Genomic DNA, 72,089 nt, shown 5'->3' with positions numbered 1-72,089 from the left:
TCATCAACCTCCCTAAAATCTGTTCTAGTCTTATCATTGGTTCATTCACAAATCCGAACTGTCTGAGGTCATCTGCAGGTGACATTTTTCACAACTCACTTTCTGATTCAGTGTCCGGGTTTCCATGGTCAGTTGGAAATGAGAACAATCAGATCTCACAATTTGCTCGTGACTATGATAAGGGGTGACATCACCCTGTCAACAAAAGTGCGTATAGTCAAGGCCATGGTCTTCCCAGTTGCAATGTATGGCTGTGAAAGCTGGACCATAAGAAAGGCTGAGCGCCAAAGAATGGAGGCCTTTGAACTCTGGTGCTGGAGAAGACTCCTGCGAGTCCCTTGGACTGCAAGGCAATCAAACCGGTCAGCCCTAGAGGAGATCAACCCTGACTGCTCTTTAAAAGGCCAGATCCTAAAGTTGAAACTCAAATCCTTTGGCCACCTAATGAGAAGGAAGGACTCACTGGAGAAGAGCCTAATGCTGGGGAAGATTGAGGGCAAGAGAAGAAGGGGACGACAGAGAACGAGGTGGCTGGATGGAGTCCCTGAAACAGTAGGAGTGAGCCTAAATGGACTCCAGAAGATGGTAGAGGACAGGAAGGCCTGGAGGAACATTGTCCATGGGGTCGTGATGGGTCGGACACGACTTCGCAGCTAACAACAACATTCAGCCCATTGCACGGCTTTAAACAAGAGGAGAATTGGAACATGGATTTCACTATAATAGGACTTGTGGTAGATACAGTCTCTGTCTCTCATAATTGCTACTTAGCTTCTCTTCAATGACCTGTATGATCAGACATTCTTGGATTCAAGTTGTCTATTGAGCTGGTTCCAGGACGGTCTGGCAGGAGAGCTAAAAAATGAAAATAATTACTTTTTTTTTTAAGGAAGCTAAGGAAGGAAGGGAAGCTTAGAAAAACAGTGTTCTTCCAAGGAAGTGTTGGCCTCCAGAAAAACAGCATTCTTCTAGAGGAGACAGGACCACCCTTGGAATTCTCCTCTGGAATTTCAAAAATGGCCAGGCAGAAGTAGCTTTGGCTGCTTCTCCTGGCTCCTGCTAAACAAAATCAAATCAGGCTGTTTGGTTTTAGGCCCAACTTCTTCCTTTAGTTTTTCTCATCATCTTCACTTCCTGCAATTCCATCGCTGGAATTCGAAGTCACTCTGGAATTTCTTGATTTTTTATATATATATGGGCTGTTGCCAAGCAATATTTAATTTTTCTACCCAGAGAGGGTTGGCTGCTTTTGCTGGGCTGAAACCAAGTCTTAGATACCTCTGTTTGGTCCTTCCTTATTTGCCTTTTTTCCCTCATTCTCTCTCTCTCTTTTATCTCGCATGTAAGTTTCCAGGATTCTAAAACTGTTCAATGGCACATTCCATCTTAGCCTAAAAAGCAGAGTAGACACATTTCATAAAGGTTTATCTTTTCTTTGAATCGATCTTCTCGGAAGCAACTCCTAGAAACCCGTGCACTGAAAACGCTGATGCTTACGTAATATTTTCCAGTATTCAAGCATTTGGTTCTGTTCAGTTACAAACTTAATAATAAAGCTGTACACTGGATTTGGGATGTGGGAGGTTGAGACTTCAAGTCAGTCTGGACTCCTGACCACTGCCTGGACAGGTCCCTGCAATTTTCTTGGCAAGATTCCAGAAGTGGCTTGCCATTGCCTTCTTCCTGGAGCTGAGATAGAATGTCTGGCCTAAGATCACTCACCAGGTCTTGTTTCTAAGACGAGACTAGAACTCACAATCTTCTGGTTTCTAGCCTGGGGTCTTAATGCCTACGCCAAACTGATTCTCAAGATGGATATTATTAACATTCATAACAGAAGTCGAAGTGAAGAACTGTTTGCTACAGAGCACCTTCTCCTGATTTACCAGAGGCCATTTTGGAAGAGTATATTTGTAGATCAGGACTGAACTATGGGGTCCTTGGTGCTCTCTGAGCTTAGTGGTTTTCTTGGGGACGTTGCATTACCAAACTAGGTAGCATCATCAGTGCCATTATTTGGTAATGAAACTATTGCAAGGGAATCACCAAGCTCAGAGAACACCAAGGACCCCACAGTTCAATCCTGAGCTACAGATACTCTCTACTATTGGCACAAGCTAACTCAAAGAGAAAATGTTTTGTCATAGTTCTTCACAATCTGGCAGCTTCTTAGCTGGATTACTCACCCTCTCCATTTGAGGGCAGCCTGAAAGTTCTCATTAGTTCAAAGTAGGACAACTAGAGGGCTAAGATGTTAGTGTCACCAATGCTTTGACATCTCTTTGGTTACCCTTGTCAAGAGGCAACTGGACTGCCTTTGATTTTCCTTGAGATTTCAGTTCTCATCCAAGAAGCTTCTTCAGTTCTTCAGCTGACTTCAGTCAACCCAGAACTGAAGAAGCTTCTTGGATGGGAAGCAAAACATCTTCAAGGAAAAACAAAGAAAGCCCAGTTGCCTCTTTTAAAAAAGCACCTTTGGGACATCTGCAGCCAAAGAGATGTCAAAGCATTGGTGACCCTAATATCTTTTGGAAAAGCACCTTTGGGGCAACCATGACCTGGATGACTGAGAATCTCCATAGACATCTGGCTGCAAATTATTTCAGTCGTTCACCTGTAGCACCCAAAAGGGGCTAAGATCAGCTGACCTGAAGGTGCATCTCCTCCCATTATTTTCCTAACGTCTTTCTCCAGGTTGAAAACAAAGGCATTTATCAATAGTGGCATCAACTGTGACACACCCTCTCTCCTAGTAGTTTCACTATGGTCAATTTAATGACAGGCAAAGGTTGCTCACCTCAGTCATTTTCAGAACACCTCCTTACAGAGAGATCCTATCAACGTTTCAGTCACGGTGGACATTTGTGAAGTCATCCCCATCTCCCGCAGCCCTGCTGGGTTCTCGTTTTTGCTGTTGTCCTACATATTACGCTTTGGTGCAGGAGCAAACATCTGGAGCAGGGCCAAAGGGAAATGAGTGGATTGGGGTATGGATGTTGTGGGAATGAGGATGGTTTATGCAAGGAAAAGGAAGTATAGAGGGTTGGATTAAAAAAGGCCCTCTCGATTTGTTTTCTTTTCCTTTTAACCCCTTCCTCAAATTTCTTTGCTTCTATTTCTTACTCTTCCTGCATCTTCCGTAATGTTTTTTAATTAAATTTATATGCCACTTGTCTCACTGTCCATTTTTCCCTATTTGTTTAATTTAATATCTTTATTTTTGTAACGAAACAATCTTTAATCTTTTTTTTTTTAAAAAAAAGAAATGAACAGTTGTTGGAAATGTATGAGCTGTCCTTTTAAGAAGAGATTGGATAGCCATGTCTGAAATGGTATAGGGTTTCCTGCCTGAGCAGGGGGTTGGACTAGAAGACCTCCAAGGTCCCTTCCAAATCTGTTATTCTATTCTATTCTATTCTATTCTGTTCCGTTCCGTTCCGTTCCGTTCCATTCCATTCCATTCCATTCCATTCCATTCCATTCCATTCCATTCCATTCCATTCCATTCTATTCTATTCTATTCTATTCTATTCTATTCTATTCTACTCTACTCTACTCTACTCTACTCTACTCTACTCTACTCTACTCTACTCTACTCTACTCTACCCTACCCTACCCTAGCCTATTTCCCATCATCCTTCTTTTCACTAGACTAGCCATTAGAAATAAATGCCCTGCACCAGAAGAAAGTTCATGTCAGGATGACGAAGGATTTGGGTTATGTAGTACAACGGTCATTGCATTGCTACATCGTGAGGGTATCATCAACACATTGCCTACTCAGGAACCACCCACATATTTAGGATTCCTGCTTGGCCAATTAGCTGCCTTCCTTGGGAGGGGGGGAGGGTTGTATTCATGGAAGTCATTAGCTCCGCTTTCATGGCTGTGCTATTTTTGTGTGTATTGGAAATGCAGAAGTGAGAAGGAAATGGCCCTTCTGTTTAGGAGAACAAAGACTTTCTCACCCACGGAAGTGTAGTAAGGTTCAGGCCTTCTGGGAAAATAAACATCTTAAAAATATGTGTTTTTTTTAAAAAAAAATAGTACTCCGATGTCGTGAGTGTCTTAGAAAATGGCGTTCTGGTTGCTAAAAAGGCAGATAACAAGAGTTTTAGGTATGGTCTAAGATTTGCTCTTGAGTTTCGTCCCAGGCAAGTAGGATCAAGATCAAGACTACTGCACATAGTCTTAAACTCATGGCCGCAACTGAGCCAAAAACCTGTCGCTAAGCGAGACAGTTGTTCAATGAGGTTTGCTCCATTTTGCCCTGATTGTTAAGTGAAAATTCCCTACAATCACAACAATTAATCAGTGGATCACCTTACTTCAGAGGTTTAGGGTGCTCCATCACAGAAAGTTTTTAAGAAGAGATTGGACAACCATTTTTGTCTGAAAGAATAGAATAGAATAGAATAGAATAGAATAGAATAGAATAGAATAGAATAGAATAGAATAGAATAGAATAGAATAGAATAGAATAGAATAGAGCAGAGCAGAGTAGAGATAATAGAATAGAATAGAATAGAATAGAATAGAATAGAATAGAATAGAATAGAATAGAATAGAATAGAGCAGAGCAGAGTAGAAATAGACTAGACTAGACTAGACTAGACTAGACTAGACTAGACTAGACTAGACTAGAATAGAATAGAATAGAATAGAATAGAATAGAATAGAATAGAATAGAATAGAATAACAGAGTTGGAAGGAACCTTGGAGGTCTTCTAGTCCAACCCCCTGCACAGGCAGGACACCCTATACCTTTTCAGTGTTGGAGCATTCACCGCTTCTGGAGGCAGGTTGTTCCACTGGTTAATTGTTCTCACTGTCAGAAAGTTTCTCCTTAGTTCTAGTTCGCTTCTCTCTTTGGTTAGTTTCCATCCATTGCTTCTTGTTCTGCCTTCAAGCGCTTTGGAGAATAGCTTGACTCCTTCTTCTTTGCGGCAGCCCCTGAGATACTGGAAGACTGCTATCCTGTCACCCCTCGTCCTTCTCTTCATTAAACTAGACATACCCAATTCCAGCAGCCGTTCCTTATATGTTTTAGTCTCCAGTCCCCTGATCATCTTTGTCGCTCTCCTCTCCTCTCCTCTCCTCTCCTCTCCTCTCCTCTCCTCTCCTCTCCTCTCCTCTCCTCTCCTCTCCTCTCCTCTCCTCTCCTCTGCACTCTTTCTAGAGCAGGGGTGTCAAACTCAATTTCACTGAGGGCCGCATCAGCATTGTGGTTGCCCTCAAGGGGCCGGGTGGGTATGGCCAGGGTGGGCGTGGCCTACTGGGTGGGTGTGGCTAGAGTGTGTATGGCCTACTGGGTGGGCGTGGCCAGCTCTACATCGTTCGCATCAAGGATGCCTATGGGAGCCTGGGCAGGAGTGGGACAGATCTGAGGGTCTCTGGCAGAAGGAGGGTCTCTGGGCCAGGGCCAAGGCAATGGGGGCCGTTCCCTCACTGTTCCCAGGATGGCTTCGGGGGCCACATGAAACCACTTCGTGGGCCGGATCCAGCCCCCGGGCCTTGTGTTTGACATGTCTGTTCTAGAGTCTCGACATCTTTTTTTACATCATGGTGACCAAAACTGGTCACCATCCAAGTGTGGCCTTAGCAATGCATTATAAAGTATTATTAACACTTCAATTGCGGTTGTAAGTCAAGGACTATCTGTATTACTTATTTGTGATTTTCTATTTCATAATTTTCTAATTCCATCAATACACAGTCAGGATTAAAATTAATTTGATTTTTTTTAAAAAAAATGATATTCTTTGGGTGTTGTTTTGCAGTTCATTAGGAATGGAGAGTGGCTGACACCCATTTCTTGTGTTTTCCTGTTATACTTGTAGCTTGTTTTCTGTTTCATAATGGAGACACTTATATCCTGTGCCACTTAGCCTTGCAACCTTAGTTTTTAATAACATCCTTTTTCTTTCTTCGCTAATTAGAAGCTAGCCAGTAGCTAAAGGTAAAAGGTAAAGGTTCCCCCGCACATGCGTGCTAGTCATTTCCGACTCTAGGGGCCAGTTCTCATCTCCGTTTCAAAGCCGAAGAGCCAGCGCTTGTCCGAGGACGTCTCCGTGGTCATGTGGCCGGCATGACTAGACGCCAAAGGCCCACGGAACGCTGTTACCTTCCCACCGTAGTGGTCCCTATTTTTCTACTTGCATTTTTACGTGCTTTCAAACTGCTAGGTTGGCAGAAGCTGGGACGAGTAACGGGCGCTCAATCTGTTACGCGGCACTCGGGATTTGATCCGCCAAACTGCCGACCTTCTGATCGACAAGCTCAGTGTCCTAACCCACTGAGCCACCGCGTCCCTTAGCCAGTAGATAGGAAGGCTTAATATGCTGGACAATGTAAACATCAAAAATTCAGAACACCGCCCTCCTCTTCCACCTACGATAATAATGTTGAAGATGAGGGTTCTTTGTGGGTACCCCTAAATCTACCAATATATTTTAAATTATAAGGTGTATTGTAAAGGTTTTAGGTGTAGCTCATTTTTCAACATGGATTATTTCAAATTAAAAACCTTGTTGGGTGTGGTTAGGGTCTAATCCAGATCTCCAAAAATCTTCAGATTATAGATCGCTTTTTGAAGTTTCAGATTGCTCATTGACCTTGAAACATTTATTATATGAAAAGAATTCAATAAATATTATTAAGAGTAATACAAATACAAATAACGTTGGTGGAGTCCTTGGTGCTCTCTCAGGAAAGGAAGGGTAGGGAAGGGAAGGGAAGGGAAGGGAAGGGAAGGGAAGGGAAGGGAAGGGAAGGGAAGGGAAGGGAAGGGAAGGGAAGGGAAAGAAGACCTATATCTATATCATCTATACCTTTATCCATCCACCATCTATCCATCCATCCATAGATGTTGAGACTCTAGAAAGGGTACAGAGAAGAGCAACAAAGATGATTGGGGGACTGGAGGCTAAAACATATAGGGAACGGTTGCTGGAATTGGGCAGGTGTAGTTTAATGAAGAGAAGGGTGAGGGGTGACATGATAGCAGTGTTCCAATATCCCAGGGGCTGCCCCAAAGAAAAGGGAGTCAAGCTATTCTCCAAAGCACCTGAAAGCAGGACAAGAAGCAACGGATGGAAACTAGTCAAGGAGAGAAGCAACCTAGAACTAAGGAAAAATTTCCTGACAGTTAGAACAACTAACCAGTGGAACAGCCTGCCTCCAGAAGTGGTGAATGCTCCAACACTGGAAGTTTTTAAGAAGAGACTGGCCAGCCATTTGTCTGAAATGATATAGGGTTTCCTGCCTGAGCAGGGGGTTGGACTAGATGACCTCCAAGGTACCTTCCAACTTATTATTATTATTATCCATCCATCCAACCAACCATCTGTCTGTCTTCTCTCTCTCTTTCTCTCTCTCTCTCTTTACAGTATATTTATCTATTGCTATAGCTATCTACTATATATCATCTCTATATAGCTATAGGTATATCATCTATAGCTATAGCTATATTTGAGTGGCATGAGTGGGTGTGGGTGTACATGCACATACATGTACATGCATATATACATACACACATCCACGCATACCCATATAGTATTATATGTAGCAATCATTTTTAAGTAACTCATTTATAAGTCAAAACTGCATTAGCTCTTTCACCCACTAAGTCATTAGGACTATCAGTCTGGCTTTCCAAATGAAAGGGGAAGTCTTTTAACCATACAATGGGGTGGAGGAAAATCCATTTCCATTATCCAGTAATCAGTTTCCATGTTCTGGGCGTCTACTTCAAATATTTACAGACATCTGCAAATTTTAAACTCCGTCTCAAAGTGCAATTAAGGTAATTACTTCTTCCTTGGACATCTCAACTTCAGAACATTGCAGAAACATATGTTCTGGCACCAATGACAAACCCCACTCTTGAAGAGGACTCAATCAAGGACATAAAAGCTTTTCTACTACAGGTTACATCTAACTTGTTTCAACAGCTAGTTGTGTGGCTTCTTGGAGATAAGGATCCTTCTTTATGAAGGGAATTTTGCCGTGCGTGGAGAGCAGATCTTGTTTATTATAGAAATGCAGATTAGTCCTTGATTTACAACAGTTCATTTAGCGATCTTTCAAAGTTAGAACTTTCACACTTAACAACTGTTGCAGCATCTAATGGTCATATGATCAAAATTCAGACATTTGGCAACTGACTCCTATTTGTGATGGCTACAGTGTCCTGGGGTCACATGATCCCCTTTTGTGACCTCCTGACAAGCAAAGTCAATGGGGAAGCCAGATTCACTTAACAACCATGCTATGAATAGAATAGAATAGAATAGAATAGAATAGAATAGAATAGAATAGAATAGAATAGAATAGAATAGAATAGAATAGAATAGAATAGAATAGAATAGAATAGAATAGAATAGAATAGAATAGATATTGGAATATAGAGTGGAATAGAATAGAATAGAATAGATATTGGAGAATAGAATAGATATTGGAGAATAGAATAGAATAGAATAGAATAGAATAGAATAGAATAGAATAGAATAGAATAGAATAGAATAGAATAGAATAGAATAGAATAGAATAGAATAGAATAGAATAGAATAGAATAGAATAGAATAGATATTGGAATATAGAGTGGAATAGAATAGAATAGAATAGATATTGGAGAATAGAATAGATATTGGAGAATAGAATAGAATAGAACAGAACAGAACAGAACAGAACAGAACAGAACAGAACAGAACAGAATAGAATAGAATAGAATAGAATAGAATAGAACAGAACAGAATAGAAAAAAACAGAAAAGAAACAGAATAGAATAGTAGAAAGGGACCTTGGAGGTCTTCTAGCCCAACCCCCTGCTCAGGCAGGAAACCCTATACCATTTCAGACAAATGGCTGTCCAGTCTTTTCTTAAAAACTTCCAGTGTTGGAGCATCCACAGCTTCTGGAGGCAGGTTGTTCCACTGATTAATTGTTCTAACTGTTAGGAAATTTCTCCTTAGTTCCAGGTTGCTTTTCTCCTTGATGAGTTTCCATCCGTTGCTTCTTGTCCTGCCTTCGGGTGCTTTGGAGAATAGCTTGACTCCCTCTTCTTTGTGGCAGCCCCTGAGATACTGGAACACTGCTATCATGTGACTCCCGGTCCTCTTCATTAAACTAGACATGCTAAGTTAACAACTGCAGGTATTCCCTTAACAGGAATATCATAGTTTATATTCTCTTCCAGCTATCACCTGTCTGCATCTGCCACTTGAGGTGACTACCTCATTCTTCCTAACAGTACTCCTGACCCAGGCCCTAACACTTGTTCAGTCATTGCTTCCCTACTATTTCCACAATCTGGAGGCAATGTGTGTGTGCGTGTGTGTCATCTTTGTAGAACAATGAATATTTTCTGCCTGCGGCACCTGCCCTGTGAAGCATCATTCCCCCGCGCCAAGGTGAGATGGCCTCCATCTTTGCCAGCCTTCCAGAAGTCCCTTGAAACTGGGTAGGTCACAAGGGAATGGTGATCTGATGAGCTGGTGCCTCAAAGGTGCTTTTTCAAGAGACAACTGCACCTTCTGTGTTTTTTCTTGAAGATATTTTGCTTCTGATCAAAGAAGCTTCCTCACTTCTGGTGGTGCCATGGTTTATAATCTGATGCTCTCTCTTAGCCTTTTATCATAACAACATCAATTCTTGTACTTCCTGGATGGTGTTTTTTTTTTTAAAAAAAATCTTTTTTATGTTTTCTTTGCACGCCACCCAGAATCACATCAAGTGCAGTGGGCAGTCATAATAATAGGTTAGATAAATAAATATGTATAAATATCCAGACACCAGGGAATGCTGGGAATCCACTCTCAAATTCTCCCAATTGACTTCCTTGGGTGGCCTTTACAGTGTAATATTTTCCTATGAGAGGCTGCTGGAAATTTGAATTAGGAAAAAGAACTAATGGAAGCCAACTCTATAGAAACATCACGAGGATGGAAATAACTATGGGAAATCAGGAAATGGGATGCAGCTTCCTAGTCTCAACATCTGGTTCCTCAGATGCTCTCTCTCTCTGTCTCTCTGTCTCTCTGTCTCTCTGTCTCTCTGTCTCTCTCTCTCTCTCTCTCTCTGCATGTGTCTATTGGAAGCTGTTTGTTCCTATTAAAAAAAATTTCCTGTAAAATTCAGTGGGACATATTTCTTAGAAACGTGACTAGAAGTGTACAGCAACTTGGAGGAAAAGATAAGGTCTATCATAAACATTTCAGCTTGGTTGCATGAGGTCTACTCATAGCAACTAAGCAGTGACTGAAAAATCGACTTGTTATCTCACAATCGGATTGACACAATTGTGTCAAGATGTATATATGCTTACTACATTACTTTGGCGTTCGGGACCTCTTTTGGAATACCCAGCTTCTTATTTCCTGGACACATTTCATAGCTGAGTGTCAGGAGAAACCTTAAATGCATCTTGAAGGCCTAAGTGGGATGATAACTTGGTAACACAGTGTCAGGTCCCAGTCCCTTACTTAAACTTGAGACACCACATCAATTTAAGCAGATAACCCATGCGGAGACTTCTTGATCGAGCAGCACTTTATCTGATCAAATTAAGCAGCTGGGTGGCCCACAATCTGCAACGCTGGCAGAGTTACGTCCAGAAGTGCCACACCTTAGAAAGTTGGTAGCATTGCTTTATAAACTTGGTTAGCCAAAGAAAATCAGAGCCCTTACATCTCAAGGAAGACATCAATCATTCCTGAACACTCCCATATTCCCTCCTTCAGTATCTCCCATCCATGTCCATGTTTCCCACACTTGCGTGAAATTTCTCTGGTGCAAAAGCCGATTACAAAAAGCAAGAAAACAACAGTTAGGCTAAACCGTTTCCCTTTGCTCCAGAACCCTTCAACAGAGTAGATTTGCAGTGCTAATAATAGATGGTTTGCACAAACAAGGAGCCAAATTCTATCATTGGTATCTCCTCTTAAAGTGGGAGATGAAATGAAAGACTCTGCTGGAAACTCTGCATATTCCTTACGGTCAGTGCTAGCGTGGGTGAACAAATGACCAAATATGACCTCAAATCCTGCTTGTTAAAACAACTCATTTTTCACACTTACAGCTGACCCGAGGTTCTCTTTGTTTGCTTCCCAACTCACAGACCCTGCACGAAGATGGATAAACCAAAGTCTCCATCTCAACGAGTAAATGAAAAGATGGCTTTGAGTTCTTAAGTGAAGATTGATGTGTGGCTGAGATCTTTGTAACTGTATTCAATAAATCTGATGGAAATAAACTGTGAGGCGCTTTCACACAAGGGCGTGGCCGAGAAGCTAGAAATAAGAAAAAGGCTTTAGTTGTTTCACCCTTGGTTGATCCCAAATTCAGTGATCTAGGCATCTCTCCTAAGAATGTCTATGGATTGTTTTCTGCTCTAAAAGCCGTAATAAAGATTTGTTATTATTTTATTATTCAGACAACAAGCCAGGCGTGAGTGCTGATATCCTGGATACAATATCCTTGATGTGACTAGCATTTTAAAAAAAATCAACTTGGGCAAAGTTGAAGGGAGGCGACATTAGTTTTTTTTCCCCCTTCTGTTGTCTCAATGTATTGCTAACCCTATTATCTTGGCTGCCAAAAAATCTAAAAAAAACAACCAAAAAAACCCCCCACAAAACCTGTCTGTACTTCTTTTCTGCCATGAAAGGGGTCAGCCAGATTTTGGATATAATATGCCTGTTCTGGTAAGCCCACTTAACAGTCCACTCCAAAGCCTGAAGGACAATTGCTCTTCCCAGTATACAAACCGAGTTCTGATTAATTTGAGGACAACAATAAATTCTTCCAGGTTCTCGATTAAGTTGAACTATTAGAGATTTCCTATCCCTGGTTTCCATAGATTTCCATTTGAAGTTCGTTGACCTGCAAAGTGAATCGTTTTAACATTTCTTTAGCATTCGGTGTACATGTGCTAAATCTTCGTGCTATTTTATTCTTGCCCTGTGAACCACCCTGAGTCCTCAGGGAGAAGGGCGGTATAGAAATATTATTAAATTAAATTAAATTAAATTAAATCCAATGGTAATGGTTTCTATTCTTTTGTCTTGTCTCTCTGGGTGTTGGTGAGTTGGTGTTGAGTGTGGGAAACTAATTGGATTACTCCCTGCAGTTTTGCGGCAAGTTTTTCAGATGTGGTTTGCCCTTCCTTGTTTCCTAGGGCTGAGGGAAAGTGACTGGCTCAAGGTTCCCAAACTGACTTTGGGCCTATAGTGAAACAAGAATTCACCAGTTTTAAACCTGGTGCCTTCACCACTTCAAGTTGGCTTTCCTATTAGGTAGATTTTTTTTCCTCAATTGCTTTATTGAAATTGAGATTTCATTCTCTGTAGCAATGCGTTCAAACTAGCCTTCAACGTTCTCTTTTCATTGTCTGTATAACAATGTTCGAAGTAAAATAAATAAAATGTCCAGAGGGCAATTTAAGACACTTTACTTTTCAGAACTTTTCAATCCAATTGTACGATGGAACTCATCTATCTTCCCTGATCAAAAGGTAAATAAAAGTGTAAAAATATTTAGCATTTTATACAATACCATGCATGGATTGAAAGCATTGGTTAGGCTGATGTTTTGCCATTTATTGTTTTATCTTTTTTTCATTTATTGTTTTATCGATGTATAAAATACAAAGAAAAATCAAAATAGGAGATAAAGGGAGGAAAAAAGAAAGGGGAAAAGAAAATATGAGGTACAAGGGAAGAAAGAAAAAAGCATTGACTTCCAAATCTTTTTAGCACAATATAACAGCATAGGAATGGAATGGAATGGAATGGAATGGAAAGGAATGGAATGGAATGGAATAGAATAGAATAGAATAGAATAGAATAGAATAGAATAGAATAGAATAGAATAGAATAGAATAGAATAGAATAGAATAGAATAGAATAGAAAATGGAAAATGGAAAATGGAAAATGGAAAATGGAAAATGGAATGGAATAGAATAGAATAGAATAGAATAGAATAGAATAGAATAGAATAGAATAGAATAGAATAGAATAGAATAGAATAGAAAATGGAATGGAATGGAATGGAATGGAATGGAATGGAATGGAATAGAATAGAATAGAATAGAATAGAATAGAATAGAATAGAATAGAATAGAATAGAATAGAATAGAATAGAATAGAATAGAATAGAATATAGAAAATGGAAAGGAATGGAATAGACTAGACTTGACTAGACTAGACTAGACTAGAATAGAATAGAATAGAATAGAATGGAATGGAATGGAATGGAATGGAATGGAATGGAATGGAATGGAATGGAATGGAATGGAATGGAATGGAACGGAATGGAACGGAACAGAATAGAATAGAATAGAATAACAGATTTGGAAGGGACCTTAGTCCAACCCCCTGCTCAGGCAGGAAACCCTATACCATTTCAGACAAATGGCCATCCAATATCTTCTTAAAAGAAGAGAGAGATCATACATTTCCAAAAACTGTTCATTTCTTTGTGTTTTTTTAAAAAGATTAAAGATTGTTTTGTTAAAAAAATAAAGATATTAAGTTAAACAAATAAGAAAAAAATGGACAGTGAGACAAGTGGTATATAAATTTAATAAAAAAAACATTATGGAAGGTTCAGGAAGAGGAAGAAATAGAAGCAAAGAAATTTGAGGAAGGGGTTAAAAGGAAAAGAAAACAAATCGAGTGGGCCTTATTTAATCCAACTTTCTGTACTTCCTTTTCCTTCCACAAACCATCCTCATTCCCACAACATCCATACCCCAATCCACTCATTTCCCTTTGGCCCTGCTCCAGATGTTTGCTCCTGCACCAAAGCGTAATATGTAGGACAACAGCAAAAACGAGAACCCAGCAGGGCTGCGGGAGATGGGGATGACTTCACGAATGTCCACCGTGACTGAAACGTTGATAGGATCTCTCTGTAAGGAGGTGTTCTGAAAATGACTGAGGTGAGCAACCTTTGCCTGTCATTAAATTGACCATAGTGAAACTACTAGGAGAGAGGGTGTGTCACAGTTGATGCCACTATTGATAAATGCCTTTGTTTTCAACCTGGAGAAAGACGTTAGGAAAATAATGGGAGGAGATGCACCTTCAGGTCAGCTGATCTTAGCCCCTTTTGGGTGCTACAGGTGAACGACTGAAATAATTTGCAGCCAGATGTCTATGGAGATTTTCAGTCATCCAGGTCATGGTTGCCCCAAAGGTGCTTTTCCAAAAGATATTAGGGTCACCAATGCTTTGACATCTCTTTGGCTGCAGATGTCCCAAAGGTGCTTTTTTAAAAGAGGCAACTGGGCTTTCTTTGTTTTTCCTTCAAGACGTTTTGCTTCCCATCCAAGAAGCTTCTTCAGTTCTGGGTTGACTGAAGTCAGCTGAAGAACTGAAGAAGCTTCTTGGATGAGAACTGAAATCTCAAGGAAAATCAAAGGCAGTCCAGTTGCCTCTTGACAAGGGTAACCAAAGAGATGTCAAAGCATTGGTGACACTAACATCTTAGCCCTCTAGTTGTCCTACTTTGAACTAATGAGAACTTTCAGGCTGCCCTCAAATGGAGAGGGTGAGTAATCCAGCTAAGAAGCTGCCAGATTGTGAAGAACTATGAAAAAACATTTTCTGTTTGAGTTAGCTTGTGCCAATAGTAGAGAGTATCTGTAGCTCAGGATTGAACTGTGGGGTCCTTGGTGTTCTCTGAGCTTGGTGATTCCCTTGCAAATGTTTCTTTACCAAATAATGGAGCTGATAATGCTACCTAGTTTGGTAATGAAACGTCCCCAAGAAAACCACTAAGCTCAGAGAGCACCAAGGACCCCATAGTTCAGTCCTGATCTACAAATATACTCTTCCAAAATGGCCTCTGGTAAATCAGGAGAAGGTGCTCTGTAGCAAACAGTTCTTCACTTCGACTTCTGTTATGAATGTTAATAATATCCATCTTGAGAATCAGTTTGGCGTAGGGATTAAGACCCCAGGCTAGAAACCAGAAGATTGTGAGTTCTAGTCTCGTCTTAGAAACAAGACCTGGTGAGTGATCTTAGGCCAGACATCCTATCTCAGCTCCAGGAAGAAGGCAATGGCAAGCCACTTCTGGAATCTTGCCAAGAAAATTGCAGGGACCTGTCCAGGCAGTGGTCAGGAGTCCAGACTGACTTGAAGTCTCAACCTCCCACACCCCAAATCCAGTGTACAGCTTTATTATTAAGTTTGTAACTGAACAGAACCAAATGCTTGAATACTGGAAAATATTACGTAAGCATCAATGTTTTCAGTGCACGGGTTTCTAGGAGTTGCTTCCCAGAAGATCGATTCAAAGAAAAGATAAACCTTTATTAAATGTGTCTACCTTGTTTTGTAGGCTAAGATGGAATGTGCAATTAAACAGTTTTAAAATCCTGATTGGATTTTAAAAGATAAAGAGACAACTGCTAGAAACTTACATGTGAGATAAAAGGGGGGGGGAAGCAAATAAGGAAGGAGAAAACAGAGGTATCTAGGACTTGGTTTCAGCCCAGCAAAAGCAGCAAACACTCTCTGTGTTTGAAGCATTCACAACTTCTGAAGGCAAGTTCTTCCACTGGTTAATTCTTCTAAGTGTCAACGTTTTGCTTTTACACATTAGCACATAGCTAGCCATAATGACAAATCTATATCTAATCTGCAAAACCAAAGTCAAAGTTTCATATTTTTTTTCCACCACAACCACAAAATCCAGAGGGGTTGACATTTCACAATCTCAGCAACTCTTAAATTGTGTGGACTCCAATTCCCATGCCAGCTGAGCAATTCTGGGAGTTGATATCCAGATATCTGAGAGATCCTGAGGCTAAGAAACTTTGTATTAGGCAATATTTCCTGAATTCTGGCCACTGTGCCTGGAGAATCACCAGATGCACTTGCCCTAATCCAGGAGTAGGCAACCTTGGCTCTTTTATGACTCGTGGACTTCAACTCCCAGAATTCCTGAGCCAGCATGGCTCAGCTTGGAAACCTCTCCCTTTCCCCTCAGCGTGGCTGGCTCAGGAATTCTGGGATTTGAAGTCCACAAATCATAAAGTGGCCTAGGCCTAGGCCAGGGGTAGGCAACCTTGGCTCTTTTATGACTCGTGGACCTCAACTCCCAGAATTCCTGAGCCAGCATGGCTCAGCTTGGAAACCTCTCTCTTTCCCCTCAGCCTGGCTGGCTGAGAAACTCTGGGAGTTGAAGTCCACAAGTCATAAAAGAGCCAGGGTTGCCTACCCCCTGCCCTAATCAAAGGCTTAAATGTGGATTACATTGGGATCTTAGGTCTGTGGGGAGAAATGGACTGAGGATTTTCACCCAGTTTTGGTGTGCATGTGAGTTTGCTTACTGTATTTCTAAGTTAACTAATGGCTTATTTCAAGTCAAAAGAACAATGAAGCGGTGTCACATCCATTTGGCTATGTCCTAGGGTTTGGTTGTTTTTTTTTCTTTTTACTTTTAAATTTCTTGGTTGGGATGTTTTTAATTTGGACAGGAGCAATAGTCTTCCTGTTGTTGCAGTGCCAACAAGTCACAAGCCAATCTTACTTCTTGTTTTCATCCCGAGTTAGAACACAATGCAATAATCACCTACCCCAGGAAGAGGAAATAGTTGCATCATAATGACTTTTTCCAACTTCTTTTCAAAATAAATAAATAGGATGTTCCTGGCTTGTACCTCAAGCTTTGGCCTGAGAAAGTTGAACAAGTAAGAGGAACATCTTTGGCAAGCTCTCTGGAGAATATCACCACTGGCTTTGGGGATACAGTGTTATACTGAAGGGTTGACATAATTTCCCCTGGAATAAATAGACCTTATCATGAAAGGTACAAACAACAGTACATTGTCTGACACGCATTACCCAGAAAGTACCTGGCTTAGTAGTAGCAACTGTGAGAGGGATCTCAGAGTCCTAGTAGACAATCCCTTAAACATGAGCCAGTCATGTGCTGCAGCTGCCAAAAAAGCCAACACAGTGCTAGGGTGCATTGACAGAGGGATAGAATCCAGATCACGTGAAGTGTTAATACCACTTTACAAGGCCTTGGTAAGGCCACACTTGGAATACGGCATCCAGTTTTGGTCACGACGATGTAAAAAAGATGTTGAGACTCTAGAAGGAGTGCAGAGAAGAGCAACAAAGATGATCAGGAGACTGAAGGCTAAAACATAGAAGGAACGTTTGCTGGATTTGGGGATGTCTAGTTTAATGAAGAGAAGGGTGAGGGGTGATATGGTAGCAAGTGTTGCAATATCTCAGGGGCTGCCCCAAAGAAGAGGGAGTCAAGCTGTTCTCCCAAGCCCCTGAAGGCAGGACAAGAAGCAACGGATGGAAACTAATCAAGGAGAGAAGCAACCTAGAACTAAGGAGAAACTTCCTAACAGTCAGAACAACTAACCAGTGGAACAACCTGCCTCCAGAAGCAGTGAATGCTCCAGCACTGGAAGTTTTTAAGAAAAGACTGGACATCCATTTGTCTGTAATGGTATAGGGTTTCCTACCTGAGCAGGGGGTTGGACCTAGATGACCTCCAAGGTCCCTTCCAACTTTTTATTATTATTATTATTATTATTATTATTATTATTATTATTATTATTATTGTTGTTGTTGTTGTTGTTGTTGTTGTTGTTGTTGTTGTTGTTGTTGTTGTTGTTGCATTTTGCCATCCCAGTGACCAAAAGTGGTGACAACTGGACCTCAGATGGTGGCAAACTTCAGAGGATGAAGTTAGGGGACTTAAATGGGTCGTCTCATAATTTGGGGTGTCAACGGAAGAGGATTTTTATTTTCATTAGTTGTATTCATTTCTAACATAAAATGTGAAAATGCAAAAGCAAACAGTAGGGGACAGCAGTAGAAGAAGGGAAAACAAAAAAAAAGGTGTGGAGAAAGGGAGGGGAAGAAACAAAAGGCGTTCACTTCCAACTCTTCTCCATTGCAGTAAAATCAAATCTCAACATTTTACATCTCTATAGGGTTATGCACTAGCCATTTCTGTATCGGCAAATCAGTCTAATCGGTCAAACCCAGAAGCATAATATCGTTTTTTTTTTCCACCTCAAGCACAAAGTCCAGAAACGGTTTCCAAGTAGAAACAAAAGGGCTTAACGTTCTTTTCTTTTATCAGCACAGTCAATTTGGCCATCTCTGCTCATTTCCATCAGCTTTTGTAACCCTTCGTCCATGGTGGGAATCCAGGCATTCTTCCACTTTTGTGCACAGCGCCATCTTGCTGCCGTCACCGTATATAGCAGGGGTGTCAAACTCAATTTCATTGAGGGCCGCATCAGCGTTGAGGTTGCCCTCAAGGGGCGGGGTGGGTGTGGCCTACTGGGTGGGCGTGGCTAGAGTGGGTATGGTCTACTGGGTGGGCGTGGCCAGCTCTACATCGTTGGCATCAAGGGTGCCTATGGGGGCCTGGGCAGGAGTGGGACAGATCTGAGGGTCTCTGGTGGAAGGAGGGTCTCTGGGCCAGGGCCAAGGCAGTGGGGGCCGTTCCCTCACTGTTTCCAGGATGGCTTCGCGGGCCACGTGAAACCACTTCGCGGGCTGGATCTGGCCCCTGGGCCTTGTGTTTGACATGTCTGGTACAGTATATAGAATCAGAGTTCCATTTTCTTCCCAGTTCTCTTTCCTTTAGACCCAGAAGGAACGTTTCTGGAATATTCTTTATATTCGCTTTAAGAATTTTCTGTGTTAACATATGAATTCCACTCCAATATTTCTTCGCCAGTGGAAGAGGGTCTTTGTAGCTCAGGGTTCAACTCTGGGTCCTTGATGCTCTCCGAGTGTGGCTTTTTTCTTGCAGACTTTCCATCATCCAAGTAGGTGGCATAATCGGTGCAGGACTGATGTTACCTAGTTGGGAAGGAAGCTTTTGCAAGAAAGCGACCAAGCTCAGAGAGCACCAAGGATCCTGCATTCAGGGTGCATAAGTGATGACTCCTTTGCATTCAGAGGTCATCTTGCAACGGCTTGCCTTCAGAAGTTGTGGGTGCTCCATCACTGGAGGCTTTTAAGAAGAGATTGGACAGTTACTTATCTGGAATGGTATAGGGCAGGGGTCTTCAAATGTGGCCCTTTTATGACTTGTGGACTTCAACTCCTGGAATTCTGGGAGTTGAAGTCCACAAGTCATAAAAGGGCCACGTTTGAAGACCCCTGGTATACGGTCTCCTACTTGAGCAGTGGGTTAGACTAGAAGCCCTCCAGGGTCCCTTCCAACTCTGTTATTCTGGCTTCAACTCCATCGTGGTGTCTTTTGGAAGGAAATTGTAGTCTTCTCATTCTAAGGAGCTGCACTTCCTACTTAGGGGAGTTTACATTATTCTTATTCATATCATTTCTTTACTTGATAATCTGAAGACATAATGGGTTGAAGAATTAAACATTTTGTCCTTTATACAGCACTCCTGGAAATCGCGCTGATCACCCTAGAATACAGTTACAACAATAGCTTTGTGTCTACTATGTTTACCAGTGTGATGGATTAGCCATCAAAGTTACTAAAGAATAATAGGCATAGCAGTTTCAGCTGCAACCTCTGTGGGAGCTGATTAAAAGTCAACCATAATAAGTCTCATTACATTGATCTTTAGCTTCCGAATCTTCCCAGCGTTTTCAAAGCAAGATTTGGAGATGGGTCTCTCTTCAGATGAATTGAAGTCTTCAAAGCCTTCTTTAAGCAAACAATTTGATTTTGTTCTTTCACAGAGCTGAAATCTTCTTGGCACTCATCTATTTTAGCTTCTCTGACCTCTACTTTTTAATGCCAAGACTTGTCCCTCTCTCATTTCTCTTAAAATGGATGGCTTTGTTCCCCTTTCTGCTACTTCTTACGAAACGTTGCCTGTCTTGTAAGCAGAAGATTCTCTGAAATATGGAACAAAGATCATCATCATTTCCAAATTTCATTTTATAGTACGGCCTCAAGCCAACTAGCACAAATGTCTCTCCTGAATATTCCAGTTCTATAGGATTTGGACTAGATGACCTCCAAGGTCCCTTCCAATTATTATTATTATTATTATTATTATTATTATTATTATTATTATTATTATTATTATTATTATTATTATTATTATTATTATTATTATCTATCGAGGCATAACTTGTTTTTTCCCATTTACACCCTCTCCTTACAGATAAAACAAATTTCAATTCATCTGCATGTAATCAAGATGAGATTTTTCTATTATCCAACTCTCGATTATGTTACTTGTCTTTTATTTTTTTGCTCCAGGGGAAAAAAAAAGAATAGCGAACATAATTCTTGGCCACCTTGGAAGGTTTTAAGAAAAGCATATAAAAATCAAGGTGGATCTAATTAAAATGCGGATCAGTTTAAATATTCCAGCATTGTATGGATTCTGTCTTTAGGGAATGTGCTTAGTTTAGATTTACATGTTCTTACTCATTTAGAGTTATACATCTTTATTTTAGACTCAAATGTCCTCATTATTGAATGAGCATTTGGGGACCTGTTTTTTCAGCAGCCCCTTTGAAATTCTCCCTATTTGTATGAGCCAAATTTAATTGGTATCGCTGTTTCCACTTCAGCAAGAACCATATTGCTGCCATGCAGCTGTTAAAATTGTCTTTCTTGTCAGCGGCAACTATGTAAGTATGGTTGAACACAGAAGGACTGATAGTTGTATTTTTAAGAGCTTGACAGTCAGCAATCTGCCTGGCTGCATCTGTGGCATTGCTTTTATCTACTTTTAATCAAAATATCCTGATTCACATTTCCCTATCATTTTAAAAGAGGCACGCACACAGCTAGCAAGTTATTTGTAGAAAGAAAAAAGAAAGAAATGTCTTGCTTGGGAATTATAGTTCCAGGTGAAGCTAGCTAAAATTGGATTGGTCCTAGAAGTGTGTGCCTGTTTCAGTTCTATTAGCCAGTGACTTTCTGATGTTGGGAAAAACTCCAGTGCAAAATGAACCAAGTGGGCATTTCCAGTAGTTCCAATGCTTCAGGCACACACTGAACCCTTCCAAACTTCAGATGGCTTGACTCAGCATAGAATATATGTAAACTACCAACAGTCCCTGGAATTGAAATTATTTTTGCATCTTGGCCCTCAACCTGCTGTTGAAGGAAAAGTCTTCATCATGGTTCAGTCCAAGCCGGGAATAAACAACATGGCGACTGCTTTAGAAAGAAGGTTGCAGTTTATTGAAGAGGAGAGCCAGACAGGAAGATGGCTCTGGAAGAAAAGAGAGTGAGCACATGTAGGGAGTGGGTTTTTATACCCTCTTGGGCTTTTGTTTGGAGTTGTTTCCTGTTCCTCTTTGAGGCTTTGTGTTTCCTGTGTCATGTATTCTGACCTGAGGCCAGGTGTGCCCTTTGGCATCTGTGGGTTAATCCTATTATGTCCTGTCCAACCTCTTCTTCAAAACTTCCAGTGTTGGAGCACCCACAACTTCTGGAGGCAAGCTGTTCCACTGATTAATAGTTCTCACTGTCAGGAAATTTCTCTTATTTCTAGGTTGCTTCTCTCCTTGATTAGTTTTAAAAACCTCCTGGAGGTTTTTAAAAAGAGACTAGGCGGCAATTTTTCTGGAATGGTATAGAGCCTCCTGCTCAAACAGGGGGTCAGACTGGAAGACCTCCAAGGTCCCTTCCAACTCTGTTAATAGTTGATGCTTAGCTTTAAAAAAAAAGCTTCTAGTTTGCCTACCTACTTAAACAATGTCCCACTGCATAGATTTATAGGTGATTAGTCTTTTAAAAAAATATAAGGAACCAAGACGAAAAGTGAAAGAAATTTTCATTTCTGTGCCAAATTAATGTATTAAAAATCAATTGCATGCATGTTGGGTTCGGTTTATTGAAATTATTTGAGGAGGGGGAGGACGGTGATTTCCATTTTGCTGTCCCCATGTTGTGTGTGAAAGTGCATACAATGGGAAACAAAGTTAATAGAAGGGACCAGAATGTTCCCTTTGTTTCCTTCATCCCTTGCAAATAACCTCTTAACTCAGATCCTAGCTGAAGGCTGACGCCCACTTTCTGTTAATGTAATCTAAAGTTAAGTGGACTAAGGTCAACATGCCTCATGAAGAACCGTACAACTTCCTTTGTCTAAAAATAAGATCTCCCCCAGGAAAACCGGCCTGGGGTGTCATAGAGAAATAATTAAGACAGATAACCCATAGTCATTTGCTTGAAAAGTCAGTGTGGTTTTTTTCCCCTTTTTAAGTAGGCAAACACAAAGTTGTATCGTCGACGCATCAACAAATTAGAAAAATAAAATAAAGTAAAATAAAGTCGGACTTCCATGCAGACATGTGGAACATGGGGGTTTGTAGCTAATTTGGAACTCTCCAATCTGATGGAATTTGAATTCTTGAACTAAATAGGAGTTGGATTCAGCGAAGCTTGACCTTTTCCCAGATGAAGATTCCCAAGGATCTTCAGTCTGTAGAGAATAAAGAGGATGACCCTGAACGAGAAAGGAAAGATCGGTTACTAAGGTAGGAGATAAACACTGCAGAAGGCCTCTGATTCTTGACCTGGCCTAGGTTGTAGGAATGACAAGATCCTTCTGGAAGTTCTGCTGCTTCCCTGTATAGGTAATCATCGTTGCTTGAAACCACAACTCCTAGATGCCTGCCTTCCTCACCACAACCCAAAGAGGTTTCAACCTGTACCATACCCATTGCTGCTACTAGTAATTAGTAAAAGCCCTAGTAACATGAACTGGAAATCTGCAGAGCTGGTGATATTTCGGAGCGTATCTCCATTGAGATACTGAGCAGTGGCTCAGTGGGTTAGGACACTGAGCTTGTCGATCAGAAGATCGGCAGTTTGGCGGGTCGAATCCCGAGTGCCACGTAACAGAGTGAGCGCCTGTTACTCGTCCCAGCTTCTGCCAACCTAGCAGTTCGAAAGCACGTAAAAATGCAAGTAGAAAAATGGGGACCACTACGGTGGGAAGGTAACAGTGTTATGTGCGCCTTTGGCGTCTAGACATGCCGGCCACATGACCACAGAGATGTCCTCGGACAAGCACTGGCTCTTCGGCTTTGAAACAGAGATGAGCACCGGCCCCTAGAGTTGGAAACGACTAGCATGCATGTGCGGGGGAACCTTTATCTTTACCTTTATCTCCATTATGTCTTCATCAGCTGCCTCTGTCTGGATTTCTGTAGCTCTGGAGGCGTTCTCATTTTCAACAGAGGCTATCTATTTTCCAAAGCACCCGAAGGCCAGACAAGGAACAGTGGATGGAAACTGATCAAGGAGAGACTCAACCTAGAAATAAGGAGAAATTATCTGACAGTGAGAACAATCAACCAATGGAACAAAGGTTGCCTTCAGATACAGGAGCTCCATCACTGGAGGCTTTCAAGATGAGACTGGACTGCCATCTGTCTGGAATGGTATAGGGCAGGGGTGTCAAACTGCCGGCCTGCGGGACAGATGCATCATGGCAAAACCGCGCCCACCCCATGGAAAAAAAAATTGCAATATGTCATGACATGTCACGTGATGTGGCGAGTTTGACACACCTGGTGTAGGGTCTCCTGCTTGGGCAGGGGTCTGGACCAGATCAGGAGTCCCCAAACTATGGGCCACAGCCTGGTCTGAGGCTGTGGGCTTTTGGACAGTGGGCCACAGAAATTTTCCCCACTCCGCTAGCACCTGCGGCCCTGTTTGCCCATGCGTACGGGCGCAAACGGTGCCGCTAATATGGGGCAAGTGTCTGCAGCCCATTTGTGCATGCCCGAAGAGGGCTTCTAGCCTGGGTGGGTTGCACGGCCCATTTGTGCATGCACAAATGGGCCACTAGCTGCTGCGGGGGCATGGCAGTTTGCACACGGCACCAACACATGCCACATGTGTGAACGGGGATGCTAGCTCTCCTCCTATTTTCCTCATAACAACAATGTTGTGAGGTGGGTTGGGCAGAGAGAGATTGAGAGAGAGAGTAATTGGCCGAAAATGCTCCAGCCGGCTTTCACCTCCATGGAAGGATTAGAACTCGACCCTTCCAGTTTCTAATTGAGCCATTTTCTCATTACCCCAAATGGATCCTTAGATTATGGTAACTGCTTCATCAGCGCAACAATAATTTGAACTGGATCCAAGTAACAGTATAAACACAGATGTCAACTGCATTTTACTCCATGTTTATTCAAGCTGTAAACCACATTCTGCTTTATCGCTAGAAGAGAGTGTGTCAGGATGCTCATTGGAAAGATATAGACAAACTATTTGCAGTATGATATGACATGAAGTCAGAACTGTGCCAGGATTACCCCAATCTGCTGAAAATTTAATCTCAGCCTGAGAAATAGCTTACATTGCTTTATGTTTCCCTTGGACCCATTTGAAATTCTTGAATGTTATTCAGGAAAATTTTTGCCATCCCTCTCTCTAACATGGGAAAACAAAATGTACACGAACAGCTTTAACTTACTGTTTTTCAATCAGAATGGAATGACATTTTCAAGGAATTCAGAAAATTAACAGTCAAGGAAGCGAGCCAAAATCCAAAGAAGTGTATAACTTTAAAACGGGGGTTTTTTTTAAGAAAAAAAAACATTTCCTTTCCTTTCTTTGTTTTTGCTTTTTAGCAAGGTCGCGTTTATAAAAAAGCTAAAATGTGTTCCCTATAATAGAAATCGGTGCAGCGGTTGTCAAATTACATGCATTTAAATTCTGATTAAAGAAAGAAAGAAGTGCCTGCAATTTTCTTTTTCTTTTTTCTTTTTCAAAATAGGATGTAATGAAATCTGTAAAACAGGGATTGTTTGATGCACCAAATGTAGGAAAGGTTGTGTCATATGGGTACTGACAAGTTTTTTTTTTTTTTTTGCAAAACTTTTTATTAGTTTTCCAATATTACAATAGTATCTTTAAAAAGCAACGTGGTGTCTGGGTTACAAAAGTTCCATTTCAGACAAATACATATTATTACAAATCTCCAAATTGTTGTAACCAAGACTTTAATAGTTTTCTTAATGATTTAGTTTATTTTATATTTTAACATTCCATCTTTAAAAGATCAAACACCTTATATATTTTTCCAGCTTTAATTTTACATTGATATTAAAATTAAACGTTTAAAATTTCTTCGTTCCATATTGCTAAATAACTTCCTTTCCCTTTACACAATTTTCTCCGATACCTAGTCATGTAAATACACTTCTTATTTATCTCATTTCCATATCAATGTTAGTAGTACAATATTAGAATGGTAGTCATTACGATACCAATTGCAAGGAGGAGAGAAAAGAAGAGGACAATATAATATTCTTATTTCTCATGTATAGTTTCCACATATAAAAAATTAAGCAAAATTTCTTCTGTTTCAACATTTAATACATCCTTTCATGTCACGACATCCAAGTATATTACTTATATTCCATCATTCTTAACATATATACATCTTAATCCGTGTCATTTAAAGAGCTCAATATTTCAATGTTAGTATTCATACAACTGTGTTTTTTTAATTAGTCAGTATTTTTTGTCTACTCATCAAAACAATCTCTCATAATCCAATTACGTTCTTTCTTTTAGTCCATTTTTTTTTTCAACTTTAAAAAAAAAACACCCCTGGGCTTGCTCGCTGCTTATTTGAAGGGAGGGTTGAATTCCCCCCTTCCTCTCCACAGGGGGGAAGGTACTTAGCAGCTTATTTAGGTGGAAAGAAGAAGATTAAGGTATAAGAGAGGAATCTTGCCCCTGTCTCTTCCACGCTGCTTTAATGTTGCCTGATGGTAACTTTGACTTCGGCTGTCTGCAGCCTAGTAACTGGCCATATTACTATGGCCTGTCTTTCATCCGAAGGGAATGCAGGCACTAACGGGGGGGGGGGGGTTTGCGGCTCCCCCACATTTCTGCAAAAGCCCCTTCTATCTGGTCACCCCTTCAAGGTGGCTCTTTGGCCCTTTAAGGACCCCCCCCAGCGATGCGAAACTGGACGTGGAAGACAAGAGCCGTCCTCCAGACATCTATGTCGGCTGGCTTGGCAAACCGGAAGTTGGGGTATTGACAAGTTTAATAACACCCTTTGATGAGTAGATTTTGCTCACAATTGGAGGTAAAGAATAACAGAGTAACAGAGCTGGAAGGGACCTTGGAAGATCTTCTAGTCCAACCACCTTCTTAGGCAGGAAACTCTATACCATTTCAAACAAATGGCTGTCCAATCTCTACTTAAAAACCTCCAGTGTTGGAGCACTCACAACTTCCAGAGGCAGGTTGTTCCACTGGTTAATAGTTCTAACTGTCAGGAAGTTTCTCCTTAGTTCTAGGCTGCTTCTCTCCTTGACTAGTTTCCATCCGTTGCTTCTTGTCCTGCTTTCAGGTGCTTTGGAGAATAGCTTGACTCCCTCTTCTTTGGGGCAGCCCCTGAGATACTGGAACAACTGCTATCATGTCACCCCTCACCCTTCTCTTCATTAATCTAGACATACCCAATTCCAGCTACTGTACTTTTTATGTTTTAGCTTCCAGTCCCCTGATCATCTTTGTTACTCTTCTCTGTACTCTTTCTAGAGACTCGACATCATTTTTTTTTACATGGTGGTGACCAAAACTGGATGCAGTATTCCAAGTGTGGCCTTCCCAAGGCCTTGTAAAGTGGTAGTAACACTTCACGTGATCTTGATTCTATCCCTCTGTTAATGCAGCCTAGCACTGTGTTGGCTCTTTTGGCAGCTGCAGCACACAGCTGGCTCCAATTTAAGGGATTGTCCACTAGGACTCCGAGATCTCTGTAGCAGGAGAAGAGATCATAAGGTAGGGCGGGGTCTTCAGACTTGGCCCTTTTATGACTTGTGGACTTCAACTCCCAGATCTCAATGCTGCGACAATTAAGAAATTGCAACCATTTCACCTTTTGCTTTCATTGTGCTTTTTCTGCTGTTTGAGATATTCAGATGTAGAAGTGGGGATGGGAGGAAATGCTCTAGCATTTTCAAGTTAGCCATAACAATTGCAGCTCCGTGTGAGCTCAAGGTCAATGTTAGATAAAGTTTTGGCGGGTTGAGATGTTGGGAGAAGAGCCCACCTTTTAGAATAGTTGGTGAATGTGATAGATGACAGCCTTTCCAGGGGTGGGAATAACAACTTGTTATTTTCTATCTGAGGGGAGGGAACTTCAGTCTTGGGTTCAACTATGTAAATGCAGATACTTTTGTTTCCTAATAAAATGTTCTTTAAGGTAGAAGCCTTCTTTTAATTGGTTTCATCTATCAGAACCAAGACACCAGAATTCCTCAGCCAGGCCTGCTGGCTGAGGAATTCTGGGAGTTGAAGTCCACAAGTCATAAAAGGGCAAAGTGTGAAGACCCCTGCCATAAGGATTTTGATTGGAGGCCAGCTGTACCAATCATTGCATCCATTACTTGCTCTCTTTTACCTCCCAATGCAGACATTCTAGCACGATCCTTCCAGTTCGTATGATGCCTTCCTTTCATTTGTGCATGCTACACTAGATACCACAAATGGAGCGCCTTGGAGAAGTTTGAAGGTAACTCCATTCTGCCTTCTCCTGCTTGCTGAAGAAATGAACTTGAAGGCAAGATTGCCATGGATGTCTCTGCCCCTTCAGCATTTCAAAACCTTGAACTATATGGTCCAGGGGTAGGCAACCTTGGCTCTTTTATGACTCATGGACATCAACTCTCAGAATTCCTGAGCCAGCATGGCTCAGCTTGGAAACCTCTCCCTTTCCCCTCAGCATGACTGGCTCAGGAATTCTGGGAGTTGAAGTCCACAAGTCATAAAGCGGCCTAGGCCTAGACCAGGGATAGGCAACCTTGGCTCTTTTATGACTCATGGACTTCAACTCCCAGAATTCCTGAACCAGCCACGCTGAGGGGAAAGGGAGAGGTTTCCAAGCTGAGCCATGCTGGCTCGGGAATTCTGGGAGTTGATGTCCATGAGTCATAAAAGAGCCAAGGTTGCCTACCCCTGGTATAGGCAAATATCTGAACAAAGCTACAATTACTGTGCTGCCTTATTGGGTATGGTTGGCTTCTACAAAACTGCATGCAAGTTTTCTTTCAGAGACAGCTTTGTGAAGTCAGGTGACTATGCTAAAGGACGTGGATTTCTGCAGCAGCTTACTTAAGCACCAAAAGATGCAACTTGCATAATGTGTGAGTTGCATAATTATTTACAAGCGCTCCCTCTCACATTCTTTAAATTATGGCATTCTCACAGGGGTGAATGGGGGAATCATGTTGGGACTCATCATGTTGGAAAGAGATAAGAGATAAAATGAGTTGGAGGGTATGAAGCAGGAAACCAATTTAGTCAATTCCCAGGGCTCCAATAATGTCTTCATAGCTAACACCTGTCTTCAAACTACAAAATCAACGCCTTGATAATACATCGTATTTGTTTGTTAGTTTAACTGAATTTATATCTCATCTTTATTATTTCTATAAATAACTTGAGGGGGCTGATGGTTGTCTAATCTCTTCTTAAAAACTTCTAGTGTTGGAGCATTCACAGCTTCTGGAGGCAGGTTGTTCCACTGGTTAACTGTTCTAACTGTCAGGAAGTTTCTCCTTAGTTCTAGGTTGCTTCTCTACTTGGGTTTTTATACTTTTGGCTCCTACCATTGTTGTGAGCCAGCCAGCGTTGTGTTTTTAAAAAGGGTGGCCATATAAATCTTTTAAATAAATATAAATAAAGTAAGAGCAACAACTGAAGATGTGGTGCAAACATAAAGGCTTTATAAATGGAAGAGATTGCCAGAAGACCTGTAAAATTTGATGAATGCTGTCAAACGTGGAAGGCTGTTCTGGCACACCTCAAATCTGCTTCCATTCAGATTCTTGGAAATGCTTATGGATGCCATTCTGCAAATGGCCAGGGGCATATTTGAAGTAATGAGTTGTAGTTTTTAATTATTCTCCCAGCTTTTCCCAGCCTAGTGGCTTCCAGATATAAAGATTAAATTAGCTTGCAAGACAGGAATTTCAGAAAACAATTTGTTAGGAGCTGGAATCAAAGAATCAAGCACAGTCCAATGGGCAAGGCCATAGTCAACATTTCAGGTGATTCATCTTCAGGTTAAATCAGAATATGAGAAGAAAGAAGAAGCAAAGCATTATGAAAGAAAATGAAAGAACAGGTTTTATCTGACAAGATTAAGACTGATTTGAAAGTGAATTTAAGCACGACAGGCCATAAGTATGTCGTGGAAATAGATATAAAACAAATACATTAGACATACAAAAGTGGACGTCTTAATAATTACAAGGGATATACAAATAACAAATCAAGGGAGTGACCTGGATAATCTTCCTATGTTTACAAAAGAGGCTTGTTAAAACTGTGAAGAATTTTGTAAGAAGGGACAAAGAAAAAAATGTAAAGAAATCAAGTTTGAGGACATTATTTCAAGGGACTAAGGACCAAGATTGTTAGAAGTAAAGGGAATGAATATAAAGTTGGTTTATTTGATCAAAGTTACAACAGGTATGTTATCATCTCTGGTAATCCTTAATGGATTTTTGCTGAGATCAGAGCTGAAATGAGAAGACTTTATGGATTTGTTTAGAAATCAGAGATGGAGTATGGGAAAAAGGATAATCTGTTGTATTTTAAGAGAAGGTGTTACTAAAATTGTTTATACTTGCTGTGATGAAGAGGAAGTCTTTTCCATATACATTTGTTTTTCTTTACTATATTCCAATTTTTTATTTCTTTTCTATTTTCCTTTCTTTTTTCCCCTCTTCATTTATTTTTCTGCACCTCCTACCTTTTTTTATTCTTTTTTTTAGTTTGCATTAGTTTTTTATTATTATTTTGTAATAGTAATTTTAATAATTTTTTAAAAAATTGATATGGATTTGCCATTTTCTTTATTTGGCCATAACTTCCTGATAGTCTTTCAAACAAGCATTAAGAAGGTCCAACCGTGCTTCGCGTTTTGAGATCAGTCAAAATGTTCCCAGATAACTGAACTGCTGCATTTTATTTTTAAGTGTATCTTAATTTTATTGGTTTTATTCCCTGCTTCTGCCACAAATCTGTTACCTTCCCGGAATGGCATTTAAGGTACAATGCTTAGCAAATATAAAATAAACTCAGTAAGTTTAAAGTTTCAGTTTGGTTTTGAACAACTTGATTTGACTTAGTAAGCTTAGTAAGACCACACCTGGAATGGTGCATCCAGTTTTGGTCACCACATTACTAAAAATAAATTAAAAAAATGTTGAGACTTTGGGGAAAAATGCAGCCAAGAGTAACTTAAGATGATTAAAGACCTGGAGATTAAAACATATGAAGAACAGTTGCAGGAATTGGGTATAGCTAATCTAAAGAAAGGGAAGCGGTGGCTCAGTGGGTTAGGATGCTGAGATTGTCGATCAGAAGGTCGGCAGTTTGGCGGGTCGAATCCCGAGCGCCGCGTAACAGAGTGAGCGCCTGTTACTCGTCCCAGCTTCTGCCAACCTAGCAGTTCGAAAGCACGTAAAAATGCAAGTAGAAAAATAGGGACCAATACGGTGGGAAGGTAACAGCGTTCCGTGCGCCTTTGGCGTCTAGTCACGCCGGCCACATGACCACGGAGACGTCCTCGGACAAGCGCTGGCTCTTCGGCTTTGAAACGGAGATGAGAACCGGCCCCTAGAATCAGAAACGACTAGCACGCATGTGCGGGGGAACCTTTACCTTTACCTTTAATCTAGAGAAAAGAAGGACTAGGGATGACATGATAGCAGTGTTCCACTATACCACAAAGAAGAGGGAGTCAACCTATTCTCCAAAGCAACCAAGGACAAGTCACAATGTCTTGGAGAGAAACTAATCAAGGAGAGAAGCAACATGGAACTAAGGAAAACCTTCCTAACGGTGAGGACAATTAACCAGTGGAACAGAAGATGCCTCCAGAAGTTGAGGGTGCTCCATCACTGGAGGTTTTTTAAGAAGAGGCTGGACAGTCACCTGTCTGAGATGGTATAGGTTCTCCTGCTTGAGCAGGGGGCTGGAATAGAAGACCTCCAAGGTCCCTTCTAGCTCTATTCTGAATTGAAATTGAAACTTTCACTATACAAAGATCCTCACTAACTGAATTCTAATGATTTTCCTCTAATGAATTTCGGGATTCAAACCAACAGGAAAAACAAAATAAAAAACCCCTTCATTCTTTTTTCCCCCTTCTCTTATCTGGAGAAACCATTTCTCCATTTCTCCTTCATGAAGCAAAAAAATGCATTTAGGTTATAAATCTCACAACTATCTAGAGTTGGTGCAAAGTTGTTCCCTATTGTGCCCAACAATGTTAATAATAATAATAATAATAATAATAATAATAATAATAATAATAATAATAATAATAATAATAATAATAACAAGAAGAAGAAGAAGAAGAAGAAGAAGAAGAAGAAGAAGAAGAAGAAGAAGAAGAAGAAGAAGAAGAAGAAGAAGAAGAAGAAGAAGAAGAAGAAGAAGAAGAAGAAGAAGTTGGAAGGGACCTTGGAGGTCATCTAGTCCAACCCCCTGCTCAGGCAGGAAACCCTATACCATTCCAGGCAAATGGCTGTCCAGTCTCTTCTTAAAAACCTCCAGTGTTGGAGCATTCACCGCTTCTGGAGGCAGGTGGTTCCACTGGTTAATTGTTCTCACTGTCAGGAAGTTTCTCCTTAGTTCTAGGTTGCTTCTCTCCTTGATGAGTTTCCATCCATTGCTTCTTGGCCTGCTTTCAGGTGCTTTGGAGAATAGCTTGATTCCCTCTTCTTTGTGGCAGCCCCTGAGATACTGGAACACTGCTATCATGTCACCCCCTCACCCTTCTCTTCATTAAACTACACATACCCAATTCCAGCAACCGTTCCCGATATGTTTTAGCCTCCAGTCCCCCAATCATCTTTGTTGCTCTTCTCTGTACCCTTTCTAGAGTCTCAACATCTTTTTTACATTGTGGTGACCAAAACTGGATGCAGTATTCCAGGTGTGGCCTTACCAAGGCATTGTAAAGTGGTATTAGTACTTCACCTGATCTTGATTCTATCCCTCTGTTAATGCAGCCTAGCACATGTTAGCACCCTCTTGTGTGCAACAGCAGTGAAACATCCTCACGCATTCGGACACATTTATTTTGCCTCTCAAGAATAACTAGATGAGATGAGATGAGATGAGATGAGATGAGATGAGATAAGATAAGATAAGATAAGATAAGATAAGATAAGATAAGATAAGATGATAAGATGATAAGATAAGATAAGATAAGATAAGATAAGATAAGATAAGATAAGATAAGATAAGATAAGATGATAAGATAAGATAAGATAATAAGATAAGATAAGATAAGATAAGATAAGATAAGATAAGATAAGATAAGATAAGATAAGATAAGATAAGATAAGATAAGATAAGATGATAAGATAAGATAAGATAATCTTTATTGCCATTTTTTTACTGTGGGCACAACAGCACACATCAAAAATAAAATTTAGTTGCCCACTCTCAAAGTGAAACACATACATGACACACACCTAACCATACTACATACAACATATTTATAGACCCACACCCCTACATATACATATCAAATAAATATTAAATACTGTCCATCTTGAATATGTAAGGCAAGGAGGAAGTTTGAGAGTTCACAAGGTTGATGCTGTATGGAATGAAACTATGGCTGAATCTGGATGTTCTGCTACGGATACCACGGAGCCCCCTCCTCCCAGAAGGGAACAAGTAAAACAGGTCATGAAGAGGATGTGTAGTGTCCCAGATAATCTTACGGACATTAACAATAATAAAATGTTAATTATATGGTAGGTGTTAACTGCCACTGATGGATATCTCAAAGGGATTGTCTCTAATGCTTTGCCTTTTTTTCCCCTTTGTAATACCATGATACATGACATGAAGCTTCTTTAGGCCGCACCAAGCCTATAGTTCATATTTAGATAAGCTTTATTATCATTTTATACTGTGGGCACACTGGCACACATTAAAAATGAAATTCTGTTGCCTGCTCTCAAAAGTGTACACATACATAACGCACATATAAACATAACATATACATACATATGTATATACCTACACCCAGGGCTTATTTTTTGGAAAAGAAAAAGGTGCTGGAACTCACACATGTCATACAATTTGTCTTGCCTATCCTACAAAGTTCCATCCCAAAAAGGTGCCGGAACTCCGTTCTGGGTGTTGTATGACAAAAAAAGACCTGCCTACGCTCACATATAAATACATATACATATTAATCACTGTCCATCCTGAATGCAATTTGATTCCAAATTTTGCTTCCAAAATTGACTTACAATGTCTCTCCAAGTCCCATTTGATCTGCCCTTCAAAGTCACCCAAAAAAGGAGCAACACTTACCTCAGGGATGTTTTAAGACAGGTGGACTTCAACTCCCAGAATTCAATTCCCATAGCTGGCTGGGGAATTCTGGGAATTGAAGTCCACCCACCTTAAACTTGCCAAGCTTGAGTAACACTGTCTTATGGTGTAACACTCATACAGTATCTTACAAGACTATCTGTAAGCCTCCTCCCTTCTCCCTGACAGTTAGAACAATTAATCAGTGAAACAACTGGTTATGTAACACATGACCTCCAAGGTCTCTTCCATCATTATTATTATTATAAAGCTTTTATTCATAAAACATGAAACTCAGTCAACGGAACGCTCAAATTGACTGGCACTAATGGTTGACACGGGTTGCTGCCAGCATCCTAGGTATCAACCAGGTATCTCCTTAAAATGTAAGATGTTCCGAGTAGCGCAGTTTTTTGTAGCTTTGCTGGAGTTATTGCAGGGAGCGGCAAATTCTTGATGTATTTTGCAAAGTTTTTGGACATAGTTCCCAGTGCCCCGATGACAATGGGTATCCCTGTTACACGTTTCATCCATAATCGTGCAGTTTCGATGGCCAGGTCACGGTATTTCATAATTTTTCCCAGTTCTTTTTCTTCGACTCTGTCATCTCCTGGTACAGCGATATCAATCAGCTGTATGCTTTGGTTCTCTACGACTGCGATATCTGGCGTGTTGTGTTCCAAATGGCGATCTCTCTGTATCCGCGAATCCCACAAGATCTTTACCCTCTCATTCTCGACAACCTTTTCCACCCTATGTTCCCACGGCTTTTCGGACACAGGCAAGTCATATTTTTTACACAATGCCCAGTGGATTAGTATAGCAATTCGGTCATGTCTAGCTTTGTAATCAGTTTGCACGATTTTGCTACACTCACATATTAAATATGAAACAGTTTCAACTTTGTCATTGCAAAGTCAGCAATTTGGATTGTCACTGGATTTTTGTATCTTCGCTTTCATGGCATTAGTTTGTAGTGCTTGTTCTTGAGCAGCCAGTATTAAGCCTTCCGTTTCTTTCTTGATGGTTCCCATCTTAAGCCATGCCCATGTCAAGTTGTTATCACATTTTCCTTCAATGTTTTTCAAATGCTGTCCATGCAAAGCTTTGGTTTTCTGTCTATTTAATCTGTCATCCAGCCATTTTTCCTTATGTTCTGCTTTTGTTTCTGTTATTTTCATAATGCTCTCTGTTTTCACAGCCTGCAGCAATTTTTCTGTACTTTGATTTACATACTCATTCAAACTTCGTTTTTCTTCTTCTACAGTTTGGTGGATTTGCAGTAGCCCTCTGCCCCCTATTCTTCTTGGCAGGTACAACCTGTCGATGTCACTTCATGGATGTAGAGTGTGGTGCATGTTCAAAAGTTTACCTGTTTTTCCAGTCTAGGTGTTCCTATTCGGCCAATGTCCAGTTGATAATTCCAGCTGGATAGCATATCACTGGGACTGCCCATGTATTAATGGCTTTAATTATATTTCCAGCATTCAGCTTTGATTTTAGTATTGTTTATTATTATTATTATTATTATTATTATTATTATTATTATTATTATTATTATTATTATTAGGGACGCGATGGCTCAGTGGGTTAGGATGCTGAGCTTGTTGATCAGAAGTGCCACATAACAGTGTGAGCACCTGTTACTTGTCCCAGCTTCTGCTAACCTAGCAGTTCGAAAGCACGTAAAAATGCAAGTAGAAAAATAGGGACCACTCCGGTGGGAAGGTAACAGCGTTCCGTGCACCTTTGGCATCTAGTCATGCTGGCCACATGACCACGGAGATGTCCTCGGACAAGCACTGGCTCTTTGGCTTTGAGATGAGCACCGGCCCCTAGAGTCGGAAATGACTAGCACGCATGTGCAGGGGAACCTTTACCTTTACCTTACCTTATTATTATTATTATTATTATTGTTGTTGTTGTTGTTGTTGTTGTTGTTGTTGTTGTTGTTGTTGCTCATACTTTCTTTTTCCCCAAGAGCGAACCTTCTGAACCTTCTCCTTCCCCAGTTCAGAGTTTATTCATCCCTTCCATACCTCCAAGACCAAGGTGACATTCCATCACACATTCTCAAGAATGAAGGTGAATATACTTAGCCCAATGTACACACTCGGCTACAGAGAACGTCCCTAAAGCTGGGCTCCAGAATGAGTCCAAAAGCTCAGAAGACTAAATCTTGGGTCCCAGATTGGATCCCGCAACACATTTTTCAAGCCCAAATCTCGGTCAACCTTTTAAAAAGTAGTCCATCCAAAGTATGTTATTAAAATGTAATCAGCGTTAAAGGAGACTGGCAATGTCACAAGGCTAGGGGGAAGGAAGGCATTAGTTTTTGGAATGGAGGTCTATCTACTCGGTAACCAAGGTGGCAATGGACACAGAAATACACTGGAGGCTTTTTAATGTGTTTGTGTGTGTGTGTGTTCTATATAAAGCAGGCATTTATGGAAGGTATTTACAACAGGGTGATTAACACACTGTGGGTGTTGGGTTACTGTATGTGTCCCTACCATCAACTTTCCCCTGGCCCTGTCCTCATTTGCAGCCAGATGTTCCACCCCAGTCTCACTTTAAAGGCTTGTCAAAGGACTATTAAATTTAGGGAGGGTAATAGTGAAATAATGCAACCAAGCATATCAACACAATCTGTCCAGGTCAGGTCAAGGTGATCAAAAGAAAAGCAAAGAGGAGAAAAGATTCAAAGGGGATATAAGTACATGCAGACAACATCCAAGTCTGGTTTCAGTGGGCTGAGTCTTCCAGGGCTTCCCATTGAATCATGGGTGGCCAACCTTTTGACCTGAGCGAAGAGGAACTGCCTTTGCTTGCATGTCAAGCATATAATTGATTGCTTCAACTGGAGCCTTTAAGTAAGAACCATCCTCTGTTCCATTTAGTGAGAGAGGCATAGTTTACTAAACGTCAGGTGGGAAACAGTAGAGCAAAGCCAGAACTGAAATTCTCATGCCAAAATCTCCAAGTGTAACTTCCCCACCCCCACCCCCCACCACCATCGTCCTGGGGCTCTTCACTCTGCTGGTCTCCCATTGTCCAACCCATACTTGAATGTGGTGTTTTGGGAATGGGTCTCCCCAACTCTGGGCTGGCCAGCATGCCCTCCTAAACCATTTGACTTTGATGTTGTGTCTCCAGAAGGTACGGTGAATATTGGATATTTCCCCCTCTCATCCAGCTCCTTCCCCCTCCCTCCCTCCCCCCCAGGATTCATGGCAGGCTGGCATCAAGCAATAGCAAGCACACGCCTAAGATGGCAGTTCTGATACTAATATAATTTGCAAACGTGGTGAATATCTGTGGCTCGGGTGTACAATGAGGGTGAAGGCTCATCCTCTGAGCTTGTGGGTTGGTTTCTGAATGTTTTGTTAGCAGGCTAGGTGACCTCTTCAGCAGAGTTCCCCAACTTTTTGGGTGCCAGGGGCCAGTTCCGTGGAGAGAGGTTTTTCCACCGACCGGAGGGTGCATGGTTTTGTGTGCGGCCTGCATCCCACGGATGGGGCTTTCCTTGTTTGTGCGGACCAGTACCAGTCCATAGACTGGGGGTTGGGGACCCCTGGTTTAGGGGATGTCAGTGCCGGCTTTTATAAGGGCTTGAGGTGTGGATGTGTCACGTGAGGATCTTGTGATGGGTGATGGGGATGTTACGTCTGATTAGAGTCATTGGGAGGTGAACTGCTGGTGGGGGGGCTTGCGTGAATTGGTTAAGGGTCGGCGCCATCTCTGTTTGGCTATTTGGATTCTGAGAGGTTTGTAAGCTGGTTGTAATCTCTGCCCACACTGACAACAAGCAACACCGGTTGGATTGGAGCAACACTAAAATCAGCGGCCACGCTACCACCCGCCACGCTCCTGAGTTCATTGAAGCCTGGCACTCCACAAGCAAGTCCTTCAACAGACACGTTGTCCTACAACCAGCCTCAGTAATATGGTTAGTGTAAGTAAAAGCACATAATAATGTTAAAGGTTTATGATCTTGTGGGGACACATTACTAGCCGTCCAGGGCTCCAGGTTGGACACACCTAGGCTGAATCATCCCATATTCATCCGAAGAAATTGGAAGCATTTAGTTTGGAACATATTTTACTATCAGAGAAATGCTGACAAAGAATCTGGATAGGATGCCCAAAGTTAGTTCCTGCTTTGCCCGGCTTTTAGGCAAATGTGCAAAAAAAAAACCCAACAAAACAACATTTAGGCAAATGTTCGAAAGGGCATTTACATGTCTGATGTGACAATGAGTAGATGACATAAGGCATCTGACCTATCTTCTTGGACATGGGATGGCCCCAAAGTCAATGCAAGCAAGCTGAAGAAAAAGTCAGAAGAAGACCTCCAAGCGTTCTTGCAACTTGCCTGCTCCAATTTTTGTCTGAAATATATAGATTTTTTTCCCCAATTAGACATCAGTTCCCTCGGACAATAAGTCTGCACCACAAAAGGCCACAATATGGGGAGCAGAATCAGCTCGGAGTCTAAAGATTCGATGAAACGATCACGAGAGCTTGAAAAAAGACTTCAGGAAGATGCAATCAAGGATTCTAGGACCGTCAAGTTACTGCTGTTGGGTAAATATAGATATTTACATTTTGACCTTCAGATTGCTTTGCCCACAGCTAGTCAGAGCTGCTTATTTTAAAATCTTGTGGGGCGGAAGAAGGAAAGGTTTATAAAAAAGTAACGTGCAGATGCATTGCAAATCATAAATCTCATATTAGTTTTTTTTCTGGGGGGGAAACAAGAACAATTGATGGAGGGTTGTGATTTTGCTTTTAAATTGAGAACTGCAATCTAAAATGCTGTGAAGGTCCAAACTGCAGAGGGAAGTGTGAATAAGGATAGGTTTCCTCAAAAACTGGCCACTGGGTTATATGCACTGAAGTCTCAGGATCTATTTGCTGAAGCAGAAATCTGCACAAAAATGAATTCGAAAAGTTACATTTGAAATCTGTGTGAGAGCCCGGGCAATGGAACTAAGAAATTTGCTTCTTTGGTTTATTTTGCTTGTTTTCTTTTTAACTCAGGTTTTGGAATGTCAATTTGCAACATGTCTTGTGGCCTAGCAGGTGAATTATTGGATAAGGAAATAATTTGGGGAGGAAATAATCTAAAAAATAAATAGTGAACTACGTTAATGCATGAAATGTGTGTCTTTCTGTGTGTGTCATCTCTATATCTTTTAAACATATGACTAAAACATACAAAGAATGATTGCAAAAATTGAGTATGTCTAATCTAGTGAAAAAAGGGACGCGGTGGCTCAGTGGGTTAGGATGCTGAGCTTGTCAATAGAAGGTCGGCAGTTTGGCGGGTCAAATCCCAAGTGCCACGTAACAGAGTGAGCGCCTGTTACTCGTCCCAGCTTCTGCCAACCTAGCAGTTCGAAAGCACGTAAAAATGCAAGTAGAAAAATAGGGACCACTACGGTGGGAAGGTAACAGCATTCCGTGCGCCTTTGGCGTCTAGTCATGCCGGCCACATGACCACGGAGACGTCCTCGGACAAGCGCTGGCTCTTCGGCTTTGAAACGGAGATGAGCACCGGCCCCTAGAGTCGGAAACGACTAGCACGCATGTGCGGGCAAACCTTTACCTTTACCGTTTAATCTAGTGAAAAGAAGGACTTGGGGGTGACATGGTAGCAGTGTTCCAATATTTGAGGGATGGCCACAAAAAAGAGGAAGTCAAGCTGTTCTCCAAAGCATCTGAAGGCAGGACAAGAAGCAACAGATGGAAATTAATCAAAGAGAGAAGCAACCTGTAACTAAGGAGAAACTTCCTGTCAGTTAGAACAATTACCCAGTGGAACAACCTCCCTCCAGAAGTGGTGAATGCTCCAACACTGGAAGTTTTAAAGAAGAGACTGGACAATCATTTGTCTGAAATGGTATAGAGTTTCCTGCCTGAGCAGGGGGTTGGACTAGAACAGGGGTGTTAAACTCACAACCTCACATGACGTGTCGTGACGTATCGCAAGTTTTTCCCCATTGCCGGCCATGCGGCGGGCACGGTTTTGGCGTGACGCATCCAGCCCGTGGCCAACAGTTTGACACTTCTGAACTAGAAGATCTCCAAGGTCTCTTTCAGTTCTGTTATTCTGTGAATGGTTTATCTGATGAATAGTAGAAATATTAGAACTTTCTGAATATTTTTTTACAATACTGATGAGACTCTTTCGACCCGTTCAATCAAACCTGGGTTAAGTCGGGCCTCTGTTTGCCTGTTAAAAATACAAACTGCAGCGGAAAGAATTTAGCCCGTGAGATGTGCCTGCTCTGATGGAATCGCATGACAACATTTGTCAAAGTTTCCTTGCCATCCCCTGACAAGGGTGGAATCATTCAACCGAATGCCCTTCACGTTCTAAAAATGCCAGCAGGTTACGTAAAAAGACAAACAGAGGCAGGCGAACAGGGGGACAGGTGCAATTGTGTTTTAAAGCTACAAGAGCTTTCGGAAACAGACGATTCCACATTTAAGAGTTATAGAATTGCAAGGGGGGGGAGGCTTGGAGGGTATTTAATGGAAACCTTTCGAGAGCCAAGAGACGGCTTCTGTCCGAAGATCTCCAGTGAGCGAAAGATTGCAGTTGCTTTTTTAAACGATTGTTTGATCATCCCCATGCATTTAGCCGTGAAGGTCTCCAAACCTTTTAGCCAAAAATATCCTCCCCGGTGGCTTAAATTAGACCTAGTCTGATCTTTTGGGATTGCGGAGAGTAAATTCTTCCAGAAGGGACAGCGAGATTGGGGGAAAAAATTTTGTCCAAATGACGAAAGCAGCGTTTGCACGCTCACTGCACAAGCTCTGCCTTTTCTGAACAGGCGGGAGATGTCACAGCAGATACACAAAAGGGGCAGAGCTGTTGCCGTGACAACATAATGACAGAACATTTGTCATGGGCTGCACCCCCTCCCTCCTTGAACCTTGGTTTCATCCATCAGTTTCTAGGTTTCCACATTAGAAGGTCTTGTTTCCCAAATGGACTTATAATAATAATAAAGTTGGATGGGACCTTGGAGGTCATCTAGTCTGACCCCCTGCTCAGGCAGGAAACCCTATACCATTTCAGACAAATGGCTCTCCAGTCTCTTCTTAAAAACTTCCCGTGTTGGAGCATTCACCGCTGCTGGAGGAAGGTGGTTCCACTGGTTAATTGTTCTAACTGTCAGGAAATTTCTCCTTAGTTCTATAATGATGATGGTGATGATGATGATGATGATGATGATGATGATGATGATGATGATGATGATGATGATGGTGATGGTGATGATGATGATGATGGTGATGATGATGATGATGGAAGGGACCCTGGAGGTCATCTAGTCCAACTCCCTGCTCAGGCAAGATACCCTACCATTTCAGACAAATGGCTGTCCGGTCTCTTCTTAAAAACTACCCGTGTTGGAGCATTCACCGCCTCTGGAGGCAGGTGGTTCCACTGGTTAATTGTTCTCACTGTCAGGAAGTTTCTCCTTAGATTTAATCTATTAGATCTCTTCCTTTGTTCTATTGCCAGGATCGCATTTGTCCTGGGTGCTTACAAACCCCTGTTTGCTCGTTCAGTTTCCAAAAGCAAGCCATCAAGGCACCCATGCTTTGGCTGGGTCGCTGTGGAGTGTGACGGGATTTCTAGGCTGAGGATGACTAGTCTGAAGTTATCCAGATGTCTCTCCCTGTGGAAAAATCCTACTTGGTCTTGGGAGATTTTATTTTTTAGGGAAGGTGAACAACAGAACTCACGGTCCACTAACAGGCGCAAGTAAAAAATTATTAGTTGTGCTCTTCCTAGCCAGGCTTTCAAATACATTTGGGTCAACCCAGTCTCCAAGGCACCTGAAAGCAGGACAAGAAGCAATGGATGGAAACTAGTCAAGGAGAGAAGCAACCTAGAACTAAGGAGAAACTTCCTGACAGATAGAACAATTAACCAGTGGAACAACCTGCCTCCAGAAGTGCTAAATGCTCCAACACTGGAAGTTTTCAAGAAGAGGTTGGACAACGATTTGTCTGAAATGGTACAGGGCAGGAAAAAAGAAACATGGTTGGAAACTGACCAAAGAGAAAAGCAACCTGGAATTAAGGAGAAAAGTTCCTAAAAGAGGGAGCAATCAACCAGTGGAGCACCTTGCCTCCAGACAGTTAGAATAATGGTGGAATGGCTTCTCTTTAGGTGCTCCATCACTGGAGGCTTTCCAAAAGAGATTGGACAGTGATTTGCCTGAAATGATTATGTTGTGACTCAGGGTCAGCCTGTGGGTTCGGCAGTTGGGTCGGACGACTCAGAGGAGGAGGAGGGGGGTGTTGAAGACCTTGCTGAGGGGGTTGAAGATCTTGCTGATGAGAGCCCTCAGCCAGGCCCCTCCCACTTGGTCACCACGGAGACCCAGCTGTGTGAGCCTGACAGTGTGGATGAAGATGACCCACAGCTGGCCCTGTTCAAGGACGCCCGACGCAGGAGGCAGTCAATTAGGAGTAAACAGAGGAAGGCAATGGGGCTCCTCGGAAGGAGGCAGAGAGAAGCCACACCCTGAACTCTATATAAGGGGAATGTGTGGGAGGGCTGGTTTGCTGAAGGCAACCGCTTGGATAGTTCTGTCAAGCCCCGCCGGTCCGCCGCCCGCTCGGGCCTCGACACTGCCACCGGCAAGTCCCGAAACCTGCTGTGCTGGGCGTGGCTCCGCCCGAACACCACGGAGCGCGCCGCGGCTCCGCCGAACAGCTGGCCGGCGCCCAGCTGATCGGCGCGCTCCCTCCGGAACGGCGGCAGTCCCCCTCCAAAGCCTCAGAACCTTCCGGACTGGGCGGGGCGTCGCCCGAGCGCCGTGAGGCGCGCCAAGGCCCCGCCGGCAAGCTGGACGCCGATGGGATGGGCGTGGCGTCGCCCAAACACCACGGAGCACGCCGCGGAGCCGCCGAACAGCTGGCCGGCGCCCGGTTGATCAACGCACCCCCTCCGGACCGTCAGCTTCGTCGGGTCCCGGGCGTTCGGTCGATGGGCGTGGCCTCGCCCGACTCCCGCAGGATGCGTCGCAGCCCCGCCGCACAGCTGGCCGGTGCCCAGCTGATCGGCGCATCTGTCTCACCTCGGCGGCAAGACTCTGGCTCGCAGGGGGTGTCCGGGCAGGAACAGACTGGGGGCAACGCGGGACCGAACGGACCGGCAGGGCCGTCCCTACAAAACGTGGAGGGGGGCGTGGCTATGCCCATGTTGCCACTCTCTTTCCCTGAGCGTCTGGAAGGACTGGGGGGGAAGCTCGCAGCCGCAATGCCGGCACGGACCGGGGCGCACGAGGGAGGCTTGCCGGGAAGGGGGCTTGGCGGGCCGCAGCGGTGCACACGGTGGGTGGTGGCTATGCAAGGTGATGGGTGGGGCATTTATGGGGAGGTGGGCGGAGGCTGGTTTGCTTTGAAGGGGTGGGGTCAGGGCGTGGTAACCTGATAAAAGAGCGTTGAGGCTGGATGCCTCAACGCTGACTTTACCGCGGTTTGCTTTGGAGAAGAATAAACCTTGTTACTTGTTCCTCTCGAAGTGCTTTCGTTTTCTGGCAGAGGACGATTTGACAGTAAGTCAGCGTTGTTCTAGGATACCTACTGCTGTTACCCACGCTTTGGGCATGGCAGAGGATCCATCGGGGCTTGACCTGGCAGCCGATGAGGAAGGGGCTGTCGGGGCTGCTGTTGCACCTCCCCCTGATCCTGGCGAGCCGGAGGGGCCAGCAGTGCGGCCGAAGACCAAGGGGGTTATAGCCTCGGCTGAAGCCGGTGACAATTGGGAGGTAGGGTCTCTGGCTCAAAGCGGGGGAGGGTGGCAAAGCCCTTCCTTGGAGCATTGGGACCAAGACCGTGGTGAGGGCCGTCCACGGGCTGGTGTGTCGGCTTGGAGGGAACGGCGGTTGACGGAGGAGGAAGGCGAGGAGTGGAGCTACTCTACGGCCCCAGGGGCCTACACGATGGACGTGCTGCGGGACCGTTTTGGGGAGTTCGGCCTCCAGGACACTGCACCTTGGTCACCCGCGGGACCGGCTCAGGAGTCGTGGCGGTGGTCACTACAGAGGCTGACACCCGGCCAGGCGGGCCAGCCCAGTTCCCGCCTGGCAGGCCCAAGGTTCCGGGGCCCGCCAACACGGCTGACGGAGACGGGAGCTGTTCAGGCCGAACGACAACGCCCCGGGGTGTCAGACCAGGCAGAGGCCACCAGGTGGGCAACAACGGCCGGGGCTTCTGCCCGGCCATGGAGCGGGCGGCACCAAGCGCCAGGTACAAGGGGACCCAGGGCCCAGGGGGGCCCCTGGGGCCCGGGGGTGTTCTGGGGCCCTCCACCGCTGCCGGTTACGTACGACGGCCACCCTGACCGGCTTGCCATGTTCCTAAGCCACACCATTCACCACCTGGACCAGTACGGTGCAGCCTATACTTCCCAATGGGCCATGGTGGTGGCTATCACAGCAAGCTTACAGGGAGAGGCCGCGGCATGGGCGGCTGACCTGTACGGCGAGCATGCCCGGGAGCTGGCTGACGTCGGGTTGTTTCTGGAGGCACTGCGGACGCAGTTCGAGGACGTGGCCCGTACGCACAGAGCCGAGGCGGAGGTGGTGGGGCTGCGACAACAAGGCAGGCCCGCAGCGGAGTATGTCGCTGAATTCCGTCGGGTGGCCCGTAAGCTCCGCTCTTGGCCGGAACGCTTGCTGGTACACCACTTCCAGTCGGGGCTGGACGGCGCGCTGCGGAGGGCGTGCGTGGTGCGTGGAGTGCCCGAGCGACTGTTGGAGTGGTACCGGGTCACCGTAGAACTGGACGTCCGGCTGCGCGAATGCAGGGGTAAGGCGGAGGGGGTGGTCGGGACCCGTAGGACCCCCGAAAGGCCGAAGGAGGAGGGCCGGAAGGCCGTGGCCCCAACGGCGAGCCCACCCGTGCTGCCTCCAAGATCGGCTATAAAGTGTTTCCGGTGTGATCAGCCGGGGCACCGGGTGGCCGCTTGCCCCTTTCCGGCACCTCGTGCCGCCGCAGCACCTCCCGCCGGAAGAGGCCCAACCGCACGGAAGTCGCTGGAGCGAACAAGAGCAGCTCACCAGCTGCCATCCCTGATGACCACAGCAGCAATCGGCACAGAACCACCCGAGGCCAACGACCCGGAGCCCTACGAGAGCCTGGAGGAGGAGGAGGACCCTATGGTGAGTGACCCTGTGGTGCCCTTCACAGTACCGGTCGTACTCGTCAACCCGCGTTCGGGACGTAGGGAGGCTTGCCCAGCACTGATCGACACTGGCAGCACCCGGTGCCTTATCAGCCAAGTGGTGGTCGCTCGGCTGGGATTGGAGGTACGCCGCCTGCCAGCTCCTCTTCGTTTCCAGCAAGTGGACGGATCCCTTTTGGGGGGGGCTCCGGTCACACGGGTGACGGGTCCTATTCGTTTGGAGATGGGGACCCACTGGGAGACTTTGCGCTTCCTTGTTGTACCATCAATGACGGAGACAGTGATTCTGGGACTGACGTGGCTCGACAAGTGGGGTCCCACGATCTGGTGGGGGGAGGGCTGCCGGCACCTGCGGTTGGGGACAGGGCCACAACCACCACCACACGCATATGTGGGACCTGCTGAGCGGCCTGGGGGTGAGCGGGTCCAAGGGGCAGAGGGGGTGGCGGAAGCCTGCTTCCCACAGGTGTACGCCGACCTAGCAGAGGTTTTCGACGAAAAAGAGTGCGACACTCTGCCACCCCACCGAACGACGGATTGTGCCATCGAGCTGGAGCCGGGCGTAAAACTGCCAAAACCGCGCATGTACGCGCTGACGCCTCGTGAGATGCAGGAGCTGCGTCGTTACGTCGACAAAAACCTCGCGAGGGGGTTCATCCAGCCTGCCCGATCCAAGATAGCAGCGCCAATATTGTTCCGGGAGAAGAAGGACGGCACGCTTCGCTTGTGTGTCGACTTCCGAGGCGTCAATGCGGTCTGCGTCGAACATCTGTATCCGCTGCCACTCATGAAAGATCTTCTGGCACACCTGTCGACGGGACGCATCTTCACGAAGCTAGACCTACGAGAGGCGTATTACCGGGTGCGGATCAGGGCTGGGGATGAATGGAAAACGGCGTTTAACTGTCTGCTGGGCAGTTTCCAGTTCCGTGTCATGCCGTTCGGCCTCCAGGGGGCCCCAGCCGTTTTTATGCAGATGATAAATCAGGTGCTTCACAAGCACCTGTACCGCGGGGTGTTGGTGTACTTGGATGACATTCTGATATACACTAAGACTATGGAAGAGCACGTTGCCCTCGTGCGCCAGGTGCTTCGGAAGCTGCTGGCTGCCCGCCTCTATGTGAAGCTCACCAAGTGCGAGTTCCACAAGACGAGGCTGGATTATCTGGGGTATCGCGTGTCGGCGAGCGGCATAGAAATGGACCCTCGCAAAGTGGAAGCCGTCCTGCAATGGCAGGCGCCACGGACGCGGCGACAGCTTCAGAGTTTCCTGGGGTTCGCGAACTTTTACCGCCAGTTTATTCCAGGTTTTGCAGCGACAGCCCTGCCGCTGACGGACCTGTTGCGAACGCGGAACTCCGGGGAGAAACCACGTCCAGGGTTGAAGCTGGCATGGACCACCTCGTGTCAACGAGCGTTCGAGACGTTGAAGGCCCTGTTTGCTAAGGAGCCGGTGTTGGTACATCCCGACCCCGACCGTCCGTATGTGGTCCAAGTCGACGCCAGTGATGTTGCGGTAGGGGCTGTGCTGTTGCAACGGAACACGGAGGGCGTGCTGCAACCCTGTGCCTACTCCTCCAAAAAACTGTCTTCGGCGGAACGCTCATGGGCAATTTGGGAGAAGGAGGCGTTCGCCGTGCGCGCGGCCCTGGAGACATGGCGACATCTTCTGGAGGGGGCTGTCCTTCCCTTCGAGGTTTGGACAGACCACAAGAACCTGGAGGTGCTGCAGTCCCCGAGGAAACTGGCACCCAAGCACGTTAGGTGGGCTCTCTTTTTTCGGCGCTTTAATTTCGTCCTGAAGTACGTACCGGGGGGGCGGAACTTTCTTGCTGATGCGCTCTCACGGCTACCGCAATACGACACCAAACGAGAAGCGGTTATACAAGAACTCATCCCACCTAGCGCATCCCCGAGCGCGACCCAGGCAGTCTGCAGCGTGGGGGACGATTTGGCCCGAGCCATGGGCGAGGCCTTAGCAACAGACGCCTGGCTGAAGGAGCATCCCGGGCTCCTGACTATGCGCGACGGCTCGGCCTGGCACGGAGATAAGCTGTACATGCCTCAGGCACTACGCCCCGCCGTTTTGCGCCGTTGTCACGACGCCAAGCAGGCCGGTCACTTCGGCTTCCTGAAAACGTTACACTTAGCACGCCGTCAGTTTTGGTGGCCGTGCATGAAGGCGGACGTGGAACACCACGTTCGGGGATGCCACGTATGCGCCACAGCAAAACCCCGTGTCGGGAAGCCATTGGGTCTGCTACAGACGGTGTCAGACCCCGTACGACCATGGCAAGACATCGCCATGGACTTCATCGTCGGGTTGCCGGACAGCAGAGGATACTCGGTGATCTGGACTGTCATCGACCTTTTCTCCAGACAGGCGCACTTCGTTCCCTGCAAGGGGCTGCCGTCCGCCAAACGGTTGGCACGACTGTTTATGACTCACGTCTATTGGCTGCACGGGGTTCCCCGACGGATTATTTCGGACCGCGGGGTCCAGTTTACAGCACAGTTCTGGCGAGAGTTTCTACGGCACATCGGCTCCTCCCAGGGCCTCAGTTCCGGGTACCACCCAAGCACTAACGGGGCTGCTGAAAGGGCCAACGCCACGGTGGAAAGGTTCCTCAGGAGCTATGTGTCGTTCCAGCAAACAGACTGGGCAGACCTCCTGGTGTTTGCGGAAGTCGCCCACAATAACGCCGTGCACAGCAGCACGGGTTTGACACCATACCGGGTGGTGGCGGGATATGATTTTGTCCCTGTTCCGGAGTGTGGACAGGGGTCGGCGACACCCACCGGGCCTGAGGAGTGGATGCACCACATGGGGGCCGCCTGGAAAACTGCTAGGGAGGCGATGGTGAAAGCTCAGGCACGGGTGAAGGAGCAGGCAGACAGAAAAAGGGAGCCTTTCGCCACCCCTAAGGTCGGGGAGTGGGTGTATCTGTCCACCAAATATTTGCGCTTACGAGTACCAAGCAAGAAGCTAGGTCCTAAGTTCCTTGGCCCTTTCCAGGTAGTTCAGGTGATCAACCCCGTGACTGTCCGTTTGCGGTTGCCTAATTTCCTAGGGAAGATCCACCCCGTCTTCCATAGCAGCCTACTAAAGCCCACTAAGGGGATAACAGGGAGGACGGATGGGACCGCTCCGGGGCCTGTTCACGGGGATCGGTACGAGATACAGGCGATCCTAGACTCCCGGGTACGGAGGGGCCAGATACAATATCTCGTGTTATGGAAAGGATACCCGTTGGCAGAGGCTTCATGGGTGTGGAAAGGGGATGTCCAGGCAGATCGTTTGATCACGGCCTTTCACCGAACACAACCGTCCAAACCGGGGGGTAGCACCGGGGACTCAGCGGCATGTCTTCATGGTGACCTGTCTTGTTGTTCCTCTCTTGCAGGAGGGCAGGTGGTAGGGGAAGCCGACTGTCAAGCCCCGCCGGTCCGCCGCCCGCTCGGGCCTCGACACTGCCACCGGCAAGTCCCGAAACCTGCTGTGCTGGGCGTGGCTCCGCCCGAACACCACGGAGCGCGCCGCGGCTCCGCCGAACAGCTGGCCGGCGCCCAGCTGATCGGCGCGCTCCCTCCGGAACGGCGGCAGTCCCCCTCCAAAGCCTCAGAACCTTCCGGACTGGGCGGGGCGTCGCCCGAGCGCCGTGAGGCGCGCCAAGGCCCCGCCGGCAAGCTGGACGCCGATGGGATGGGCGTGGCGTCGCCCAAACACCACGGAGCGCGCCGCGGAGCCGCCGAACAGCTGGCCGGCGCCCGGTTGATCAACGCACCCCCTCCGGACCGTCAGCTTCGTCGGGTCCCGGGCGTTCGGTCGATGGGCGTGGCCTCGCCCGACTCCCGCAGGATGCGTCGCAGCCCTGCCGCACAGCTGGCCGGTGCCCAGCTGATCGGCGCATCTGTCTCACCTCGGCGGCAAGACTCTGGCTCGCAGGGGGTGTCCGGGCAGGAACAGACTGGGGGCAACGCGGGACCGAACGGACCGGCAGGGCCGTCCCTACAAAACGTGGAGGGGGGCGTGGCTATGCCCATGTTGCCACTCTCTTTCCCTGAGCGTCTGGAAGGACTGGGGGGGAAGCTCGCAGCCGCAATGCCGGCACGGACCGGGGCGCACGAGGGAGGCTTGCCGGGAAGGGGGCTTGGCGGGCCGCAGCGGTGCACACGGTGGGTGGTGGCTATGCAAGGTGATGGGTGGGGCATTTATGGGGAGGTGGGCGGAGGCTGGTTTGCTTTGAAGGGGTGGGGTCAGGGCGTGGTAACCTGATAAAAGAGCATTGAGGCTGGATGCCTCAACGCTGACTTTACCGCGGTTTGCTTTGGAGAAGAATAAACCTTGTTACTCGTTCCTCTCGAAGTGCTTTCGTTTTCTGGCAGAGGACGATTTGACAAGTTCGTGTTTCTTAAAGCTCCTGTTTCTTGGTTCGTGTCTTGTTTGTTTTTGTAGCTATAAATTTGGCAGGCGTAATTCCAGCCTCTTGCCTTCTTGTAAAAGGGGTTGTCCCTGCCTTTTCTGCAGGGCCGGTAGCAGGCTGGTACAGAACAGATTATAGGGTTTCCAACTTGAGCAGGGGGTTGGACTAGAAGACCTCCAAGGTCCCTTCCAACTCTGTTATTCTGATCTATTCTATTCTATTTTCCGTACCGTCACCCTCTAGCTTTCCATGTATGTTGCATGTACATGATTTTTTTTTTTATTTTTTTGCAGGTGTTTCTGCTCCATAGTACAAACAAAATTACTGGGGATCAGTTCTGTCCCCTCAAAAGTGCATTGAAACAGGGGTGGGTTTCCTGTTTGCCAAGCTGCAGGTGCAAAAGCGGAATGTTGACAAAATGGTCATCCTATCTATGAAATTAGCCACTGCAAAATAATTATGATAAATTGCACATTCACCAAGTTGGAAGTTGATGCGTTCTGGATCATGCGTTGTTTGGTTTACCTCAAGGGATGCTTTCCAAATGACTGATGCTTTCTTGTTATCCATCTGAGGGGCAAATTGCTTACATGTAAATCCAAATGCTAAAAAAACATGCATATGTTTGGACAGACAAATCAATGGAATATTTAACAGCAACCAGAGCATGCTGTTTTGACCAGAGATACATCTAAGGGAAGACAGAAATTCAAATTAAGATTTCAAGTGGCTTTTCAAACCCTGGCTAAGAGGAAATCTGTTGAGCCAATAAAAAATATAGCTCAATTTAAGACAATTTAGTTCAAGTCCGTATGTCATATTTACACTTGTTTTCTTTCTTGCAGGAGCTGGTGAATCAGGCAAGAGCACTATTGTGAAACAAATGAAGTAAGTCTATCAACATTTAGGTCCCTTTGGGTACAACTCTGTTGTGTTCCCAACATAGAATAGAATGGAATGGAGTGGAGTGGAGCGAAACGGAACGGAACGGAGTGGAGCGGAGCAGAGCAGAACAGAACAGAACAGAACAGAACAGAACAGAACAGAACAGAACAGAACAGAATAGAATAGAATAGAATAGAATAGAATGCAGAACATAGAACAGAACAGTACAGAATAGAATAGAATAGAATAGAATAGAATAGAATAGAATAGAATAGAATAGAATAGAATAGAATAGAATAGAATAGAATGCAGAACATTAGAATAGAATAGAATAGAATAGAATAGAATAGAATAGAATAGAATAGAATAGAATAGAATGCAGAATAGAATAGAATAGAATAGAATAGAATAGAATAGAATGCAGAACATTAGAATAGAATAGAATAGAATAGAATAGAATAGAATAGAATAGAATAGAATAGAATAGAATAGAATAGAATAGAATAGAATAGAATAGAATAGAATAGAATAGAATAGAATAGAATGCAGAATAGAATAGAATAGAATAGAATAGAATAGAATAGAATGCAGAACATTAGAATAGAATAGAATAGAATAGAATAGAATAGAATAGAATAGAATAGAATAGAATAGAATAGAATAGAATAGAATAGAATAGAATGCAGAACATTAGAATAGAATAGAATAGAATAGAATAGAATAGAATAGAATAGAATAGAATAGAATAGAATAGAATAGAATAGAATAGAATAGAATAGAATGCAGAATAGAATAGAATAGAATAGAATAGAATAGAACAGAACAGAACAGAACAGAATAGAACAGAACAGAACAGAATAGAATAGAATAGAATAGAATAGAATAGAATGCAGAATAGAATAGAATAGAATAGAATAGAATAGAATAGAATAGAATAGAATAGAATAGAATAGAATAGAATAGAATAGAATAGAATAGAATACAATTACAGGATAGAATTTGCCTTCGTTTAGACACAGGGACACAGGGCAGAAAACATCCTGCAGCCAAGAAGGATTTACACCCATTTGCACTACTCAGGTGGCCCTGAGGACACAGGGTAACCTACAACATCTGTCCAAAAGAAGGCAACTGACCAGCTGCCTGCAAGGAGCATAAATCCTTCCATTCTTTACCATCCAGTCAGAGCTGAAGAAGCTTCTCGGATGAGCAAAGCATCTTCAAAGAAAAACAAGAAAGTCCAGTTGCCTCCTGAAGAAAAAAAAAGCACCTTTGGGACAGTTCGTTCAAAACCAATTACGCATCCACAATTTGATGTTTGATTGCAATCTAGCTAGTTTCCACTTCTTTTACACCCCAGAGGTGGTCTTGTTTTTCATTCTCGTTCTTCTAAGAGCTGCCATCTTTTTATTTATTTATTTTTTATTTGTTTTGGCAGGATCATCCATAAACATGGCTACACTGATCAGGAATGCCAGGAGTATAAATCGGTGGTTTACAGCAACACACTGCAGTCCATGCTGTCCATCGTAAAAGCTATGCCCACCCTAGGAATCGAATATGAGAATGCGCAAAGCCCAGTGAGTGTGAGATCGGTCACAAAAAGCAACATGCAAAAATGCAGCGCCAGGTTATATGCATTATACTAGTGTAATACGTGCTGCAGTTGGTTTTATGCACTCTCTATGTGTAGTTGTGATCTTTCTGGATATTCACTTGTCTAAAAGACCGAAATAGTAGTCCGAAGAGCTAATCAATGCTCCCAGTGTATCTTTACACCATCAATTAACGCAGGTGGAATCGAAACGGACACTTGCTGCACTATGGCCAACTTGCTATGGTCAACTCCGCTATGACCAATTCGCCATGGCCAATGTTCATGGCCAGTTTGCCCCAGGACAACTCACTGAGGGACAATTCAACAATTCAATTGAATTATTTAAAATAATTTTGAACATATTTAAATTTCTGCCATTCACATTTCATTTCGTTCCCCCTTCTCTCCTAATTTGGTATCCTTTCTTTAATGATTCTATTCACTATTCCTTCTATATGAGTGTAACTCTTTTCTTTATTGCTTATCTAAATAATTTATTTAATTATCACTGAATAACTACAATATTTTAAAGTTGTTGAGTGGCACTTTGGTGTGTTTGGCCTCTGTCTCTAATCTGATGCTGTCTAAATATGTTAGATTTCCATAGATAGATAGATAAATGGATAGATAGATAGATAGATAGATAGATAGATAGATAGATAGATAGATAGATATAGAGATATAAACATATAGACACAGAGATAGAGATAGAGACATAGAGACATATAGATATAGACATATAGACATAGAGATAGAAATAGAGATAGAGATAGAGATATAGACATATAAACATATAGACATATATAGTTATACTGATTTTTTAAAAAACTAACAACCTTAGTGCTTAGTAAACAGCATGTTGTCTGGGTTCACATTCCATAACAATCAATAATAGTCCATTTCTATTATATCATACTCTGCATAACAACTTTCCTTGATTTTCTCTTCTTCCCATATTATTCTCTCTTGAAAACATTAGGTTAATACAGTTCTTGATATTTTAGCAACAAAGAGGTTAAATATAAACATTTTTCTAACATTTATCCAATTGGTAATAGCATCAATATAGAACTTCTTTCCTAGTTAGTCCACTTGGTTGCATTATAGGTCCTGTTTTCAACATTCTCATTTAGACTTTTCCCCCAGAAAACTGAAATCATTTTTATCTGTTAAGATTTTCTCAAACATTGATTTACAGTTAAATATCTAAGCTGTTTCCCTCACAATAATCCTCCCAACAATTACATTTCTCATGATATGACTGTAACTCTGGTTCTGGGGCGAGTTGTCCCACACCGAGGTGGCCATGGTGAAGTGGCCACAGCTAGCTGGCTCTGGTGAATTGGCAGTGGCACATGGGCCATGGCTAGTTGTCCTAGACCCAGTGGAGTTGGTATTCAGAGGGTGAGTTAGGAAGACCTTTGGATTTCAAAACCAGAATCTTTATGCTGGTCACTAACTGGGTTCTATGTTTAACACAACCTAGTTTTAATATCTGCTTCACTAACCCTTGCTCAAGCCACAGGAACCATCTTTCTCATACACCCAAAGTGCTTTAAATTGGTTATTATAGTATAAATCTATTTATCCAATAAGAAGGGTCTCTGCATAGGTTACTTGCCATTAAACATGAAAATAATAAAATATTCATTGTTGTTGTCAACCTTCAAACAAATTTGGCTGCAGCCATCTTCACTTGGTTTTCGGTTGCCACAGTGTTGGGAGTGGGGGAAGATGCATTCTTTTAGTTTAGACATAACAATAAATTGTTCTGTGGGAACCAAGGTCAAGTTACCTAAGTTTTGGCGGGCTGAAGCTTCCATTAGAAAGCCCACCCAAAAAGTTAATTGGGGATTGTGATTTATGACATACCGCAGGGGTGGGGAGTTCAACGTTTTACTTTTTAACCTTCAGAGGGGGGATGTTCAGTCTTGGTTTCACCTTTGTTCATGCCGAGACTATGTAGCCATTAAATGTGTACTTTAAGGAAAGCAATTGCCTCGGAGTTCTTATTTCTACTGGTCTCATCTATCGGAACCACGACAACTATGTTCAAAGTAGTATATGTTTTGCTTTGTTTTTAATTTTTGCTATTCATTTGTTTCACTGACTGAAATATTTCTAAACCCCTCCAGTCTTCATGGTCAAAAGAGGTTTAAATGTCATCTGAAATTCTAACTGATGGCTCCCATTTAGGAACGAAAACAAAGAAGATCTTTCAAGTTCAGTTATTTAATTTCAGGAAGATGAAAAGCAGCTTTACGCCACGGTAGATAACCCAGAGAATGGATCCATATCTTCTGAACTGGCTGGCATCATCAAGCGTCTGTGGAAGGATCCCGGGATCCAGGCTTGTTTTGAAAGAGCATCAGAGTATCAGCTCAATGACTCTGCTGCTTAGTGAGTGGCATTCTTTCAACTGAACTCTAGTCGATTCCCTACCGATCCTTAGACTCCTCGGGTGAAAACTGCATCCAGTAGAGATGCAAAGGGCTTCACAAATTGTGTGCCTTTGAATGTCTATCCATGAGGTTTCCATATTTTTTCCCATGTAGTGGTTTTGGGGGTTTTTTTTGCTCTCTGGAACTATAATTCCAGCAGATATACTTTCTTTCTAAATGTATCTTCCGGAAAGATTAGCAAAATCTATTCTTCCTTTCGAGCAGGACAAACCAGATTTTATTTTGCAAAATGTTGATAAAAGCTCTCTCTCTCTCTCTCTCTCTCTCTCTCTCTCTCTCTCTCTCTCTCTCTCTCTCTCTTTCTTTCTTTCTTTCTCTCTCTCTTTCTCTCACTTTCTATCTCTCTCTCTCTCTCTCTCTCTTTCTTTCTTTCTCTCTCTCTTTCTCTCACTTTCTATCTCTCTCTCTCTTTCTCTCTCTCTGTTTTCTCTCTCTGTGTGTCTCTCTTATTCTCTCTCTCTTTCTCTCTCTTTTTTTCTCTCTCTTTCTCCGTCTCTGTCTCTCTTATTCTCTCTCTTTGTCTCTTTCTCTTTCTGTCTCTCTTTCCCTCTCTTATTCTTTCTCTCTCTCTCTCTCTTTCTCTCTTATTCTTTTTCTCTCTGTCTGTCTCTTTCTCTCTCACACTCACTTTCTATCTCTCTTTCTCTCTCTCTTTCTCTGTCTCTGTTTTTCTCTCTCTCTCTTCTCTCTCTGTCTCTCTTATTCTCTGTCTCTCTGTCTGTCTCTTTCTCTCTCTCTTTCCCTCTCTTATTCTTTCTCTGTCTCTCTCTCTCTGTCTCTCTCTCTCTCTCTCTCTCTCTCTCTCTCTCTCTCTCTGTGTCTCTTTCTCTCTCTCTGTCTGTCTCTCTTTCTCTGTCTCTCTCTCTGTGTGTCTCTCTCTCTCTTTCTCTCTCTCTCTGTCTCTCTGTCTCTGTCTCTCTCTCTCTTTCTCTCTCTCTCATTAATGCAGTTACCTCAATGATTTGGACAGATTGACAGCTCCTGACTATGTCCCTAATGAGCAAGATGTCCTTCACTCACGAGTGAAAACAACAGGAATTATTGAGACACAGTTTTCTTTCAAGGACTTGCACTTTCGGTAACCAAGCCATTCTTTCCTTCTAGCTCTCTTTCCAGCGAATATAGAGTATGTAGATTCACAGAAAAGGAGGGGTGTCGGGGGGGGTTGGGGTCAAACAAGGTAAGATGGTGGTGGCAATCATCAGTGCAGAGCAGTGTGACGTGGTGAAAAAGGTGTGGACTGGCATCTGGGGAGGCCCAGGTTGATTCTTTACCCTGCAAAACCCTGGATGACTTCGAGTTTGACCTTTCACTTTGGGGGTCGAGATAAAAAAATGGAAGATGTGAATAGCAATAGCCCTTAGACTTATATACCACTCAAAGCAGTCTACAGAGTCAGCCTGTTGCCCCCAACAATCTGGATCCTCATTTTACTGACCTCGGAAAGACGGAAGGCTGAGTCAACCTTGAGCCGGTCAGGATCGAACTGGCTGTTAGCAGTGAGCAGCCTGTAATACTTCATTCTCACCACTGCGCCACCCAGCCATCCCCCCAGCTCTAAGGAACCCTTTGAGCAGCTTCTTGAGCTCCTGAAGGAAAGGCAGAATATAAATCTCTTGCATAATTCATGAATATCACAGCTAATCTTCGACGGGTGTTTGTCTTCCATAATCATATTCGGTATCATTTGACCTCATCCCTTTGGAATAATGCACTGCATTAATGCAGTGATACGCAAGGGGAGTGAACCACTGCATCGCCAAAGATAATGTCCTTTTTTCCCGTTACAAAGTCACTGAGGGGAATGAAGTATCTAGGGATTGCGGGTAAAATCTGTAAAATCAGTTGTTAAAAATCTGTGGCGCCAGAGTATTTTCGACTTCTCTGAGAAAACCGTATCATCAATTCTTTATTGGGCACATTCCATTTCATAGGATTTTCATTTAGGTTCTTTAAAAATGAACTCTATTGATTTGTACAGATTTGCTTTGATTAGGTTTGATAAAATATAACAAGTAGAGAAATACTTATTGCATAATGTTATCGTGCCAACTTCAGATCTTCCCTTCCTTCTCTCCCTCCTTCTCTTCCCTCCCTCCCCTCCTTTTTTCCTTCCTTCCTTCCTTTCTTTCTTCTGCCCTTCCTTCCTTCCTTCCCTCCCTCTCTCTTTCCCTCCTTTCTTTCTTTCTTCCTTCCCACCTCCTCCCTCTCTTTCCTGTCCTTCCTTCCCTCCCTCCCTCCATTCACCCACTCCCTCATTACCTTCCCTTCCTCCCTTCCTCCCTTCCTTCCTTCCCTTCCTCCCTCCCTTTCCTCTTTCTTTCTTTCCTTTCCTTCCTTCACTCTTCTTCCTTCCTTCCTTCCTTTCTTTCTTTCTTTCTTTCTTTCTTTCTTTCTTTCTTTCTTTCTTTCTTTCTTCATCCCCCCTTCTCCCTCCCTCCCTTTCCTGCCCTTCCCTCTCTTCTTTCTTTCTTTCTTTCTTTCTTTCTTTCTTTCTTTCTTTCTTTCTTTCTTTCTTTCTTTCTTTCTTTCTTTCTTCATCCCCCCTTCTCCCTCCCTCCCTTTCCTGCCCTTCCCTCTCTTCTTTCTTTCTTTCTTTCTTTCTTTCTTTCTTTCTTTCTTTCTTTCTTTCTTTCTTTCTTTCTTTCTTTCTTTCTTCATTCCCCCTTCTCCCTCCCTCCCTTTCCTGTCATTCTACCCCTCCCCTCCTTCCTTCCTTCCTTCCTCCCTCCCTCCCTCCCTCCCTCTGAAATGTGTTAACAGCACACACCAGGAACACAGTGAGCATCTTATTAACCACACTTTCATTTCATAGGATGTTTGATGTGGGCGGACAGAGATCAGAAAGGAAGAAGTGGATCCACTGCTTCGAAGGAGTGACCTGCATTATCTTCTGCGTGGCCCTCAGTGCCTATGACATGGTCCTAGTGGAAGATGAGGAAGTGGTAAGCTGAAGGAGAAAGAGAGAGGGATTTGCTACCTTGGTGGAAAGGATACACTGGGCTTCCTCAAAACCTTTACCAATGTTTTCTCTTCTGGTTCGCCAGAAGAAGCTCGTCAGCTAAACTGTTTTTCTTCATGGGAGCAGTCAGGAGTAACAGGACAAACTAACCGCCTCCTTGTTTTTCCCTCTGGCAGAATCGAATGCATGAAAGCCTCCACCTTTTCAGCAGCATCTGTAACCACAAATACTTTGCCAGCACTTCGATTGTGCTGTTCCTCAATAAGAAAGACCTCTTCCAAGAAAAAATCACTAAAGTCCAACTCCGTGTCTGCTTTCCAGAATATGATGGTAAATTTATGTGGCTTCTTTGGGCAAAATTCCATGGAGATCATGGATGATGATGATGATGATGATGATGATGATGATGATGATGATGATGATTTGAAAGAGTTGGAAGGGACCTTGGAGGTCTTCTACTCCAACCCCCTGCTCAGACAGGAAACCCTACACCAGGGGTCTTCAAACCTGGTGCAATCCCAAAAAAACTGAAGCACCACTTGGACACCATCATCGGCATTGACAAATTCACCATTAGTCAATTGCAAAAGGCAGCCTTACTAGGAACTGCTTCCATCCTGTGACGAGATCTGTAATACCATCAAACATCCACACCTCCTATCCCAGGTCCTTGGCAAGGACTCGATAGGTAGACAAAAATGCCAAATCCAGTCTGAACATCTGGCTGACTGCGATGCTCAATAATAATAATTTGAAAGAGTTGGAAGGGACCTTGGAGGTCTTCAAGGCCAACCCCCTGCTAAGGCAGGAAACCATATACCAAGGGTCTTCAAACTTGGCAACTTTAAGACTTGTGGACTTCAATTCCCAGAATTCCTTAGCCACCTCTCGCTGGCTGAGGAATTCTGGGAGTTGAAGTCCACAAGTCTTAAAGTTGCCAAGTTTGAAGTCCCCTGCCCTATACCATTTCAGACAACAGTTGGATCATCATCTTGACATCATACAACTCCAGGAGAGCAATGAACCTGCTTTTCAAGATAATTGGCAAGTTGCAAAATTGAACAATATACGAGGGCAATTTGGAGATAAACCTCAGTTGGGTGACCAATGACAGACACTTGCAGATAACAGAAATTTTATTACACACATTAGAAAACTACAACATGGCATTGCTTTTCGACATAATCGCCATTCAAATTGAGGCACTTGTTGTAATGTCTTACAAGGTTTGAAATTCCTTAGTTGTCTTCGCTCGGCGCCAAATCTGGACTATGGGGGGGTTGATCAAAAGCATCCCAACGGAACCGTTTCAAAAGTTCTTGGGTGCGTGGTTTGTTTGCACATTTGACCTAGATAGACTGAGAATCTCCATAGACATTTCTTGATTGTTGAAACAAAAATATTGTGTGTGGATAAGAAAAGAACAAGGCATTCTAGACCACAATGTATTTTATGAAGAGTTGCCTTTGTGTTTCTCTCCAAGCAGGACCCAACACTTTTGAAGAGGCTGGAAATTATATTAAGAAACAATTTTTAGATCTGAACATCAGAAAAGAAGACAAGGAGATCTATGCCCACATGACTTGTGCAACAGACACACAGAACGTTAAGTTTGTGTTTGATGCTGTAACAGATATAATCATCAAAGAGAACCTCAAGGACTGTGGGCTTTTTTAGTTCTTCACCTGATACCTCCTACAACATTTTCCTTTTCTTTTGCAAAATAATCTCTTGAACCTTTCTGGGAAACAGGTTGCCATTCTGTGTAACTTTTTATTTTAAGCAAATAAGCCTTTGTACTAGTGCCTATTTCAGAATGAATGTGTGTAGATTGAAGATGGACATAAATAAAGGGGAAATAACACCTCTGTTATATCTCAGCTGCAAAATTCTAGATAACCAGGAGAGGACAGCAGAGAGATACAGAAAGCTAATGTTGCCACCTACTGGTCACTCATTTATTTGTAGCCAAGTTAGACATTTAAGAAATAGCAAAAGTGATCAAATTTAGCCAGTCTCTTTAGTATCTCCCCAAAATCTGATACGGTCAAATGTGATACAGAATCTCTAATGAATGCACGATTATTCTTTTCTTTCTCTTCTTTGGGCTGCTAAATCTTGAATATATCCGCAATTTTAATTTTGCCGAGAATGGGTTTGCTTTGATCCTACTGTAATCACTTTCCTTGACCAGATCAACAGATTTCTGCTGAGAAAAAGCTACATGGATCATCCTTTTTAAACGTTCCCTGGATGTAAAGGTTCGTTGGAGCATACTGACCTAATTCTGTTTTGCACTGCTCCTGAAAACCAAACTACGTCTTTGTGATCCTTTTATGTTGGACGTTAATAATTTCTACTAATAGTACAAGAACATATACGACAGCATCCGTGGGATTCGCAAGGATGATTAGTGGAACTTTAGAAAATCCCCGTTGACTACAGCATCATCCTGTTGTTTCCCATCCAGAAACACCTGCTTCTGGCAACTCCTTTATTTAGCAATTTACACTGTAATTTCTGAATTTCCTGATTAAAAATTCAAATTAGCTTTCAGATAGACAAATAGAGCACAGAGCCCCCAAAAATAGCCCTTTCTGTAAGTATTATACATGCACATGAATATTTAGACTTGCACACAAAAATATTCCTACTCACATGTCCCAAAGGTGCTTTTTTATTGTCTTCAAAAGGCAAGCGGACTTTGTTTTTCCTTGAAGACGTTTCGCTTCTCATCCCAGAAGCTTCTTCAGCTCTGACTGGATGGTGGGGAAATGGAAGGATTTATACTCCTTGCAGACAGCTGGTCATTTGCCTTCTTTTAGAGAGCCGTCGAGGCCACTTGGACGTTTGTCTGTGTCCTCCGGGTGACCTGAGTGGTGCAAATGGGTGTGGAGCCTTCTTGGAACTGCTGAAAGGATTGTGTGTAAGGCTCCACACCCATTTGCACTACACAGGCGACCCTGAGGATGCAGACAAACCTCCAAGTGGCCTCAATGGCTCTCTAAAAGAATGCAAATGCAAACTGTAAAAATCTTTGGATGCCAGGACCAAAGAGCTGGTAACAAGGGATACATGTTCTGCTTTTATTTCTTTAGCAAAGCGTTGATCCATGGGGCACTCTGTGAGAAATAACCATTTAATAAAAAGGAAGATAAAAGGGGAAAAATGGGATCCCAGAGAAACGTTGGCCAACTGCGCCCCCTGCAGGCTGACTTCATGCATATTTGAAAGAGACTCGTTAATTGCCATACAGGTAGTTCTCAGCTTGCAAAAGTTCGTCTAGTGTGTGTTCAAAGTTACAATGACACTAAGGGAAAAAAAAACTTATTTATGACTGTTTTTCCACAGTTACGACCATTGCAGCATTCCCCAGGATCATGTGATCAAAATTCAGACTCTTGGCAACTGGTTCAAGTTTATGACCGTGGCTGTGTCCCAAGGTCACATGATCCTCTTTTGCAAGCATCTGATGAGCAAAGTCAATGGGGGGGGGGAGCCCAATTCACTTAATAACCGGGTTACTGGCTTATCAACTGCAGTGATTCACTTAACAACGGTGGCAAGACTCCCTGAACAAATGTCTCACTTAACAACAGAAATTTGGGGCTCAGTTATGGTCGTAAGTCGAGGATTACCTGTACTGGCAAAGGGTCCCTGGTACTATTCCCAAACCAGACACACCGAAGCTACTTTTTAAAAAAGAAAACAATGGAAGCACCATTAGAGAAAACAGTAAGAAGAGTTATGAATGGTATTGGAAAACAATAAGAAGAGTTATGAATGGAATCGGAAAACCTTGCAAGATTCTCCTGAATGAAGTCAAAAAGAATTTGTCTGGAAGCACTGCTGCGCTCAAGCAAGTACAGTTTGATATGTAGCACCATTCAAAGCAAAACAGTTGCCTTGATGAATATACATGATCCTGCCACACGAGGGCAAACTGGCATCATTTGCTTTCGACATAGGTTTATGAATTATTTGGGTGGCATCGCCGGCTATTATAACAGGGCCATAATAATAATTGCCCACTCAGGGATGGGGTGAAAAATCCCCCAGTTTTGTCATTTTAGGAAAATGATTTATTCTGTACTACGTATTCCAAAACACAGTGCACTACGCCTGATTTCTCAAGTCCAATTGCCCGTTTAGGGATGGGGTGAAAAATCCCCGAGTTTTGTCATTCTAGGAAAATGATTTATTCTGCATTGCCTATTCCCAAAAAACAAAACAAAACAAAACAAAACCTCAGGGATAAAGGGAAGGAAAGACAAATTGTTGCAGCTTGTGAAAATGGTCAAGTTGGATTTTACCTTGCTTTCTCAGTGGCTTAGTCCTTCTGGTAATGAAGGCCGCCAGGTTGTCTGGTTATATGAGCTGAAGGACCCAGTGAGGCTATGACCATAAAATAAATGATGTTTGGTAGAATAAACTTGCTGTGACACACGGATTCTATCTTAAGCTTTCATGGTGTGTGATTTTGCAAGGCAGAGCTGATTATTATTATTATTATTATTATTATTATTATTATTATTATTATTATTATTATTATTACTATTATTTTATTAGTTTATAATACAAAATACAAAGATACAAAAGCAAAGGAGCCTTGGTGGAGCAGTGGGCTAATGCCTCCTTAAGTAACACCAGCTGCCTGCAATTAGTGCAGGTTCGCATCCCACCAGGCTCAAGGTTGACTCAGCCTTCCATCCTTCCGAGGTAGGTAAAATGAGGACCCAGATTGTTGGGGGCAATTAAGCTGACTTTGTAATAATGCCGCTGGGGGGGGGGCGAAAGCCCTAATAAGCAAGCATATACATAGAATGAAGGCTATTGCTAAGCACATTGGTTTGTGCTTTAGGTTGTAAGCCGCCCTGAGTCTTCGGAGAAGGGCGGGATATAAATGGGATTAAAATAATAATAATAATAATAATAATAATAATAATAATAATAATAATAATAATAATAATAATAATAATAATAAGAAGAAGAAGAAGAAGAAGAAGAAGAAGAAGAAGAAGAAGAAGAAGAAGAAGAAGAAGAAGAAGAAGAAGAAGAAGAAGAAGAAGAAGAAATGTAGGGGAGGAAAAAGGGAAAAGAAAAGTGTAGAGAAGAAAGGAAAAACATTGACTTCTGACACTCTTTGGTGCAAGAGAATAAGGAATAGCATCGAACCTCAACTTTTTACTTTTACGAAATAGTGCAAACTAGCCATTTCTGTAACAACAGATCTATCTCATCAGTAAAACCCTGTTGAAAGAAAAACAAATCTTCATCAGGGTCCAGTCCAAGCTGGGAATAAACAAAATGGAGGCCGCTTTAGAAAAAAGGTTGCAGTTTATTGAAGAGGAGAGCCAGACAGGAAGATGGCTCTGGAAAAAACTGACCACATGTAGTAGGGAGTGGTGGGTTTTTATACCTTCTTCAGCTTTTGGGTTTAGAGTTGTTCCTGGGGCATGAACTTTGACCTGAGCTTTTGAACATGCCTTTCTAGTATTCTGATGGTGGTGGGTTAATCCTATTGTGTCCTAAAGGTCATATCCTGCTTTCCCTGGGGCTGGGGCTGATGGCTATGTCCTGTGTTGGATTTTTTGGGGGTGATGGGTTGTTGGTTCTAGGGATCTTTGTCTTTCTAATCCCATCAGCTTCTAGCTACCTGGCTCCAACCTTTCTGAAAGGATTATCACATCTGCATTTCTAAAAGTTGGACCTCCTTGGTTTCTGCTGGGGGGAAGGAGACTTGGAGCTGTCTTTGCCTAAATATAATATTCTGTCTTTTTTTAATATCCCCCCAAAATATTTCCTTTTCTAGGAGGGTGGGTGGGTGCTGACTTCCAACAAGCCAAAAGCAAAGTTTCAATTTTTTTTCCCCCACATCAAGCGCAAAGTCCAGAAACGGTTTCCAAGTACAAACATATGTAATTGTGGTTGTTGTTTTTTCCCCCCTTCTTTTATCAAAGCAGTCGATTTTGCCATCTCCGCTAACCCCGTCAGCTTTTGCAACCATTCTTCCATGGTGGGGATTGAAGTCTCCTTCCGTTTTTGTGCATCAAGTATTCTTGCCCAGGGGTGGTTGTTGATAAAATAAACACACTGACGATGTCAGGGAATTATTTTCATCCCGGTAGCACTGTATAAAAACACGTGTTTAAATCTGGCCATGCAGAAATTTTTGTTCTGAGGTTTAAAATGCTTCTCCTTGATAGGGCAACCAACAGAGAACACGGTCTTGCTGTGACAACAGATAAAAAGAAAAGCTCTCATTATACTAATACAAAGCAAAAAAAAAAACCTGTAATCTGCCATTTAATCCCACTCCTACTTCATTTCTACAGATGCGAAGTGCTTTGGATCAGGCTAGAATGTAGAAATAAAGCAAAGCAGATTGGATCAAGGATAAATTGCAACACTTAAACAATATATTCTTTGGGGCATGGGTGTTTTTTTTTCTTCCCCACTACACCTACAGATAAATGCAGCTGGAGTGCTTTGCACATCAGTTTGTTTTGTGTGCTGAGTCATTGTAAAGAAAACGCAAGCCATCTGCAAGAGTCTTTTGTCCCAACCCTTTGTGAGTCTAACGTATCATTTGCTACAGCCACAAAAATTATAATATGTGCAGTTGGAAGCTGCCATCTCTGGGGTGTATGTAAGATGCAGCTTTGGACTCAAGGTTTTCCCTTAAATATAGTTCACGGTTTCGGCACTTTCCATAAACCTATAATAAAGAGCTCAGCTTTAAGTTCTCCAATTGCAGGGTGGGCCTGCAGAGGAACAGAGCTGTTAATTTTCTTTATAACCTCCTATTTAGATTTTTTTTTTGGCCTGGCAGAGGACATGCATCCTATATGCATCTACTAACAAAGAAGCACACTTAAAAAAAAAGTTAAAGACTTTTTAGCCCTCCAAAATCTGGACTAGCACTTCAGAGCATCTTGGATTGCAGCAAATCTTAAAAATGACTCCTTCTTTATCTTCTAGTCTAGACTAGACTAGACGAGACGAGACTAGACTAGACCAGTCTAGTATAGTATAGTATAGTCTAATCTAGCCTAGTCTATCCTCTATTCTGTTCTGTTCTGTTCTGTTCTGTTCCATTCTGTTTCATTCAATTTCGTTCCATTCCATTCTGTGTTCTATTCTATTCCATTCCATTCCATTCTATTCTGTTCTGTTCTGCTCTAGTCCAGTCCAGTCCAGTTCAGTCCAGTCCAGTCTAGTCTAGTCTATATAGCCTATTCTATTCTGTTCTGTTCTGTTCTGTTCTGTTCTGCTTTGCTCTGCTCTGCTCCAGTCTAGTCCAGTCTAGTCTATTCCATTCCATTCCATTTTTCATTCTGCTATCTAGTCTAGTCTAGTCTAGTCTATCCTGCATTCTGTTCTATTCTGTTCTGTTCCATTCCGTTCTGTTCCCTTCCCTTCCCTTCCCTTCCCTTCCCTTCCCTTCCCTTCCCTTCCCTTCCCTTCCATTCCATTCCATTCCATTCCATTCTATTCTCACATTTGGGAGTCTTCTGCTAAGTCAAGCCGAGAAGTTGAACAAAGGGTGAAGAATCTGAAGTCAAATATTTACTACCAAGCTAAGTAAATGTGGGTTTGGATTTCTGCTGGTAGAACAATTTTTTTTTTTTGTATGCCTGATTGTGTGGCTGATGAACGGTTTATCTCCAGCGCCGCAACCCCAGTCAAGTTTAATTTTCAGCGTTTATTTTCAGGGATGTACAAAATTTACCCTTCCAAGAATGAAACTTGCTGAGAAACTCATTCCGTTTTTCTCCTCAGATCAAGCTGAACCAGGTCTTTCCAACCAGAGCACCATGTCAGAGCTCCCTAGAATTCCATTTCAAGGAATGCAGCTTCCTCCCCAAAAAATATGGAGCCATGCAAACAGAATCAGGACTGGCCATGCCAGAACTAAGGCAAAGTTTTTTTTACGTGAGGAATGGCCAAGAGCCCACAATGTTAAGACACAGAGTTCGACATTGTCTCTTCAGGAGATTTCAAGGCATCTAAGATTATCTAATCACAGCCATACCTGAAGCAGGTAGCTGGTCGGCTTCCTTAGATATCAAATAATAATCTATCCCATTCAGTGGTGGGATTCAAATATCTGAACAATTGATTCTCTTATTCGATACAGACCTGGGCCTCTGAGGCCTAGAACGGACTTCTCTAAGTGGCATCCATGCACTTCCACCAGACCGTTCTAGGCCTGGGAGGCCTCCTGCAAGCCTCCAAAGCCTAGAATGGATTTCCAGAAGTGGCATCCATGCATTTCCGGGGGGCCATTCTAGGCCTGGGAGGCCTCCTGCAGGCCTCCCAGGCTTAGACTTGACTTTTGGAAGCAGTGTGGATTCAGCCAGTTCTCCAAATTCAGCAAAATTTAGCTACCGATTCTGCCGAACTGGTGTGAACCAGCTGAATCCCATCACTCATCCCAATGCAATTCTATGGTTCCATGTTATGGTGATCTTATTATGGTTTCATCTTAATTGAATATTTTATCTTGTCTATGGTGTTATCCACACGCTTTACATACAGCTATTTGCTGATGCTTTATTTAAACTTATATTTGTGATTGTACCTATAATGTGTCTATGGAGATTCTCAGTCATCCAAGTCAAAAGTGCTTTTTTTCAAAAAATCAACTGGACTTGCTTGGTTTTTCTCTTGGAAACATTTCACTTCTCATCTAAGAAGCTTCTTCAGTTCAAAAAGATGAAAAGTGAAACATTTTCAAGGAAAGAAACTAAGAAAGTCCAGGAGACTTTTGAAAAGCACCTTTGGGACTGCATATAATGTGGTTTATTAGAGTTGTATTATCAGTGATTGCACAACTTCTGTAAATGCCATATGCTAAATAAAATAAAAAAAAAACTATGCCAGGAATGCCTAAACTAGGGGTCTTCAAACTTGGCCCTTTTATGACTTGTGGACTTCAACTCCCAGAATTCCTCAGCCAGCATGCCATTTGTCTGAAATGATATAGGGTCTCTTGTTCGATCAGGGGGTTGGATTAGAAGATTGTGGAGGTTCCTTCCAACTCTATTATTCTATGTTCTAAGTGGTAATAGCACTTTATAATGGTAAGACCACGCTTGGAATATTGCATCCAGTTTTGATTGCCACGATATAAAAAAGTTGTTGAGACTCTAGAAAGACAACAGAGAAGAGCAACAAAGATGATCAGGGGACTGGAGGCTAAACCATATACGGAACGGTTGCTGGAATTGGGTATGACTAGTTTAACGAAAAGAAGGACTAGGAGTGACATGATAGCAGTATTTCAATATCTGAGGGGCTTCCACAAAGAAGAGTCTATTTTTCAAAGCTCCTGAAGGCAGGACAAGAAGCAATGGATGGAAAAGAATCAAGGAGAGAAGTAATCTAGACTTAAGAAGAAATTTCCTGACAGTGAGAATACTTAATCAGTTGAATGGCTTATCTCCAGAAGTTGTGGGTGCTCAAACACTGGAGGTTTTTAAGAAGAGATTGGTCATCCTTTTGTCCGAAATGGTATAGGCTTTCCTGCACGAACACAGGTTGGGTTAGAAGCCCTCCAAGCTCACATCCAACTCTGTTCTTCTGTTAACTAAGTTGTATAAGATTAAAATTAGTCCCCTATTTTATTTATACTATCATTTTGTCCAAGGACACGAAGACAGGAAATCTCCAAGAACCAAGTGATCCAGACCTTCAGCTTTTAGCAACCCACTGCGCTCCTCAAACCTTGCACAAAACTTTGCCTCCTGCTCTGAAAATCCGTAACGTTCAGATTCTTTTTTTTTTCCCTTTCCCCCTTAAATTTCTAAAAGAAACCCTTGCTTGCTGTGCAAGGCAAGCTTTTAGGAACAGAGTTGTTTATAGCTTTGCAATAATCTACATGACTCAACCAGTGTGACTCAACCAGGGAGACAATATATAATTTTTTCAGAGGTTTTCCTTAGTGACTTCTCTGCCAGCTTCAATTGTCATTCACGGTGGAATACTAAAACCTCAGAACTGAAGCTTACAAAAAAAAAATGGGCTCTTAGAAAATGTGATACGCCCACACTAGCAAAGTTAGGGGAAGTAGAATGCAGTGGGATTTTTCTGGCCAGTTCTCCAATCCTATGGACTAATTTTGTTGGGAGTGGTGAACTCTGCCTTCTTCTTGCTAAACCCCTGAACCCCAGAGGTCTAGTAAGCAGCTGGCATAGCTGCCCAAGGTTGAAGGAAAAGTAGAGAGAAAATGAGTCCATTGTCCCCAGAAGACAAACTCAGGAATCCAAAAAGATCTTGGCAACCTTGGCTCTTTTTATGACTGGTGGACTTCAACTCCCAGAATTCCTGAGCCGGCATAGCTCAGCATGGAAACCTCTCCCTTTCCCCTCAGCGTGCCTGGCTCGGGAATTCTGAGAGTTGAAGTCCACGAGTCACAAAGCGGCCTAGGCCTAGGCCAGGGGCAGGCAACCTTGGCTCTTTTATGACTCGTGGACTTCAACTCCCAGAATTCCTGAGCTGGCATGGCTCAGCTTGGAAACCTCTCCCTTTCCCTTCAGCATGGCTGGCTCGGGAATTCTGGGAGTTGAAGTCCACGAGTCATAAAAGAGCCAAGGTTGCCTACCCCTGGTGTAGAACAATGGGCTCTTTCGAACAAAATGAAATTTTATGTGGAGAAAAGCAAGGTTTTACACTTAGGCAGGAAAAACCAAAGGTACAAGTCCAGAGAAGGTGAAACTTGGGTCAAAAATAGTAACTGTGAGAGGGACCTTGGAGTACTAGTGGACGATCACTTAAACATGAGCCAGCGGCGTGCCACAGCACCAAAAAAAGCTAACACAATCCTTGGTTGTATAAACAGAGGCATAGAATCAAAATCATTTGAAGTATTAGCACCACTTTATAAATCCTTTGTAAGGCCACACCTGGAATACTGCATCTAGTTTTGGTCACCACATTACAAAAAAAGATGTTGAGACTTTTGGAAAAAGTGTAAAAAAAACAACAACTAAGAGGCTAAAATATATGAAGAATGGTTTGGATTTGGGTTTGGCTAGTCTAGAAAAAAGAAAGAGTAGGGGAGACATGATAGCAGTATTCCAGTATCTGGGGGCTGCCCCAAGGCATAGCGGGGGTCAACTTATTTACCAAGGCACCTGTAGGCAGGGCAAAAAACAATGGATGGAAACTAATCAAGGAGAGAAGCAAATTGGAATTAAGGAGAAACTTCCTAACAGTGAGAACAATTAACCAGTGGAACAGCTTGCCTCCAGAAATTGTGGGTGCTTCCTCAACGGAAGTGGGACGCGGTGGCTCAGTGGGTTAGGACGCTGAGCTTGTCGATCAGAAGGTCGGCAGTTTGGCAGGTCGAATCCCAAGTGCCGCGTAACAGAGTGAGCACCTGTTACTCGTCCCAGCTTCTGCCAACCTAGCAGTTCGAAAGCACGTAAAATGCAAGTAGAAAAATAGGGACCACTACGGTGGGAAGGTAACAGCATTCCGTCTGCCTTTGGCATCTAGTCATGCTGGCCACATGACCACGGAGACGTCCTCGGACAAGCACTGGCTCTTCGGCTTTGAAACAGAGATGAGCCCCTAGAGTCGGAAACGACTAGCACGCATGTGCGGGGGAACCTTTACCTTTACCTTTTACATCAACGAAGGTTTTAAAGAAGAGACTGGACAGCTGTTTGTCTGAAATGGTATAGGATTGGAGTAGAAGACCTCCAAGGTCCCTCCCAGCTCTATTCTGACAAAATGTACTACAATCTTGGAGAGGCGAGGACCTGGTGAGTGACCTTTTCATTGTCACTGATGATAAGAGGCAGAATCACTTTCTGAGATAGCTGTTTATTTCTTCCCAATGGCTCACGGAGGAACTTTTCGAAACATGTAAATTAGAGACAATTGTAATCTATTTATTTATTTATTAAGTTTATAAGCTGTAGAATATGCCATATTTCTACATGGCCTTTTTTTAATGACCGTAAGCATAACATCATGATCAAAAGCCCCCACCCCCACCCTTTTGGACACTCTTACAGAGAATCAGGGCTTTGATTACAATGCTCTTGCAGATGTTAACACCCCAGTTAGCTTACGACAGGGGTCTTCAAATTTGGGCCTTTTATGACTTGTGGACTGCAACTCCCAGACTTCCTCAGCCAGTGTGCCTGGCTGAGGAATTCTGGGAGTTGAAGTCCACAAGTCATAAAAGGGCCAAGTTGGAAGACCCCTGGTGTATGTATGTATGTATGTATGTATGTATGTATGTATGTATGTATGCATCTATTTATTTATTTATTTATTTATTTATTTATTTATTTATTTATTTATTTATTTATTTATTTATTTATTTATTTATTTATTTATTTTTGGGACTTATATGCCGCCCTATCTCCCGAAGGACTCAGGGCGGCTAACAACAATAAAACACAATAATACAAATGTTAAAAAAGATTAAACTAACAAGCCTCAATGATAAAATGATAAAATATTAAAAATATTCTACTTAAAATTCCCTATTGTCAGTCCAGGTCAGCCTAATGGAAGAGAAATGTTTTAAGGCCATGATGAAAGGACCAGAGATCTGGGGCCATCCGGAGCTCAAGGGGAAGTTGATTCCACAGGGCCAGCACTCCCACAGAGAAGACCCTCCCCCTGGGGGTCGCCAGCCGACATTGTCTAGCCGACGGCACCCTGAGGAGAGCCTGCCTGTGTGAGCGCACTGGGTGATGGGAGGTCGTTCCTGGCAGCAGACGGTCCTGCAAATATCCCCAGACTAAGCCATGTAGGGCTTATGGCTTATGATGTCAATACATTATATATTTTCAATACAACCGCATTTTTTTCTGTACACCATTGTTTTTCCTTCCATTAATGCTTAAAATATGTCCTTGCAACATTTTAAAAGCAAATTAGTATGGAAATTTTTAAAGATCTATTTGGGGACTTTATCATTTATACATATGCTGTCTTTCAACTCTTTTTAATTAAGGCTTCTTATGATTCAGTTTGTTATGAATTTTACGAGAACTTCCTGCCAGGAGGTCTCCTGACAAAATAGACTAATTATAAATGGTTCCACTTAATTATGGAGAATTATCACTGTTCTTGTTATGAACAGATAGGGTGCATTAAAAATGCCTCTAAGAGGACACAGTCTGACTCTACATCTTATGCTTAATGAGGGCCAATTAAGAGGCCTAAAAAAGCAGATGACTAAAAAAAGCTGAAGCAAAACAAATTTTCACAACACAACAAAGCATGTTTCTGATTTTTGAACATCTCACATTCCCCATCTGAGGGGAGATTCTAAGGCAGAAATTTTGCAAGTAGTATGAGGAACATACTTAGAGATGGCATAAAGTTGTTAATGAAATATTAAATGCCTACACCTGTAAATTGTCTGAAGAGTTGAAGGCCAAAGAAAGTGGTATCAAAAACACAAAAATGATGAAACTGCTAAAATTATATTTGTGCAATATTGAAAATATTGCTAACACAAGGAGGTTGAGTATGTAGGAATGGAGGAGGCAGAGACAGTGGGTGGCATCCAGAGAGGAATTAGCCTGGAATCATTACGTTCCCACAAGCTCTCCAGGTACAAATCCCCAAAATACCGAGACTCATTTTGAACGATAAAAGAAGATTAAGACATTGAACATAAACAAGAGTAAATAATGTTTGTGATTGGAAATGAACCATGATATTTTATTGATATATTTTGTCAGTATTTAAAAGTTTTTTTTAACCATTTAGCATTATTATAATAAGTACTGTACATTTCATAAGGGTCCACCAGGATAAATATTCATTAAGACACCAGAGGTTAAATATTATTCTCTTATTCAAAGAGATCAGTCACCGCAAATGGTTCATTTAATACTAAGAGTTCCTATAGTTTTTCTAGAAAACAGTTCTAGGTTTTTTTTAGCAAACATTCTGAGAATGTGTAGGAACAAGAAAATAAAGGAACTATGAGGAAGGGAAAGAAATACGTTGGATAGAAAGGAAAAGAAAAACGTTGTGAGTCAGTATTAAGGAGTATAAGAATCTGTATTCTGCTAATGTAGATAATGCAGTGTGTTTCTTTTAAGCAATGAATGTTTAAATAAGGGTCTTTCAGCACTAGCAATAGAAATTCAAATCTAACCATTTATTTTTTGTCCAACAGCTGCCTGGCCATATGGCAGAAATGTTCAAACTAAGTAATAAATATTAATGCCTTGTTGATCAGCATAATATTTCATGGGCATATTCGATAAATCACATGTGGAAATCATAAGCTGTGATTATTAATTTGCTCTTATTCTTTATACATATGTTTTTGTCTCAAAAGCGGTTCACTTTCTTACACTTTCCTTCCCTTGGTCTGAGGTTTTGGTATATTTGCTCAATTGGGAAGAAAACTTCATGGAGGAATAATATGTCTCTTCTTTTGTAACTTAGGGTTGAGAAACCTGTAAGGACTGCCACGGTACATTTATCATGTAATATTCATAAAAGATGCCTATCTTAGATTAATACTGTGCAATCATATTTCATGGTGCAGAACACATTGGAAGTAATATTTCCGGTTGCATTTTGCTTGCAAATTATTAGGAATTAGAGAACCATGTTTCTTATAAGAGAATTATCCTACATGCCATTGTAGCAAAGGGCTTTTCAAACATGAAATTGGAAGCTCAACATGCTGGCTTGAGTTTCACAGCACACTAACTCATCAGAAAGAAAACCAGAGTAAAACTCATTACTATTTTATGCATTGGCTGCAGTCTTAAAATGGTGCTATTGAGAATTCTTGTATAATTAGCTTGTAGTTATTTTATTAAGAGTTAAAGTGCGATAGAATTTAATATTTTATTGTTGTTTGCATACTTTAGATTATGTTTGTTTGTATTTTTATACCCTGTATTTAGCTCTGGGAAGTCGGGGAGGGGGGAGGGGAGGGGAGGGGAGAGTTGGGGAGGTTTGGGGAGAGGGGAGGGGGAGGGGAGGGGTTTTGTATTCAAAAATGTACTGTAAAACTTTTCAATAAAAAAAGAGAGAATTCTTGCACCGAAGAAAACTAGACAAAAAGATCTGAGTCTAAGAAGATCTTTTTCAATGTCTTTCCTTGAACTTTAACGTCCTTTTGTAGTCTTGTTTTTTTGGTTCCTACTCATGAGGGAAAGATCTTATTTTATGCAGAAGCTATGTTCACAATGAATATATTAACTAGGAGCGATAAACATAGAT

At 43.1% G+C, this 72,089-nt stretch overlaps 1 protein-coding gene across 1 annotated transcript; it reads left to right on the top strand.

Annotated features, from left to right (window-relative positions):
* Positions 1-37,791: 37,791 nt before the first annotated feature.
* GNAT3 (G protein subunit alpha transducin 3) lies at positions 37,792-58,544 on the top strand (the record flags this gene model as incomplete). The annotated part of the gene is made up of 8 exons (XM_083366351.1): positions 37,792-37,909; positions 49,807-49,849; positions 51,285-51,426; positions 53,686-53,843; positions 54,855-54,983; positions 56,721-56,850; positions 57,044-57,197; positions 58,354-58,544. The coding sequence occupies 8 exons, from the start codon at positions 37,792-37,794 to the stop codon at positions 58,542-58,544; spliced, it is 1,065 nt and encodes a 354-aa protein (XP_083222477.1).
* Positions 58,545-72,089: the final 13,545 nt, after the last annotated feature.

Source organism: Vipera ursinii, assembly GCF_947247035.1.
Source record: "Vipera ursinii genome assembly, chromosome: 6".
Taxonomy (NCBI): domain Eukaryota; kingdom Metazoa; phylum Chordata; class Lepidosauria; order Squamata; family Viperidae; genus Vipera; species Vipera ursinii.
This window is presented reverse-complemented; position numbering and strand designations above follow the sequence as displayed.